At 42.0% G+C, this 72089-nt stretch overlaps 1 protein-coding gene and 1 long non-coding RNA gene across 2 annotated transcripts; one reads left to right on the forward strand and one right to left on the reverse strand.

The window, feature by feature from the left end:
• Positions 1-17421: 17421 nt before the first annotated feature.
• SLC38A2 (solute carrier family 38 member 2) lies at positions 17422-33188 on the reverse strand. Its single transcript, XM_060244956.1, has 15 exons — positions 32933-33188; positions 32517-32598; positions 32313-32428; positions 29806-29879; positions 29613-29705; positions 29355-29436; positions 25171-25253; positions 24593-24651; positions 24303-24473; positions 23560-23639; positions 23355-23455; positions 21865-21989; positions 20926-21070; positions 20729-20826; positions 17422-19627 (listed from the first exon to the last, which is right to left on the reverse strand). The coding sequence occupies exons 1-15, from the start codon at positions 33043-33045 to the stop codon at positions 19529-19531; spliced, it is 1521 nt and encodes a 506-aa protein (XP_060100939.1). The 5' UTR covers positions 33046-33188; the 3' UTR covers positions 17422-19528.
• Positions 33189-40629: 7441 nt separating this feature from the next.
• On the forward strand, positions 40630-43145 carry LOC132575870 (uncharacterized). Its single transcript, XR_009555701.1, has 2 exons — positions 40630-40904; positions 42499-43145. It is a non-coding gene; the product is annotated as an uncharacterized LOC132575870 (long non-coding RNA).
• The last annotated feature ends 28944 nt before the right edge of the window (positions 43146-72089 follow it).

Raw genomic sequence — 72089 nt, forward strand, 5'->3', positions numbered from 1 at the left:
TGTGTGTGTGTCCTCCCAGCTGTCTGAGTTAGCCCCTGTAGCCTCAGACTGGGAAATCACAGTCCCAGTCGGGAAGTTCCCAGTTGCCGGCTCAGCCACGCCCCAACTAGCAGCCACAAGATGAAAGGAAATGAGGGGGAAAGATGGAAGTTGGGGTGCGGGACCAACGTTCCGGGACCAATTCGCTCCTCCAGCAGCTCACTGCACACACAGATCGTCGACCTCCGTCACCGTAGCCTCTGGACCCCTCTGCACAGCATACTCCTTGCACAGACACGTTCTCGCCGCTCCGACACACCGTGCGGCTCACACTTCTTCCCCGGCGTCACCCGGCTCTCTCACACGCTAGTACGTGGCTACTCCCGCCTCCACTTCTGCGTCGGCCCGGCTGCGTTCCCGATCTCTCTGCGGGCCCAGGAGATGTCGGCGTAAGTTGATTTCTGGATGGTATTTTTGTAGGGGTACGCTAGGACCCCGTGAAGCAGACCCTGCCGGCTGCCTATTGTCAGCCGGCTGCGACACTCTCTCTCTCTCTTTCTCTTGGCAGGCCGCAAGCCTTTATAAATGTTAGCAGCATTTTGACATCTAAAAGCTTCCCTGCCACGTGTGTGCACACATCCTGGTAAGTAAATGTTCCATCTGACTGCAAAACTTCCCCCTTCTGCTGCATATCTGAAGCTCTTCATGTTCACACCCTCCCTCACACACACACACAGGGAAAGAACATTTCCTCTTTTAAGCCCCCCCTCCACTTCCTTCCTTGGTCTCTCTAGCAAGCCATTTATTTAGCTCCAGCTCAACAAGGCTGGTTCCTACCAAAAGAATGACTCAATGTATTTTTAAATAACAAGACACCCTGTATGTGTGTTCACTATAACTTGTGAACAGGACTTATATGTGTGCATGTATGTTTTTTGGGGGGAAGGCTGGCAATATGCTTTCAATACAGTTATCCTGTATTTGGGTAGCAGAACTGTGATATATGGGCTTTAATTCATAGAGTTAACAATTCTGGCTGGTAAATTCCTGGATATTTTTGGTGGCTCCTGAGGAGGGCAGGGAGCTCAGTGGCATGTAAAGTCCGTATACCCCCCTTCCAAAAAAAGGCCATTCTGTACAGAGGAAATTATCTCTGTAGTCCAGAGAACAGTTGTAATTCTGGGTGATCTCCAGGCCCCACCAGGAGGTTAGTAGCCCAATATTTTGGGAGTAAACCCACTGAATAAGAGGACTAAAGGTAGTTCTGCTTTCCATTGCTTCAGGTGACCATCCTGTAGTTTGCTTTAATTTTCACACACACACACCCGCCATCCCAACTTTGTTATTTCAAGGAGGTTTCCCATCCAAATACTTGTGAGAGCAATTTCAAGTTTTTGAAAATTGGTTATCAGTGTGGGGGGGGGGGGGAGGCGCAGTAGGGAGTTTGAGTGTTCTGGGAACAGAAACAGATCTGAGTGGGTAACAGCGTTGATCTGAAGTAATAGAACAAAATTTGAGTCTGGTGGCTCCTTTAAGGCCAACAAAGTTTAATCCTGGCTGTGTGGGGCACCAGCCAGTGTGGTGTTAGGTCAGGGTGGCCATGAGAGCAGCTATCTGTTGGGGCCTTTGAGTGCCTCCCCAAAAAATCAAAGGCCCCCTGACCTTCCAAATCCTGGCTATGGGGCTGCTGTGATGCAGTTGATCCAGGAAGGTTGTCCTTCCAGGCCTGAATAAGCTAAGAGGTAATTAAACCCAAGTACTGGTGCTCTTGGAGGTGCACTGTGCTCTGGCCAGAATCCTGCAAGAAAGTACCACCATCAGTTTACTGTTATAGTTCCACAGTGGGTTTGTGTGTAGCCAGTATGGCATTGCCTCTTTTGTGCTACTGCAGCCTGGGCCTTCTGCCACACAGTTCCTGCAAAGTGAGAGAAAATCCTGAGAGCTACAGATATGGGCTCCAGTCCTGCCTGGGCAGGGCTGCCATTTCCCCACTGGGCACGGGGGATCCCCCACTGCCAGTAAGCACTTCCCTACTGCCACTCAGTTGGCTAGAGTAGGAAAAAATGGCGGGAAACAGGAGTAAAATCAGTAGCTTCCTGATGTGCTAATATTATACTCTAATCGAAAAAACACAAGGTGAACAGAAAATGTTGAATTTTATTTCTTGAGAACACACCAAACATTAAAACATTTTCAGAAGCAAAATTATCTTAGCAGTGAAGACTTCTAATTGCCATCTCCATTTTCCCAAGAATGTCACATGGATCAATCTTAAGGGGCAGTAGCATATAAACAGTTAAACATAAAACCTGCATGCATCAATTATTGCTTCCTGTCACACTGATACCAATCCCATAAACCCAGAAGTAATGTCAGTACATTGCTAGGGGACACCAGGGGCTCTTTGGCATTTGGGTTTTGCCTGAATGCCAGAGTATCCACAATGCCCCCAGCAAGAAGTTAACATCACTTCTGAGCATACAGGGAATCAGGGGTATAGACTTTCCAATTTCTCGGTTATGGGGTGGGGGTGGGGCTGGGGCTTGGCCAGAGGCATTGCTATGATAGGTCCCTAAAACAACTGGGATCCAATGACATCATATGGAGGAGCCAGTGACATCACAGGGAGGGGCTTCCATTATCACTACCTATGAAGGTTGGCCTATGGGGGATTTAGGGAGAAGCTCCCCCAAAATTTAATGGGAACCCCCATAACAATGCCCCTGGGCTAGGCCAAACCCAGAAAAAGGTGAGAGTTGGTCAGTGGTTATAGTGGTATCTCAGCAGTCTCCTACTGTGTCCTGTTTTTGAAATTCACCTTTAGAATAGTAACTTTAAGATCTGCAAATATGCATATCATGTGCATAGGATAAACTAATGATCACAAATTTGACAGTAATAAGCAACACAGAAAAGCCTTTAGAAGAACTTTTAAAAAAAGTTTCCCTGGATGTTCATTTATAGGTGTCTTGTTTCTGCCTTATTCATAAGGGTAAACATTGTACTGAAATTTACAAAATTATGGCATCACAGATACCTTCATTTGGTAAATGCATGGCTGAAGTCTTTGAGCTAGAGCAGAACAGAAAACAGTTGCTGTGCATTCAATGTGCAATAAAATAGCTATTTTGAGGTCCCTGTTGAGTGGCCTGGAAGGTTCAAGTGTTCTCCTACAGGTTTCTCAGTCTTGTGATTCTTGAGGTCAAATTTGTGTCCATTGTGTCTGGGGATCTGATTTATGTTTTTATTATTTATTTTCCCTATGCTCCCTTTGTATTGGATTAGATTTAATAAAATATTTTTTTTTTAAAGTGTCTGTGAATCTGAAAAACTTTTTCTGCATCTATGCCTGAAGGAGTACTTCCAATATATGCAAGAACAGAAGAACATGTCAACTTTGCAGGACACTCAATGGGGAACCTTAAAGTAGGTGCTTATTGCAAAGGAACTTCAGAAACAGATGGGAATAGGAGATTGCTGAATTGCAAGCTGTCACAACACTCAGAACAATGGACTCTCCAGGACTTAACAGAGATATTGGCTTCTTCTCTCATTACACATGCTAAGTCACTCAGTTCTCACTTATACCCAGAAATCAAATTTATGTTGTTCTAAATGGTGCCATTGGACTCAAACTTAGTTCTCACATCTGTTATTAATTGCTTTATTATCTGTATACCAATTTGCTGCAATTTTCACGTCTCACATAATGTTTTATTTCAATCTTAGCTGTATGTATTGCTCAGTTACCTAGACATTTTTACTCTAATTAGCTCTTCCTGGCAATTTACCGCCCCCCTTACCTATACGTAATATTTGAATAAATATTTCAATTAATTTTAAGCAGTGTACATACTAATTCTCTCATTTCTTGCTTATACTCATAAAGGAACTTTACTTGACTCATAGGTACCACTGGACTCAAACCTTGTTCCCACACCTGCTTGTTCTTGTATTTGCTTGCTAATTTATTGCCATTCACATATCTCTCTCACATCCAATCTCAGCTATAATCACCTAGTATTTATGAATCTTGACTCTAAATTCTGTTTCACCTGTATCTGATGAAGTGTGCTTGCACACGAAAGCTTATACCTAGAATAAAACTTTGTTGGTCTTAAAGGTGCCACTGGACTCCGACTTTGTTCTGCTGCTTCAGACCAATACAGCTACCCTCACCTGAATCCATTAGCTAGTTGGTTGCCCCTTTGAATCTGAACCACACCATTTTCGATAACAATAAAATGAAAAACATGAACATGTACAGAGTGCACATTGCTTGGCAATGTTGTCTCTGGACTACACACAGGACAAAAGAAAATTTTAAAAGGCCTCTGATCTTCATGTCTCCTCCACCCAATCTCACTTTCCCCCAAATGTAAATCAGAGCCAAGCAAGTATGTTGAGCCCAACAAAGGCCTTGTAGTCTAACTGTTGCCACACTGAAAGTGGATGCAGCCAGCCAGGGTTAAGGACTATACTTTCTTTTCCAACAGAACCAAACATATTTAAGTATTGATATATTCTGGGTATCAAAACCTTAGTAATTAATCTAGAGAGTCCAAAGATACAGCCAAAAATTTGCAGATCGCAATTACCTTTTACAATATCAAGTGTCCTTCAGCCCTCTAGGCCAGCCTGATGGATGGACAAAATAGCCACCTTTCCTAGATCTCAGGTGAGAGACCTGTGCTCCTGAATGGATCCAGCAGCAAGAGAGCTTCTCTTCCTATTGCCAGAAACATTATCAAAGCTCTTTCTCCACCTCCTTGACCCAGGTCTGCTCAGGTCAGAACAGCTTTTCCTGTCTCCAGAGATAGTCTTATTTGATACTTCTGCATATATGTTTCCTGCTTGGAGAAGGCAGGTGTCTGTCTGTCTATCTATCCATCCTAGCTCAATTAGCATTTGTAAGAAGGTGAGCTTGGAAGATCATTACACCACTGACTCTTTTCTTTCCAGCTCAGAGGAAAGACCACACATTTCGGGGGGGGGGGGAGAGTTTTTCTGCCTAACAATGTCCCAGGAGAAAAATGCATTTCTTCACTGGATCCACTACCCCATTAATGCCTTTAAAGATTATTATTTCTCCTTCTTGAAAATCTAAAATGGATTGGAAAACATTTTTATACACACAAAGGAGTTTGTCACTATGCCTGGCACTGGTTGCCCAGGGGAAGCCTGAGCCCCCGAGCCCCCAAGTCCTGTATTGGTTGCCGGGGGAGGGGGCTCTGCTCCCCTAGAAAAATCTGGTGGGGGCTCGAGCCCCTGAGGGCCCCCCCAGTAGTTTATGCCTATGCAGGGAATGACATTACTGTGTTGCTGGCAATGTTATCATGTTGCCAGCAAGAATCCATACTGTTTGTAAGTCCTCCTCCACACTGGTTGCCTGGAACTGCCTGTGCCATCATGGGGACTTGGCAGCTATCTTGGGTGGTGAGGTTTCCTTTGTAGGCTCTGACAGGGTGCCCTTGTCATTGATGGCTCACTATTAATTAGTGTGCATCTCTGCAGTGCTGGGCCTCCTGGGCAACAAAGTTTGGCTCCACAGGCTCTTCTCCTGAGGACTCAAGAGTTGGAATTACTGAGCTGGTTGGAGAAGATCATGACACCCATTTTGAGTCCCCATTGGGGAGGAAAGTGGGGCATATATATCTAAAGGGACTAGAAACTGCCTTTCCCCATATGTTCCCAAGAGAGCACTGTAAGAACATAAGAGAACCCATGTTGGATCAGCCATTTCCCTATCCTCCTTCAGTAATCCTTTTTCCCCATGGTCATCCAAGGGCCCCACTGCCTCCCTGGCTGGTTTCCTACTTCTAATATATTTGAAGAATTTTTTATTGTTGGTCTTTATGCTTTTTGCAATATGCTCCTCATAGTCCCTTTTTGCCTGCCTGATCACAGTCTTGCATTTGATTTGCCACAGCCTGTGTTCCCTTTTACTAATCTCACTTGGACTGGTTTTCCACCGCTTAAAGGAGTCCTTCTTACCTTTTACAGCTTCCATTACTTTGTTTGTTAACCATGCAGGCCTTTTCTTATGCCTGTTTGTGCCTTTCCTAACTTGTGGTATATATTTTATCTGAGCTTCTAGGATTATAGTTTTAAATAGTCTCCAAGCTTCCCCAAGGGTTTTGACCATATTTACCTTTCCTTTCAGTTTCGTGAAAGGATTGTGCTGATCTTTTGAGGCAACTCCCTATTTATACAAATAGTGAAATCAATAACATTATGGTCACTGCTACCAAGCGGTGCAATCACTTTTACATCTCTCACCAAGTCTTGGGCATTACTTAGGACCAAATCCAAGATCGCCCCACCCCTGATAGGGTCTGTGACCATCTGCTCCATAGCACAGTCATGGAGAGCTTCTAGAAACTCAGTCTCTTTCTCTCGACCTGAACACATATTGACCCAATCAATCTGCGGTTAGTTAAAATCACCTATTACGACACAGTTTTTACGTTTAGCTGCTATCTTTAATCCCTCCATCATATTATAAGCGTCCTCTATCTTTTGATTTGGTGGGTGATAACCCATAGTTAAATTTCCTTTTGGGCCCTCTATTTTGACCCAAAGTATTTCTAGAAGGGAATCTAATTCTTTGACCTCAGTCTTACTGAACTGTATACTCTCTCTGACATACAGAGCCACACCACCTCCGAGCCTTCCCTCCCGCTTCTTCTGATGTAACTAATATCCAGGAATCACCATGTCCCACTGATTCTCCTCATTCCACCAAGTTTTTGAAATTCGCACAATGTCTATGTTTTCCAACTCACCAATTTCACTTTGAATACTTCTGGCATTTGTATACAAACATCTATAATTTCCCAGGCAAGTTAGGCCTGCAACCTTCCTCTTGCTGCCTTGAGACTTTGGCAGGCAGCCCATACTGTTTGTCACCATTTCAGTGGACAACTCTGATCCATTACCTGGTAGAAAAGTAACCACTAACCCTTCAAATCTTTGAGATGAGTCCTCCCGAACCAGAGACATTTCATCTCCTGTCGGCTTTCCCCCAAGATTTAGTTTAAAAACTGCTCTGCCACCTTTTTGATTTTATCTTGTTTCCATCTGGGGACAAGTGGAGACCGTCTCTTTTGTACAGCTCCTGCTTTTGCCAGAAAGCATCCTAGTACCTAACAAACTTAAACCCTTCCTCCTTACACCATCGTCTCCTCCACACATTGAGACTTCTTATTTGTGCCTTTCTCTCCAGCCCTGCATGTGGAACAGGTAACACTTCTGAGAAGGCTACCTTGGAGGTCCTGGCCGTAAGTCTTCCGCCTAGCAGCCTATATTTTTCCTCCAGGACCTCACGACTGCATTTTTCCACATCGTTGGTGCCAACATGCACCACGACCACTGGTTCCTCCCCAGCACTGTCTATCAGCTTATCTACTACACACGTAATGTCCGCTACCTTCGCGCCAGGCAGGCAAGTCACCGTATGCGGTTTTCCCACCCAGCTGTCTACTTATCCTCAGCCCTGTGCCCTGTTCCCTCTCGACCCTCATGCTGCCAGGGGCTGCCACGTTCAGAGTGGGGCTCATCTAATACGTCCCCGAGAGTCTTCTCTGTGTGCCTAACTGACTGTCTCTGCTTCTCTAGGTCAGTCACCTCGGCCTCAAGGGTACGAACTCATTTGCTGAGGACCAGGAGCTCCTTGCATCGAGCATACACCCAAGACTTCTTTCCTGTGGGCAGATAGTCATACATGTGACACTGAGTACAAAACATTGGAAAGCCCCCACTCCCCTGCTGGCATTCTACCTTCAAGATAGCTTTTTTCAAAAATATACAGTCCCCTTTTAAATCCTGTTTGTTTATGTGGCTCTCCTTCTGGAAGGTCTACTTACCTTATTGGGAACACAAGGAAATCAGGATCTGGGTTCCTGGTCCTTACACAGCCCCCAGGCTAGGAGCCACAGGCCAAGAGCCCTTTAGCTCTCACCCTTCGGCTCACGCCAAAGACTCGCACCTCTAGCAAGGTGCAGCTTAATAATGCAAAGAGGGTGGGAAACACAGCCACTCCTAATCAATCAACAACAATCATCTTCAGCCCACTCAAACCAAACAAACAGCAGTTCCCCAGCAACCACAAACTCAGAATTTTCAGCAATCACACAGTCACACAAACTCAGAAATTCTCAGCAACTTCCCCAGCTGCTTAGAAAGGCAAACCTCACCCTTATAGCACTTCTTCTCTGCTCTCTCTCAGAGCTCTCTGAAATGCGAACTGTGTTTGGGAACTCAAAATCTATTGTCCATCCCTGGACCAAGGGAGGCCAGGCTGGGCTCTACACAGGCCAGGGCCTTCTTAGTGGCAACACCAATGCTGTAGAATGCTCTCCCTGAGGCCATAAGAGCTCTGCAGGATCTCTCCCAATTCCGCAGGGCTTGTATATCCGAACGTTTAAAGCAGGCCTATAACAACTAGGGGAGAAGGCTGCTGCTTTTATGCTGCTGGGCAATTCCACCAGAAGGACCAGCAACAGATAAATTGTATATTCAGTATAGCACCAATACTTTGTATTAAATTGTACATTGTTTATGTCTTATTGTTTTATACCTGAAATTAAGAGGTTGGTTTTATCGTGATTGTTAGCTGCCCTGAGTCCATTTGGAATGGGCGGGATATAAATTGAAAGCAAATAAATATGGTTTGGAAAGTAGATTCCATACCCATGGATATGTGCTGAGAATATAACCAGGGTTGCCAAGTCCAATTCAAGAAATATCTGGGAGTGGAGCCAGAAGCAAGGTTGTGACAAGCATAACTGAACTCCAGAGGGAGTTCTGGCTATCAAATTTAAAGGGACTGCACAGCTTTTGAATGCCTTTCCTCCATTGGAAATAATGAAGGATGGGGGCACCTCCTTTTGGGGCTCATAGAATTGGATCCCCTGGTCCAATCTTTTTGAAACTTGGAGGGTGTTTTGAGGAGAGGCATTGGATGCTATGCAACAAATGTAGTGCCTCTACCTAAAAAAGCAGGCCTTCCAGAGACCCAAGGATCAGTTCTCCATTATATATGGAAATTGGTCTCCATAGGGAATAATGGTGTGCCCAGCAGACATTTCCCTCCCCACCGCTTTCTGATGACCCTGAAAGGGGGGGCCCCTCCAAACCTGGGGATCCCCTGCCCCTACCTGGGGATTATTTACAACAGAGAGAGGTCACTGGTAAATGAATAAACTCTCAAAAGGCCTTGAACCATTTCTGAGCTGGTGCCTGTTTGAAGTTAGTTGAGACTATATGTCCTGTGATGAAACATTATGAGATTACTTTAGTGTTATATGGAAGAGGTTGCTGATACTGATTAATTGTGAAGCTGTATGAATTGTGGTCCATGGATTATTTGATTTGAAGGAATATGGAGTAGAGCTTTCCATTGTTGAAACAGGAGCTGCAAGTCGATTCCCTGTACTTTGGTACTCTACTATCTTCCATGACTGCACTCTTTGAGAGTTTTGTCTATGTCTCTATGTATTTGTGTATTCTCACCATTATTACATTATTGTATTGCTATATAGTCTTAGAAATTGTTGGTCACTATAACCATTTGTGGTTGTGTGTTTATTCACCCACCTGGGGATTGGCAATCCTAAAGGAAAGTGGTAGGACACTTAGGTAAAGGATCTGAAGGATGTATCTAATTTTTTCCTCAGCCTGTATTTTTGTGAGGAGGAGGAGAAGATGACGAAGCAGAAGAACAAGACATTGGATTTATACCCCAACCTTCACTACCTGAAGGAGTCCCAGAGTGGCCTTTCCCTTCCCCTCTCCACAACAGATACCCTATGTAATAGGTGGAGCTGACAGATGTCTCAAAAAACTGCTTGAGCAGAACAGCTCTAAAAGAGTTATGACTGACCCAAGGTCACTCCAGCAGTTGTATGTGGAGGAGTGGGGAATCACTTAGAAGAAGAGTTGGTTTTATGTACCCTGCTATTCTCTACCTGAAGGAATCTTGGAGTGGCTTACAATCACCTTCCCTTCGTCTCCCCACAACAGAAATCCTGTGGGGTTGAGAGAGTTTTGAGAGAACAGTGACAAATCCAAAGTAGGGTTGCCGATCCCCAGTTGGGAGCAGGGGATCTCCTAGTTTGGAGGTCCTCCCCTCGCTTTAGGGTCATCAGAAAGTGGGGTGGGGGGTTTGAATGTCTTCTGGGCACTCCATTATACTCTATGGAGACTGGTTCCCATAGGATATAATGGAGAATCGATCCATGGTATCTGGGGCACTGGGAGGACTATTTTTTTGAGGTAGAGGCAGAGGCACCAAATTTTCAGCATAGCATCTTGTGCCTCTTCTAAAAAGCAAACAAAAACAAAACCCAAGTTTCAAAAAGATTGGATCAGGGGATCCAATTCTATGAGCCCCAAAAGAAGGTGCCCCATCCCTCATATATTATTATATCTTGAAGCTTTTGTCCAGAGGGATAAAGTAATTAAGAACATTTTATTGCCAGGCCTTTTCACCCTACATAAGTTCCTCAAGGTGGTGAACAATCAAAGCTATTAAAACAGCTTTTAAAAAATACATATAAAATCAATTGAAAACAATTAAAACACATAAACAGGAGGGTGGGTGGGAGAATGCCAAATGAAACAGGTGGAAGAATACAGTGATCAAGGGGGACAGATGAATCTTCTTGGGGAAGAAATTCCATAATTTTGGAATCACACCTGAGAAGCTCTTTTCTTGGCCTCAGACACTCAAAGAACTCCTGACAATGACCACAGTGATCAGGTAGGTTCAGATGGGAGCAGGCAATCTAAGGTAAGTTGGTCCCAAGCTTTATATGGCTTTAAATTTCAACATCAGCAACTTGAGATTCCTGATTGGAAAAATAAATGCAGGCATTTTTTTTAAATTGATGGGAGGGTTGCACAGAGTGGCCTTAAGAGTTTATCCAGTTGAATTAATCTTAGCCATAGTAAATTCATAATTGGAAGATGCATTTTTATAGAGAAACAAGGTAAAAGTTCAAATGGATTAGGTGAATGAATCACATGCAGGGGAGGCCTTATGTGGTGGGCTGCATTTGATATTTTAGCTAGAAAACTGGTCTGTTTTCACAATTTTGTTTTTGCTTTTGAACATTCAATTGTGCGATAATCAGGAAGGGTAACTGTTTTTGCTGGGGTTTTTTTTAAGGCAATACTACCTAGAACTCACACAAAAGTCAGGTTTTATGTAGTACATTAGGATGAATCCTTAGATACCTAAACAGATTCTGTAATACCAATCCACATATCAGCATGGAAAAGTTTGTTACCTGGTGACGTAAATGTAAACTGAATTATTCATGGACATGTGACAAAAAGCTGTTCTGTTCCAGGTTATTACATCTGGTTGATGGCTCTTTTCAAAGTCAAAGCACCACCCCCAAACACATCATCACTTATACTGATTTACCATCTTAGCAAAAGAAGTCAAGAAGTGACAAAGAATGAACTTCTCTCCTCTAAAAACTGCTTTCTATAGTACAGTGTACTTCACCCAAAAGGTAGTGAAGCCTTATTTTAAAATACAGTGATTCTAAAACTGCTGGGAATGCAATGCATAGTCTTTTCTCCAAAACATTACAGATTTTGGGTTGCTAGTGCGGCGTGTGAAGACCTGAGTCAGATTGAGGTGAAGAGAGGAGGTCCTATGACTGATAGACAATTTAAAAACTGATAAATCACCAGGCCTAAATTACATACATCCAAGAGTTCTGAAAGAACTCAAAGGTGAACTCGTGGATCTCCTGACAAAGATATGTAATCTTTCATTAAAATCTGCCTCCATTTCTGAGGACTGGAAGGTAGCTAATGTCACCACAATCTTTAAAAAGGGTTCCAGAGGTGATCCGTGAAAGTCAGTCTGACTTCAATCCCAGGAAAGTTGGTGGAAACCGTTATTAAAGAGAGAATTAGTAGGCACATTGATGAACAAAAGTTATTGAGGAAGACTCAACATGAGTTCTTTAAGGGAAGATCTTGTCTCACTAACCTGTTAGAGTTCCCTGAGGGGGTGAACAAGCATGCGGACAAAGGGAATCCAATAGATTCTGTTTACCTCGACTTCCAGAAAGCTTTTGATAAAGTTCCTCATCAAAGGCTCCTAATAAGCTCAAGAGTCATGGGATAAAAGGAGAAGTCCTCTTGAGGATCAAAAGGTGGCTAATTAATAGGAAACAGAGAGTGAGTATAAATGGGCAATTTTTACAGTACAGGGTAGTGAGCAGTGGGGTGCCCAAGGCTCAGTACTGGGTCTGATACTTTTTAACTTGTTCATTAATGATTTGGAGTTGGGAGTAAGCAGTGAAGTGGCTAAGTTTGTGGATGACACTAAATTGTTCAGGGTGGTGAGAACAAGAGAGGATTGTGAGGCACTCCAAAGGGATCTGTCGAGGCTGAGTAAGTGGGCGTCAATGTGGCAGATGAAGTTCAATGTGGCCAAGTGCAAAGTAATGCACATTGGGGCAAAAAATCCTAACTATAAATACAAGTTGGAGTGTGAACTGGCAGAGACTGACCAAGAGAGAGATCTTGGAGTCCTGGTAGATAACTCGCTGAAAATGTTGAGACAGTGTGCGACTGCAATAAAAAAGGCCAATGCTATGCTGGAATTATTAGGAAGAGAACTGAAAACAAATCAGGTAGTATCATAATGTCCCTGTATAAATTGATGGTGCGACCTCATTTGGAGTATTGTGTACAATTATGGTCACTGCACCTCAAAAAAGATATTATAGCATTAGAAAAAGTGCAGAAAAGGGCAACTAGAATGATTAAAGGGTTGGAACATTTTTCCTATGAAGAAAGGTTAAAACGCTTGGGGCTCTTTAGCTTGAAAAAACGTTGACTGAGGGGTGACATGATAGAGGTTTACAAAATTATGCATGGGATAGAGAAAGTAGAGAAAGAAGTACTTTTCTCCCTTTCTCGCAATACAAGAACTCATGGGCACTCAATTAAATTTCTGAGAAGTCAGGTTAGAACGGATAGAAGGAAGTACTTCTTTACCCAAAGAGTGATTAACACATGGAGTTCACTGCCACAGGAGGTGGTGGCGACTACAAGCATAGCCAGCTTCAAGATGGGATTGGATAAACATATGGAGCAGAGGTCCATCAGTGGCTATTAGCCACAGCGTATTGTTGGAACTCTCTGTCAGGGGCAGTGATGCTCTGTATTCTTGGTGCTTTGTGGGGCAGGGGGCGGGGGGACAGTGGGATGGACCTCCTGATGGCACCTGGTTTTTTTGGCCAGTATGTGACACAGTGTTGGACTGGATGGGCCATTGGCCTGATCCAACATGGCTTCTCTTATGTTCTTAATATTTTTCCTGTAACATAAAAAGGAGGTACACATTGTGTTAGAGCCAGCTGCACCTCCTACTGAGCTCTCCTTAATATACTAATATCAAAAGTTTAATTTCTTTAATAATTTCTATTATTTTAGGTAATTTACATTCTGTCTTTCTGTCTCATATGGAGTCCCAAGGCAGCTACCACCAATATTAAAAAAGCAATGTCCAAACAATAAAAATTTATCACAAAACCATTCTTATGATACAGCAGATGACAAGGCACCATCCCATACTCAGTCAGATCAAAAGCCTTCTGGAAAAGAAACATATGGACAGTCAGCATGCTTTAGTGGCTAGAATGTTGTACTTGGACTTGGGAGACCCAGGTTCAAACTCCCATTCTGCCATGGAAGCTTGCTGGGTGATCTTGGACCAGTCACTGCTATTCAGCCTAACCTACCTCACAAGGCTATTATGAGGATAAAGTATAAGCTTCTTCGGAGTTCTACTGGGGAGGAAAGCAGGGTATTAAACAAATGAAGGCCTTTTAACACAGTATAAGGTCCAACTATTCCACACAGCACAGATGTCAAATGTTTATCTGAAGCAATGCAGTTCTTAAGTACTTTCCCTAACACATGGAATCAGAATGTGCAATAGTCACAATCCATATTGTGGCTTAAAACCTGCAAATGGCTGAGTTTTTCCAATAGAGAAGAGATGAGAGGAGATTATACTTCTCCAGCTATCATAGCCCAAGTATTCTTAATACAGAGTGCACTGGTGGAAGGTTACTTTTTCCTTTTCCTCATACTTGTACTCGCTGGTGTTTGTCATTGGATTTTTACTTCATATTCCCAGGAAGCAACCCCATGGATAGCCACAGAAACATGCCAGATTCAACCAGTTTTCTAATTTACCCTGTAAAATAACTCCAAGGCAGTATTTTGTGTAATAAGAATCAATGCTCAAAAGTAGTAATGGGGGGCTGATGACATATTAAGCATGATTGAATTTTTTGCATGACCAAGTAACAAAGTATTCTGTGGCTGTATTTTATAACACCACTACTACAAATAGGATTTAATACTTCAGGGTTCATTCTGTGCTATAAGCTCAGCTCACTGAACTCAATGTGGAAGGGTCAGCAGCAGGGTGTTTGGGAACTTCTACTTGGTCCTTTGCAATCAGTGTCTTAACTACACCTGCCAGATGGGTAGCCATTTTACAGTGCAGTTCTATGCATTGCCACTGCAGTCAGTGGGCTTAGATCAGTGTAATTCTTTAGAGAACACTGATAGGGAGCAAGCTCTAGGAAGTCTACTCAGAAGTAAATCCCACTAAAATTTACTCCTAGGTAAGGATTATGGCCTCTATTAATCCAAAAAGGAATCTGATGACTACTTAAAGACCATAGGTGAAGCAAAGTTACTTATTCACTCATGGAATAAATTCTTTGGATCCAAAACTAGCCAATTTATGGTAGCATAAACCTGCACAAAAGTTTATGCCATAATAAAACTGTTAATTCTTTAAAGATGTAACATCATTCTTTTTGTTCTGGAATCCTAAAGCCACTCAAGTTTACTCTAGTGAACTCAGTAGGATTTACCATCATGAATTATTTGGGAATTAATTTATCATCCTCATAAACAAAATGAACAGCTGTCAGATCTATAATTTTACATGGTATATTTTCTGTAAGGGAATAATTTATACATGCAATCTTTTAAGATTATATCTTTATTTTAGTTAAAACATACAATGTTTCATTGAAACTGTGTAGCACTTTCTTTCAACAACTGTAGATAAATTGTTGACCTAACAATACAGTGTTTTCTCTATTTATATATATATATCTATATACACACACACACACATCTATATACAGTATATACAAAGTAGTATCATACCTGTACATGAAGGCCTGATAGATTTTTAAATCAGTTGCTGAAATAATCTATGGCAATTTGTACTGTGAAAACCTGAACTTCATAGACTAAAGATTCACATTTATTGCAGTGTACACATTGGTAATAAAGGGCACAATCAGAAGCCCCATGCTGTGGGGTTTGCCATCCCCTGTGAAGGGGGGAAGATGTCCTGATGGCAACCCCCTAGCACTCATAGAGCTCTGCATGCATTACAGCCCTTGTTGTCAATGGTGAAGTTCCAAAGAACTATGAAGATGGTATTGGATTTATATCCCACCCTATACTCTGAATCTCAGAGCGGTCACAATCTCCTTCCCCCCACCCAACAGATACCCTGTGAGGTAGGTGGGGCTGAGAAAGCTCTTACAGCAGCTGCCTTTTCAAAGACAACTCCTACCAGAGCTATGGCTGACCCAAGGCCATTCCAGCAAGTGCAAGTGGTGGAGCGGGGAATCAAACCCGGTTCTCCCAGATAAGAGTCCGCACACTTAACCACTACACCAAACTGGCTCTCAACTAGCTCTGAAACTAGTTCTGTAAACCCCAAATCAGCTGTCAGCTTGTTTTCTTCAAACAGCAGCACCTTCTTTCATGACACATAGGAAACGACTTTTGAAACTGAGGGAAGTTACAGAAGCAGTTTTGTGATATAATGTGGAATATGCAGATCGAAAGAAAAATGGAAAATAACCTCAATGGGCTACAAATACCATCAGGTGCGCCTGAAGTAGTTCTTTGGATATCAGTCACCATATTAATGCTACCATCATTATGCAACTTGAGAACCCAGAATGTCAACAGGTGCAGCAGTACCATTTCTCTGGAAACTTCCATCAAACAACTGTTTCCTGGATGTACAACATAAATGAATGACTCATGGCATAATACGTTAGCAGTCAAGTATAACAAAAGATTATATATACAAAACCCCCAGCCTACGTTATATACAATATACTTACAGTATATACAGACATAATTTATGTACAGAGGCTACCCATAAATACTGAAAAATAGGTTTTAACTTCAACAGGTTACTGTTCTATAAATAACATGTTACATTTTATGAATGAAACAACATGGAAGACAGTAATTTTAAAATGAGGTGACAAAAAGTGGTTTAATTAATACTGAAACTGCTAGCTCAGATGATCGCTGAAACTCCCAAACTGAGAGAACAGCAACAGGGTCGAACTCTAAAAATCCATCTAGCCTAGTGTTACTCAGCTGATGCAGTTGGAGAACTTGGTAGTCATAGAATAACATTATAGAAAGTTGCTTGATTCACAGTCTACACTCCAGATATAACTTGCCATTTCATATATTGACACAATTTTTCTTCCATCTTCCGACTGCTGAGAGGATCCAATGGAGTAATTTTTAAAGGCAATTTCTCTCTTTCAGATTCTGGAAAGAAGGTCTCTTTGTTCCCTATCTTATATTAGTTCCTTGAAGGTTCTGGACAGATCAGTGTTTTGTTGTTGTTTAAATATCATATTAATGGGTAAGGAAGAAAACTTGCCTTCTGAACTGAAACTCTGTTACATGCTTTTGGCAATGTGTCAGAGTTAAACATTGGAAGTAGAATTAGAGGCATTAAGGCTGAGTACCACTATACTAGTCGAATATGCAGAAAAAGAGAAGTGTCAATCTTCTTCGTTATGTGTAATATAATCCTAACTCATCAAACCCAGAGACAGTTCCAAGACAAAGAACAAATACAATGGACAATCAGTTGCTTAAAAACTCATCATCTTTGAAATGCTATGATAATCTAAAGTTTTCAGTTCTTCCAAGTACATTCTGAGAACAAAGATGAAGGGTCAGGACAGGCTGGGAATCAATTACACTCCAGAGTGCCCTGCCAAAAATGATGGCTTTGAGTCAAACTACATGCTACTCACAATAGGTAAGGGGGGGAAATTAGTCACTTTTCAATAAGGCAGGTTTCTGTTACTACTGATCTCAGTGGAATCAGGACAGCAACTTTAGGGGCTAGCAGTTGCCATGCAGAAATACAAACAAAACATCTGCATTATTAAATTTTAAAACCTAGGCCAATGCTTAAAAAATGTACATGCCATTGTTTGCTCTCTCTGACCCAATTCTTAAGTATTATGGCAGATGAACATAGGTGAAAGCAGTCCACAAAGTACTACACCTTTAAATTCTTGCCTGTCTTGATTCTTACAGTAGTTATTTGTGTATAATAAGCAGTGTCAAATGCACTCTTAACGAAGTACTGTATCACTTTATCCTGGGACTGAATTGTTGCAACATACATGCTATAGCAATAAAATGTTTTAAGACATGAGGAATTCCCACATGTGCTCAATGCCTATGCACAGAGAGATCGCACTGTAACATAACTGAATACCTGTATGCCTTCTATTCAGCACAAATGCACAAGACTTTCATTCAGGCTGCACAATGGTGCACAGTTCAGTGACTGGGAGCTCTGTGCGTGTCTCCATCTACTCTGCCCCCCCCTTGCCATTTTCTGACTAATCAGAGGGGTAAGGGCAAGACAGGGATAGCAGAGCTCCCATGAACTATAATGAACAGGCACATTTAGCGGAGAACGAATGGGGGAAATTCTTTTATCTCCTAGATTAATCTATCTACATGGAAAGAAAGATCTTAATACCCACTGAACACCAGCTGCATCTTTAACTAAGTAGTTAAGGTTGAACAGCATACATCTGTTTTAGAAACAAATAAATATAAGATGATCATCTAGTCTAACATGATCTTTTTTCTTTTTTAAAAAAAGATTACTATACACTATCAGTTGCATTAGAAATCCCAGTAGCCTTATGAAGAGAACTGCTGCTGCCTACACCAAATCCTGGTGTAATATAAAGGCTATATATTACATGTTCAGAGGAACACAGAATAAAATAATTTAAAATCCAACAATGGATGAAAACTTGATGCTGAAAAAATATTGTACAGTTTTTGAATACTGTACCACTCGTAAACGATAACAGGACCTCACCTTTACTTGTTTCAAATAATAAACTGAAAAAAAAAATAACAAAGCCAAAATTTGTAACATTGTCACTACATTGTACGCTGTCAGTAAGGAGAATTTCCCATCAAGAGGGATGGAGATTTCCTATGGCAACTAATGACAAAGATTTGGTAGGTAACTGCAAATGAATGAAATCTCCCCCACCCCATTTTATCTGATTGCACTATTCAGTACCTCAAGAAGAAAGATGCAAATATATTGCTGTTCTAATGACCTACTGTGTGATCTGCCAAATACTGCTCCTCTGCAGCCCACATGAATTTCAAGGGACTTGCTTGGTTGTAGTATTCCTTTGATTAGACACTGTATTTGCTACATATAGGCTGTGATCACACACACAAAATAATGCACCTTCAAATCCACTTTTAACGCACTTTCCAACTGGATTTTACTGTTTGAACTGGCAAAGTCCAGTTGGAAAGTGCATTGAAAGTGCATTATTTTGTGTGTGCGATCACAGCAATAGAGTGTTTACTATATAAACCGATCCTGGTGGCATGGAATATTTTAGAACATGGTCATTTGAGTAAATATCTCCTTTCAAGACAGTATGGTAGTTTATGCTGACTTGACTAGCTATATTAACATTGGGTCTTTGTTTGGTTTTAGTTTCAAAATAACTTGGACTACATACAGAACTCAGTCACAATTTTGAGTTTTCCAAATTAAGTGACCTATAGTATAATAAATTTCAAAAATAAGTTTTCATGGCCAAAAATATACTTTTTAAAGTTATGCCTCTATAGAAAGGCCTGACTTGTTGAATTTAGACAGTTTATAGGTTTCTTTCTACCCTTATTTGGAACATCAACTTACAAAACATTTCCTTAAAGTCAAAATAGTGCTTTTGAGGTCCATAATTTTTGGTACAAAAATAATTATGTTTTTTTCTCTTTCACTGGTTAGCTTACCCCCTTCTCTGCTGTAAACTAACTGATTTCTTACATCACTTTTTTCCATTAGGCACATTCAAGTAAATAATAAAAAAATCCAAGTAACAATGATAGGAGCCAAATATCTGGCTTGATAAATTTTACAGAGACAGCTGTCCATTCTCTGGAATGGAATAAATAGTCACTTCCCTCAGCCAAAGATTCAGGTGGTTTGATGTTAGTATCCATTTCCATTGTGCAGAAAAGTCCACCTATTCTACACTCAGATGAAACAGCATCAAAGAATCTGCATTTCAAAGGAAGCAGAACTGCAAACACGGGTAAGAAGTCCTCTCTCTCAGTAGATGGTAGAATGAATACCGGAGTCTGAAGTAAACAGTTAATGGCCATTGGAAGCAGCATTATGGATCCAGTCCAGAATGATCAAGGTCATACTTCCAGTCATCACAAACATGCCACTGAGCAGGAAAAGAAGGGCCTATAAAGACAGAATACAAAACACTGAAGACTTATTTCACCAGAAAATTTTCTGCTCTCATACAATTAAACTATCTTAGCACATGTAATAGAATTGCTCAGAAAGCTGGAGTTTTATTGGTGTATTCTGCGCTGCACTTCAAGAAATCAATCTCAGTGTGTGTGTGTGTGTGTGTGTAACTCTGGCTCCATCTTGCATGAAGTGCAACTGTAAAAGAAAACTCTGGCTTTGTATGTCCATGAGTAATCACTATTGCATTGAAGCCACAGACATGTCTTGGACTTTAAAGCTCAGACCACTCACTGAATCCTAAAATTGTTTTCATGTATTCTTGGTTCCTTTTAACAACCCAAAGTACCTAATATTAAACTTACTGGCACCCTCATGCTAAATATGTAGATGTAAATCTTATTGATTTTAAATAGGGACTACTTTCATTTAATATGCTACGTATCAGGCTGAGATTTTAAGTACACCTGTCTTCAGTCCATTCCTTTGTGTGGAACTTATCTCCAAGACAGTGTGATATTTAATATAGTTCTATGCAATACAGAATGACAACAGTACAAATGAAGGACAAACATTTGATCACAAAGGATGCCTGAAGTAAAGGTAATTGGACAGACTAACAGAAGAGCAAAGCTTGAGCTGCCCAAAAATGCTGGAGAGACCAATACAGGGAAGGCCAACACAGCCTGTGGATTTGCAGAAGCACCAGAGGGATTGCATGAAGCCAAACACTTCTCATTTTTTCTTTAAGAATTACATAAATGTTGAGCACAGTTCATTAAAGTCACTGTGATCATGCATATCCCCCAAATACACTTGGTTGTACTTCAAAATAGTAGTGTAATTTAATACCAAGAGCTCTATGATTGCAAGCTGCAATTTCAGATACCCCATTACTTATACAGCAATTTAATAGTGAGAATCAAAGCAGAAAAACAGTTGCCCAGATGGTCATAGGCAGTAGAATCTCCTGAGAGAGGAGAGGAAAATGAGGTCATAAAAGAGGTGGTCACAAAGAACACCCTGCTTCTAGGAAGCAATGGCATTGATGGTCAATTACTGTGTGGATTGTGATTATTCCTCTACACTTACCCCAATCTTCTGTACTGATTTCATAGGTTCCTTCTTCACAAGTTTAAGGTAGAAAGCAGATGGCAGGATAAAGATCAACATGGCAGCAGCAGATGCACCTGTATTAAAAATTAAAGTTTATCAAAATGTTCAGTTCCTAATTCTATTACTCGGGTATTTTGTAAAGCATTAACAAAGAGTAATGAAAGAACTCTCACCAATGAATCCAAATATATCTCGAATGGTGGGAACAAAGATTACGAGAACATTGGTGAATGCCAAGAGAGCCATTGTGATAGCGCAGTGTCGCACCCAACTGAATTCCTTCCCTGCGCACAACAACTGTGTGATGGAGCTGCGGATCTGGAAAACACAAAAATGTTTATTTAGTCATGACATATTCATAAAGGGACATTCCAAAGGCATTTCTTTTAAAAATATTTCTAATAAAATAACACATAAGACTGCTGAAAGAAAACTGAATGCCATTTGTATAAGGAGGTGGGAGGGATTTACTTTTATACAACCGTTAACAGTTTAAAACCATCAACGAAGGTTATATAGTACAGTCAGCTTTATTTGGTTGAACACACATTAATCTGAGTTATACTCGAACAGATCACTAGTTTGTTAAGGTCAGTATTGCCTACTCTAACTGGAAGCAGCTCCCCAAGGTCTCAGGCAGAGGTCTGTCACATCACCTACTACCTGACCTTTTTAACTGGAGATGCCAGGGATCGAATCTGGGACCTTCTACATACAAAGCTGAGGCTCTTCCACTGAGCCATAGCCCCTCTCCCATATTCTAAGGAAATGAGAAATATGCCTTATTAATTTCACTGGAGCAACAGATGCATGTGTTCACTGTTTACATATACAAATTTATTCCTTCTATTTAAACAAATAGGGGATTTGGCACACAAACACTCCATGTACAAGCTACCAGCACACATAACTCCAGTTTGAAGAGGAATTAACAGCAAAATGAATGTAATGATAGTTCCAAGTTTGATGGGGAAGACAGTACTTTTGATTTATACAAAGATAAGCAAATGCATTTTTTTTAAAAAAAGCAAAACAAAACAGGAAATTAGCATATGAGTACTAAATTAGCTTGATTAATGGCTGTTCTCCTTCCCCCAAGTAAAGTCACTTACCGGAAAAATTACTACGGGCACTGTAAGAGTGACTGCCATCAGAACAGCCAAACGGACAATAAGGAGGAGAACATCAGCTCCCAGCATATTTGAATACGTATGAAGTAACTCTGGCTCAACATTTCCTACAAAGGAGATTGCATTTAAACATATTAGTAATTAATATTAGTAGTCCAGAACACAGTGGTAAAATCTCTGTGCAATTACGTAAGTGAAGACAGTTTCCAAATGGAATTATGTGAGCAAACTGCAATGTGGCTTTATAGATATTGGAAAGTAAATTTACAGATATTCTTACCTATTCAGTTTTGTTTAGCAAAGTCTTAAGTAGACAAAATTCTATATTCTGAATCATACTGATAAGTTCCTTTAGTATGCAATAGTATACATGTTACTTTGTCAATATTGTTCCTCCTGTGCTGATGAAATATTAACTATTGAAGGTGTGAGACAACGTACACCTCCCAACCACCAGTGAAAGCAGGTTGGTCATATTGGGTTTTCATTATAAATTTTACAATGTTTTTTACTTGAGGACAGATAGGAAACAAGCCTACTGATACGGTATTAAGAACTACCATCTGTCTTTTCTCTACACACCTCTGGCATCTACTTAGAGGGAAGGAGAGACAGATGCTTAAGCTCATACATTAATGGTAGTCAAGAAGAACAGGTTGGATTTATACCCTGCCCTTCATCTGGGGTCTCAGAGTGGCTTACAATCTCCTTTCCCTTCCTACAACAGACATCCTGTAAAGTACGTGGGGTTGAGAAAGCTCTCTGAGAACTACTCTTGAGCAGAACAGCTCTGAGAGAGTTATGACTGACTCAAAGGTACATGTGAAGGAGTGGGAAATCAAACCCAGTTCTCTTATGTTCTTATGAGGTCCATCAGTGGCTATTAGCCACAGTATGTGTGTATGTGTATACACACACACACACATATATTGGCCACTGTGTGACACAGAGTGCTGGACTGGATGGGCCATTGGCCTGATCCAACATGGCTTCTCTTATGTTCTCCCATATAATATTCTGCACACTTAGCCACTACACCAAACTGGCTCTACAAGGTTGTATAAGGGAAGGCTGGAAGCCTTCTCTCACTAGCAAGTTCTGGTATGCTCCTCCTCCCCTCCATTTTTCTAGGAAAAACAAACAAGCAGGACTGCACGTGAAAATGAAGCAGAGTATGTGCATTCGTTAAACATAAAAAAGAGGGGCTAAATTCTGCTGACACTTTCATTGCTACAGAAATCAGCCCTGCATAGTTCAATGATAATTACTTCTTTTCAGTAATACATCTCAAGCTGTGGGTCACACAATTCCCCTGAATCATGATCTGTACCATTATACACTTTAAAGACCCACTGATTTTAGTGGGACAGTTAAACTCACATTTTACTGAAATCAAAATTATATAAAAAGTTTTATTTTGGCTGGACTGTGCCAAAATTGCCCATACAGGCATAAAGGGACAGGCTAGTTACCATAAAATGTCAAGTAGCCGAAGAGAGCAGCCAAAAGGTACATCAGAAACATGGCAAAGAATGAAACATTGGACACCTTCATCATTCTTCTACGGCTTCGGCTGTTTGAAAGGAAATAAAATAATTATTATTTATGAATTTTCTGCTTCGACACTTTTTTATTTTCTTTGAAATATGTGCCTTGTGAAATATGTGAAGCTCTTACCCTTTCAGTTCTTCATAAATAGGAAGAATAGCAGGATGGCAAACAAAGGAAAATGTTAGGATTGGTACAGCATAGACAGTCTGGAAAACATAAAATGCATTCATGAATACACTTGTAATATGCAACATGTTTATCTTTCAGAAGTTAAATCAGACTATTTACCACAATAACCTTAATTCATTTATGTCAGTGAAAAGTTTTACTACTAAAAGGCATATGGATTGTATGCTGACTACTTCTATGACATTGACTTAAACATCCATGTACTTACCAGAAAGCAAAGACGTCTCCTATATGTTGCTTATTAAGTAAGGTTTTCAGTAGCAGAATTTAAAATGTGATTTTCAAAAGCTACCAAAAATAAGGAAATGAGCAACATCAGCTACATGCTGTACAGTCCTAACCAGAATGACACTCTTCTGTGTCGGCTGAAGTCAACTGCCCTGGAAGGGTGTAACTCTCTTTAGGATTGCACTGAAAGTTACTGGTGGCCAGGGCTGACCGGCTTTCAAAGAATACTTTCAGCATTCCAGCAGTGCCATTCTAAGCACTTCAATGGCTTCAGAAGAGTATAACTCTGCTTAGGATGACACTGTGTCAACTCCTGTTTAACAAGGGCAGCTTAAGAAGCACTGAACCTTCCCCTACAGGTGCAAAAGTATGAGAATCCCCACACTCAATGAAACAGAAATGAACGTATTTGTAATTAGCACATACAGATTCTTGCTAATCCTTAATCTTACCTGCGAATTAAAGATAAAGTATTTTGGTGTGCACTTGTCATCAGTTATATTGGGTGCTTTTCCATTAACATCTACAGCAGCTGAATGATGTTCTAAGGTGGCATTCAGAGTCTGATTAACCTTATTGTAATCCACTCCACAAACATCAATTTGAAATTTCTTGCAAATGACCTAACAAGGAATGAGCAAGTACAATCTGTTACTTTCACCAGATAGTTTGTTTTAGAAGTCCTTTGCCTTCTCAATATCACAAATATTTTAAAAGTACAAACAAGAAACCCTATACTTACAACAATCAGAAAGAAGACCATGCACAACAACGAAAATCCGCTTGTGTAACCAAGATAACCTGTAATATCAAAGTGTCTTTTTAAGTTATGTGTTTAACTTAGAGTTTTTTATTTCCTGCATAACCAAGGGAAGTCTGTAAGAGGTTTGTTCATTGCAAGAAATCTTAAAATCAAACAAAATGGAAAATAGATTGAGCTGTACAATTCTTTTGAGTGATAATATTTCCAATGTCTGGCCTGCAAAACTGCCAGTATGAGTTAAGTCAATTGAATGGGCAAGAATTGGTATCATTGCTACAACCTAATCAGTTAGACTGAGCATAGTGCAAATCCCTCTATCCTGTCCATTCACAATGTGCCCATGCAACACTTTAAACAGAATATTAAAGATTCCTATAAGGAGGTTCTTTGTATATACCAATTGATATATTCCTTGTGAATCTACCTCAGCATGCATGAAGCCAATGGAGGAGAAATGGCTTCTATACTGAAAATATCTCATGCGGATGCTAAAGAGAATTACTATGCTCTCTCAACATTACATAAAAGGCATACATGAAAAATTAACGCCAACTTACCTAAATTTTTCAACAGTGACAATGGAAGAATAAGCACCAAGGATACCAATAGAACCAAATAGTCACCGTTCAGATACCACTGTCTGTAAGAAAACAAAGAAAAGCTAGTTAAAGCATTGCATGGTGATCACATCCACAATTTAAAGTAGCTAAAGGGGTACTTGTGCCAATCCAGTGTTGTAGTTCTCAACAGGGAAGACATGGCACCTTAACCATAAACACATTTATTCAAAAGGCAGTGGTATGGATTTAATACTACTTGCTGGCCTAAATTAGTAGGAAGTTTTTTGCATTCACCCCAACAACAGATGGCTGCCACCACTTGGATTCATAAAATCATAAGAGTTGAAAAGGACCATAAAGGCCATCTAGTCTAATGCCCTGCTCAATGTAGGATCAGCCTACAGTATCCCTGACAAGTATTTGTCCAGCTGCTGTTTAAAGATTGTGAGGGGAAGCTCACCACCTCCCCAGGTAGCTGATTCCACTGTTGAACAACTCTTACTGCAAAAAAGTTTTTCCTAATACCCAGTTGCTACCTTCCCAACTTTAATTTAAACCCATTATTATGAATCCTCTCATCTGCTGCCAACAGGAATAGCTCCCCACCCTCTGCTAAGTATACAGTGACAGCCCTTCAAATACTTATAGAGCAATCATGTCCCCCTTCAACCTCTGCAATTCCTCTCAATGGTGCAGGCTCCATGCATGTAAAGTACCTCTGATATTATGGTTGATAACTGCGCAAGCAGCATTCAGCCCTTGGAAGACTGGGACAAGCATGGAAGCAACTGTAGAAGCTGCACTAATCCACACAAAGACTGTCTGAAATGGGATCTCTTACACAGCTTTAATTTTTAAAGCCACAGTCTTAAAGCTGCAGTTCTGTTTACAGTCTAATCAGAAGTTAGCCCAGTTGATTTCCACACAAATACACATAGGACTAGGCTGTATGTTGTGGAAGCAAACTTTGCTGAAGTTATGACTACACACTTTTCACATAGTTGAAAGATACAGAAAACGAACCAACTGCATTGTGGGTGACAAATCTGCCACTGACCCTAGTGTTAAACCTTTTCAGTTTCACAGCTAACAACTGCAAATCTCATACATATCCATCCTGTCCTGATGTTTAGGACTAAAGTATGATGTTGGGGAACTTCTCAAAGGGAAGATCCCAAATCCAAGCTCTAATCTGGTGGGTAGACTGGCTGGATGCTCCCTTGCCAGAGAGTGAGGGAGCCACAGATATAAGGAAAAACTCAGTATACACTCAGATACTAAGAAATATATTCTGGCGACAACCATCAAGACCCCAGGGCATTGATGAGCAGCCCTGACCCTTGGTACCTGTCTGGGAGCTTCCTTGGACCAATAGCCAAGTACAGTACCTAACATACCTAAGTGATGTACTTGATATGTAAGACTACCATGAATATGATACAGGCCCAACCAGAACTGAATAGAACTAACTCAAAGCCCCCACCCCGATCCCTCCTCTTTGTCCTATCACTGAGGTGAGGAAGCTCTCAGAGAAGTCAAGGAAAGCTGAGGAAGCTAGATGCAGATCCAGTATCTATTTTGATTCTGATAGTGACACTACCATCTCCTTATATGTATAAACATCCGTTAAGGCAAAAAGTCATGTATAGTTATCTATTCCAGAAGCCATAGCAGACTTCTGTAGCCTCCTAGAGAAAACAACCAAAGATTCAAATATGGGGTCTAAGTTACTGTAAAAATTAAAGTAGCATAGACTTAGCAGAGGACTGAGGCTCGATACAGGCCCTAATTCTGCAACACCTAACCACTGATATTACAAATGCACACAAAGGTACATTATGTGCTGAATGTTGTTTTAGTATATACTAATGTGCAAATCTCGAATAACCCTAGTACCACAGAATGTTCAGATAGAAGAAGAATGTGGACCAAGTTCATGCCATGTGTTACTATCAGAGTAAATGTCAGATGGCTGAGATTGATAATTCAAAACAAACTGATATTTTCACTCCAATTTTAAAGGTACTTCAAAGGAAACTGCTATGAAGTACTAACATATGATCACATACCTAGCAAATTATTCAAATTTAATCTTTGCCTTGTGGATCTGAGGAAAAAAATGTTTCTTCTGCTATAGAATAGGGACATAGTTATATGTCTTTGATCTAGAGACATTGGGAACAAGAATGTCTACTCAGAAATAAAGCCCCCTTGTATTCAACAGGGCTTATTCCTAGAAAATTGTTATTAGAGGTCAAGTGAGATCCTAAGGATTGAAAAGTTTTGCAAAAAGTGTTATATAAATAAATAGTTAATTTGGATCAATTGTTAAGAAGGCAGACAGCACAATTATTTAGTAATCCGGTAGATCTGCTCTTAGTATGTTTGTTTGGAGAAACTGTCTATACTGAGACAGATAAAACTATTATGTTTTATCTTTAGCTTATTTTTTTTCTCCCTATGTTCTATGAAATCTGTTTTTTTTTCTTTTTTTCTGCTTGAATTAAGTTTGTTAGAAGGATAAAGGTATTTGTTTCGTATGCTTATTTTAATGACAATATTGTTAAACTTGCAAGTTAGTCTGTGCTTTCAATATGGTTAAGCTTAGCCAGCCAGTTCTGTGTTAAGACTGCTCTGATTCTTTTATACTTATATGTGCTGAAGAAGAATTGTTTAGACTTTTATTTTAAGTAATAGTTTAGTAAAAAATCTATAATGAAAGATAAAGATGGTAATATATATGGGGAGAACCTCATACTTGCAGGTAGAAAGAATTGGGTATTTCATTTGGAGGTAGAACTGTAACTGACATATTTGCATTTTTCTGTTTTTGTTTTTCCCACTTTGTATCCCTCCCTTCCCCTCTTTAATGTATCTATGCTTGTGCCTCTTCTCTTTATAGTTAAAATCAATAAAAATTATAAAACATGAAAATTGTTCTTAGAACTGCAGCTGGTTTTACGTTTAATAGGAACTAGTAGAGATATGTACTTAATGAGGCAATCTTTGAACACAAATAGTCCCCCATGAAGCACAGCTCTACTGCTCAAACACATAAAGGGGACCATCGAGCTTTCCTGTTTTGGTTTAATCAAGCAATGCAAGTTAACATTCCTTGACTGAGCAGAGATGGGAGGGTTGGATGGGCAGAAGGGAGGGAGGTACAGACCTCTCAATTGCTTTAATGAGGTCTCATTTGGTGCCTGTGTATGCATCCATGCAACACACTGAAGGAGCAAGTAAACCAAGACTCTGTAATGCCCTACTAAGTTCTTATCATATGTGGGTGATGCATCCCAAACATGGAACAAACATTTCCCAAGAAATTAGAACTAATTTAACAACAATAAAAAACACTAATTTTTACTTATGGACTAAACTCAATGAGCACAATCCTGATAAAGAACCTAGAACTGTGTCTTCAAACCAAATCCATAGTGTTCCAGTGTTTCTCTGGCTTGCTAAAATTATGTGGAAATTCCACTGAAGTCAATGCAACCCACAGCATGTATGAAGTCAGAATTCTGACAGATACAACCAGGGCTTTTTTTGAGCAGAAACACACAGGAACGCAGTTCCGGCTGGCTTAGTGGCAATTCCGGCTGGCTAGTGTAGGGGTGTGTGGCCTAATATGCAAATTAGTTTGTTGGGCCTTTTCTATAAAAAAAGCCTGTGTGGAACTATGGTGATGTCCGGACGTATGGCCTAATATGCAAATGAGTTCCTGCTGGGCTTTTTCTATCAAAAAAGCCCTGGATACAACTCAGTTGTGAGTACAAATACTATCCATTAATGCAGAGTTACATTCACAGTATTTTTTACAGCAGTATTGCAGATGGGTAATGTACAAAATTGTTATATGAACTGACTTCCAAACAAACAAATGAACCTCAGAGTACACAGATGCAGTAAAAGTTTCAAAACAAAGCAGTATCTGGTAAAAGGACACTTAATTCAGTTTGCTACAGATGCATTATTCTGTCAAAGCAAAAAACTTCCCCCTATTTTCTAGTAAAGTTGAACTCACAGGACACATAAAGTACTCAAGAAGCTGGCTGGTGTAACAGGCGCTTACCAGTGTTCTCTTCCTTTAGGGTAAGAAGTTACACTTACGAATTTCAACTGTGGTCCCCAAAGACAGTATTTACAATGCCCATTCCAGGTTCACTGCTAAGACCTACCCTGTGTTTTCGTCAATGTTCATAAATGCCTTGATGACCAATGGTAACTCATATTTCACTATGTAGAGGTAACTTGACATAGCTGCAGGTGAACAATATTGTAGATCATTACACATTTATAATATAAGTTGAAAAGTCACACAACATAATCGTTAATGTTTTTTTGTCATTAAAGAAGCATTTTATGTGACAATTTTTTTTCACAGAGAAAATTTTTATAACATTATTTTAAAGGACATAGCATTTGAAAGTCCTCACCTCCAATATTCTGCATTGTAATTGATCCAGATGCTGCAAGTTTCCCAGCCATACCAAACGCCTTCATCCCTAACTGTTCATATAATAGAGATCCTGTAACCACAGAAAATAAAAATAGTTGTAACCTTGTAAAAGTTAGAAAGAGAAGAAAAAAAATAAAATTTCCAATGTACAAACAGCCATATTATCATACCTCCTTCATTAGCAGTCTTCAAGAGGAGGTGAACGGAATACAAAGAGAATATTGACACAAAGAGTAGAAGAATTCTAAAAAAATAAAATCACAAATTTCAATCTGACTGAAATAAAATAAATGTAGATACATATCGCACCAAGTCCACATAGCATTCAGGACTTAACCCTGACAAAATTAAACAAAGTAATTCTATCAGCTGGAAAGATTTAGTCATATGATACTTTTCCACAGGAACCAATGTCTTAAATTCTGCCTGGATCATGCTCAAACAATAAAACAAAATAGTAATAATATAGCTGAATTATAATTTAGATCAGGACACAGGAAGTGTTGTAAGTTTTATATGTTTATATACAGTCCCATACTAATTTAAGCATCAATACTGGATTTAAACCAGTTTACACATCTGAGATATCAACAGGTCAAAAAGGGAAGTTGTGTTTTACTTTTAAAATTTCTGGTCCATTTTAAATAAAAGTCATGATATTAGTTTAGGTAGTTTATGGTTACAGTTCCAAAGATTCAATGTTGGCATATAAATTATAACATTTTGGAGTGAGATGGCAGGCTACTCTATAGCTATAATTTAGAAAATATTGGCACCTCAATCCAAAATACATGAAAATCACACTGATTTATGAAAATACTTTTAATTTGCTCTTACATGCAATCAGGGGTGGAATTCTAGAAGGAGCTCCTTTGCATATTAGGCCATACACCCCTGATGTAGCCAGTCCTCCAAGAGCTTACAAGTCTCCTGCTAGAATTCCACCCCTGCATTTAATGCTGAAGAGTCCTAGAATTTTAATTAGGCTTTTTACCATACTAATGCAACTCAATACATAGCTACACATGTTCAAATCTCACTAATTTAAATGGAATTCAAACATATATAAATGTTTGCTAAACTGCATTCAATATATTTAGAACTTCCATGTTAAATTGCTAAACTGGCTCAGTTTTTCCTGAATGTATATTTTGAAGCGTTGTTAAGTCTAAGATGTATAGTCAGGGCTTTTTTTGAGCAGGAACGCACAGGAACACAGTTCTGTCTGGCTTGGTGTCAGAGGGTGTGGCCTAATATGCATATAAGCTCCTGTTGGGCTTTTTCTACAAAAAAAGCCCTTAGCAAAACAATGGTGACATCAGGGGTGTGGTCTAATATGTAAATTTGTTCCTGCTGGGCTTTTTCTACAATAAAAGCCCTGTAGAATAGTAATCTAAACAATATCATCAAGACTTTTCTTCTTAGCAGAATTTCTTTTCCATGATTCTCTTTGTATTCGGCTTAAGGCATTACGGACAGGCAGCATCTCCATGGGAAAGAATGGTGACTGAACTTTGGAAAATGTAGTTTTAAGAGCCTGATGCAAATCAATGGGAAACCCTCAATTGGGAAACACTGAAATCAATGGGAAACCCTCAATTTTCTTAAATGGGTTTTAAATTAAGTGTCACTCTCCTGAGAGTACTGCTAACATGCATTATGCTGATGACATAGTAACCACTGCAAAACATTCCTGGAGCATGAATTGCACATAAAGCCAAACAATTTTCTCTCTCTCTTAAACTGTATGGCACATTTTTGCTTTGTTTTGTTTATATTTTATATGCATATAAACTTCCACATTTAAAAAAAATAGCAAAAAATGAATAAATGCCATACACCAAAATGTGCTTCACACTTCATTTTGTTTCTGGAGCAGCAGTAACATTACCAGCATACTGCATTTTGGACATTTCAGAGTGACCATCAGTGACCCATACTGAGGGGACCTGAGAAGACAGAAAGGCATATTTAAAAACCACTTCCATGGTAAATATGTCATTTTCAAATATTATGCCTAAAGCAAATAAATGAGAAATCTAAAAATAACCCTAGGACAACATTTCTTCATTTACAGTGCAACCCAATGAAGAGTTACTCCAGTATAAACCACCTGAAATCCGTGAATTTAGTTTACAGTAATTCCACATAGGATTGCACTGTTAAACTGGGATAAGATAATTTATGGAAGATGGCAATATACATTAACTGGAATGCTGAAAGATACCCAAGTGATAGCAGTTTAAAATACATGTGATTTCAGTTTCTGATTGTGTGAAGGTGGTACATGCAATCATTTTTTAACTTTCTCTGTTTGCATACAAACATGATAATACAGACTACTAGGGCCAAGATCTGAATCAGATTCAAACAATCTGAACCACACTGTTTTAATGAGACAGTTGTAAGCATGACTTTAAAATCCTCTTTTTGTTGGCTGGATTATGTTTTATGTGTTTAAAATTACTTGTTTCTGATTAACCATGAATTGGATCTGGCTACAATTCCAATGAGTGTGGTAAGACTTTAAGATGTACAGAAGAGTTTGCGTTTAACCTTTTGTTACATTTTTTTCTCCCCCTAAAAGGCTACTTTAGACAATCAATTGGTTTCAGTGTTAATGTGCACTAATACCCAGAACATACTACTCTGGTTTTCATAGGTAAGTAATACTTACACAAAAAGAGCAATTCCCGTGTTTGCCATGGCATAAGACAGCCCCAGGATGCCACTCCCCACAATAGCATTGCTGAGGTTAAATACTGACATTCCAAAGGAAGTAGTACCTGGATGCTGTGAAAAAGGGAAAAAAGAGGTCAGCTAGGAATCAGTTATCTGAAAACTGCTTACATTTAGTCATATGTAAATAGCTGGTGCTTACATATTCAGTTTCATATTTCTTCTTTCCAGGATTGGATTCAAGTAAAAAGTTTTGGTTTTCTGGATCCATGTCTACATAATGGCTATGGGAAGAAAAAGGAAGGGGGAAAGCTGCTATAAGTATTATCAACAGTTCCCCACTTTTAAAATATCACCATTCTTGATTTTTCAGTTTCAGTTGCAGATGCTAATAATTTCAATTATTATTTTTGAACAGGTGTATAGTATTTATGTAGAAATACAAAGATTTGGAAATTGGATTTTTTTATGTCTGTGATCTATGTAAACATTAAAAACAGGCTACACACACATGGCTGAAATAAACTTCTGATAACAATGACTGAGAGGTCCCACAGTGCTCTGCAGGGAGCTGGATTGAGCCTCAGAACAAAAGAAATGCTGGGGAAGCCCTCTGACCTCTTTATAGCAGCTGGTTTGGTTGGGTAGGGGTAGTTGAAGTCATTGGAGCTATAGCTGCTGCTGTCTTCATCAGGGGAAGTGTTGAGCTTGCCCATCTCAGCTTTGCTCATGACGGGATCCAGGATGCCTCCTTAGACACCAGATTAAACAGGCAAGTTAATTATTTGGGTTTGTGACAGCAGCGCGAATGCCTCTTGATCTTTTGTCCTTGGATGCTTGACTTGCCTTGTCTGCGAAGATAAGAAGGAAACGTCAATACTGCAGTGGTCTCCCCAACCGGGTCACGTGAACAGCCGCCGCTGCTATTGCTGCTGTTCACCGCGCCTGATTCATCGGCAGCCAGGCGAGTGGAAAAGTACCAGCAGAGAAGGGCGGGAGACGCGGGAGGGGGGAGGAAGGAAAAGTACAAGACAGTAGAACAAAGATAATCTCTAACTACAACATTGGAGCTCACGCCATCGGGAGGGAGGGGGAATAAGACCTGCGTAGGAAAGGCCAAAGTGCGCAAAAGGCCCATTATGCGCCCAAGAATTTATTTCGACCTTCGTAACAAAAACCATCACCTGGTTTCCCCATCCTCATAATTAATCCAGACCTGTGTCGCTTTAGCCTATTAAGAGATAAACGAACCCGAGTCTTTGGAACTGCAAGGAGTGGTTAGATTCATGAAGCTCCATTTACACAGACACTTCGATTTGGTATACATACGCAAATGTAACAGCTATTCTTCTGCCTGATAGCCTCGAAAACGCACTCCACCCCTGCCACCTTCTGAATATGATGCAACCCAGTCGAAGGATTAACGCATTCATTTTTCTTCACATTAGCCTCCGCTGTTTCCTTATCACTCCTTGCCATCTCCCCCTCCAAAAATGAGGCTCCCGAATATTAAACACCAAAAATGCAAATCAGTCACAAGACAGACTGCACCAGCAGCTCCAACCTATGTATGTGCGTCTTTTTCTAACCACTACCCGGATACAGCAACGCTGACCGAGTGGCCCCCTCCTCCCCCCCGTTCGGAAAAAAATGCATCTTATACAATCTTACATAACGAAATCCATTTGATTCTAAATTATAAATTTAAACTCTCTCCCCGCTGAAAACCCTTCCCCGCACCCCAAATCATAGAAACATTCCAACCTTCTTCTTTTCTTACCTTAATCAGTGAAGTTTACAGTCTGGATCGGGAGCTTTTTTAGGGATCTTTGATGAGATCGCAATTAAATTACTTCTTCGAGGGGAAAAAAGAGCAGCCACAAAAGTCCCTTTAAATATTTAACAACTAAAAGGCCCCAGTAGACAAAAAAAAGTCTTTTTTTTAAAAAAAGAGTATAAAATAATAATTTATAGTGCTCTTCTTAAATTAAACAGATAAACAAAAAAATCGGGCGAGGTATATGTCTTTGATGCTTTGCTAGCTTTGTGATACAGTCAGCACAAGGCGCAGCTAGAAGATGCTCTCGTGGAGCGTCGCGATCAGGTCTAAAGAATGCCTTTCGCTGCCTCCAGTTTTGAAGGTGGAATGCGGCGACGTCAGAGGAGGAGGGGGAGAGAAGGAAAAGGCGCGGCTTGCACTCGGCAACGTGCGACGGCTTCTCTTTGTGTACCAACACCGCTGCCTGGCTCCGCCTCCGGCACTCTTCGAACAGCTCCTCCCTTCCTAGACTGCCTGAATGACACTGTTCCCCTCTGAAACCTCCCCCTTTCCGCACCAAAGGACAGCAGAAGGCGGTTACTTAGCAGCTAGGAGAATATCTATTTACGTAGCTAGCCAGAGATTTGTTGGGAACAGATTCTATTGATACTCCTATGGTTTTAATCGAAGTGCCCCACCTCCGTATCTTAAAATTTTACAGATCAGGTGGAAAGTGGGGAGGGCCTGCGATTCAGTGGTTAACATGTCAGGTAGTTCACTGGGGTTTTGTCGTGGTACTGTGTGTCTGCAAATAAATTAATTATCATATGGCACTCTGTGTAGGATAGCCAGGAGATCCTAAGATTGGCAGCTGCACGTTCTAGCTCTTAGTGTTATGTTTGTTGTGGCAAGCTAGACTTGTTTTTAGGGGCTGGGCTGGAAGAACTGTAGTGACTCAATGTCACCCAACTGGCTTTGTGCGGAGAAATGGGAAATCAAACCCCATTCTTCAGATTTGAATCTGCTGCTGTTAACCACTTGTCATCTGCAAAATAGGAATAGGATGGAATACAAGATCAATGGGAAAAGCATTTTTAACCTAAAGAGTTCTGTAGACAATAGACCGACTGACTTCATTCAACCTGCTGTGGCATCATATATGTATGCACAACTGGTGGAAGAAAATCCTCTAAATCAGGGGTGTCAAACTAATTTGTTATGAGGGCCAGATCTAACATCAGTGAGACTCTGTTGGGCCAGGCCATGTGGGTACCTATTTAAGATTAGGTAGCAGAGATAGAAACTTTTTAAAGGACACAGACGAACATAACTAAAGTTTTTCTTTTAAAAAAAACCCCCTTAAAATAAAACATGCTTAAAACATTAGCACTTGTTCGTCTTAAAAGGGCTTTCTTTGTATTCCTCCCATGGGATACAGGGAACTGGGCAAAGGAAGCCCTGGCTCTTTCCTTCCTTCCTCAGGGAACCAGGAGGGGGAGGAGCCTCAACCAATGGAAAAAATAGAGGTTTTGCTCTGTAGCTCCTATGTGATTGAGCAAGCCTGGCAAAGCAAGCTGAGATGCAGAAAAGCAAGAGAGAGAGAGAAGGAAGCAGACAAGAGCCAGTTGCTTGGGGGCCTGAGAGGAGCCCTCGGGAGAGCTGATTCGGCCCCCAGGCTGCATGTTTGACACCCCTGCTCTCAATCCACCTAGGTATTCTAGAATATCAATTTATCAGGGATGTCTAATTTTTAGTTTGCATAATAAAAGATTGTGATTAAATTCACAGTGGTGACAGCCATAACTGCTAATTTTCTTTCAAAGGAATTAACAAGGAAAAAAGCAAATATGAATTTCTGGATAACAACATACAAAGCAATGCTGATAGCAGTGACTTTTAGCTTCACTGATGGTGTAGTGGAAGTTACTTTCCTGGAAATAAGCCTCACTGAATAAAACAGGATTTATTTCCAAGTAGTTAGGACTGTTCCCATAATCTCTAACGTGGTTTATAGTGGACAATTGATGTCCTGTGTTACCTAACAATCCACTGTCTTCTGACATGTATCAACACTAGGAAGGATTGATAAACCAGTATTTTAGACTTTTCTACTCTGGGTCTGGTAGATCAGGGACAGAAAGTATGGTAGCAGAGTTCTACTATATTTGAAGAGTTCTTACAGTTCAATTCTATACAATTTCTTAAGTGTGTCAATAACTCAAACCCTCACTTCCACCATTTTACATGATAGTTCATTGCACTGTACATGCTTATCTGGTATTGAAGTACCATTATGGTTGCTCATATGCTGCTTATAGTCAGTGACAATTCTGTGGTGTATTGTGTTTCAACATTATACAAATAACATGGATCATTCTGCGTTATTTTTGGCCATTTAGTCCTATTTTCCAGTTAAACCCCATGATAATGTTATCATTATCACATGATAAAAATCACCAAGAGGAATAGAAGACTTATGCCTTGAACATCGATTACTCATTTATAGAGTATGAGTACAGTGTGCTTACAGGTAGAAATCACGGACAGTTTCAGCATAATTTCCAAATTAAAATATTCTTTTTCAAAATCATATAAAATGCTCAGATGTCACATTACAGGGATTTGGGTTTTTCTGGGTTTATGTAATTTCCCCCTTCACATGTTCAATTTAATTTTATTACAGTCAGCGACTAGATCCAACTGACAAAATCATTATCAGGTGTACAGGTATTCAAGTTAAGCTCCAATTCCCTCCCATGAAAAATGGTTTTATTTCAGCCCATCCCAATGGAAAAAAATCTATTCATGTGTACTAATTTTCTGTGTTTCTGAAGATACTGCGGTTTTATATATTATTTCTGTGGTCCTTCTAGCATAGTGTAATGGTAGGATCTGTGAGACCCAGGTCTGAATCTCTACCTTGCCATGGAAGCATGCTGGGTGACCTTGGTTGAAGAAAAATGCAGAAGAGGAGAAAGCGGTAACATGCTTTGGATCTCCATTGGAGAGAACAGCAGGCTATATATGAACTAATTAAATAAGGTTTAGGAATAGAGGAAATAATATTGCACAAATTTACCCTAGCTTATCTTCTAGGTAAGTCCATATACTGAATATATTGGAAAAGGGGGTATAGTGAGCTTTACTATAGCTTCAGCCTTCTTAAAACTTAACAGAGTGGTAGAATTATTACTAAAAATAGGAGTCACACTGAATTAGACCAGCATGGTCCATCTAGTTGAGCATCTCCTTTCCAATAGCAGCAATACCACAGGAAAGCTTGCAAATCATGTCTCACAAACAACAGCCCTCTCCAGCTGCCTTATTTCTGGCACATGACAATCAGAGTGGTTCTGCTTGTGAACCCAGTAAATATATCTGCCTTTAAATTGTCCCAGTACTCCTCACTGCACTTATGTGTCACTTTTTCACATGCTGTATTCAGAGTTACTATAACCTGTTGTGACTGTATCGGATTGCACTACCATGGTAACTACTTCACTGGGGATGTAACTGGAACATCCTTTCTGATGTAACAACTTTCCATTTGCACAAATTTACCCATACCTTTTAATCTCTCTATGTAGACTTGTAATTAATTCTAAAGTTTTCAAAGTTCTAGCAAAAGTACAATTAAAGGAGATTTTTTTAAAAAGTGAGAGTTTAAAATGGTGAATTTCCAAGCAAAATAGGCTTCATAGCTGAAGAACAGCTGAAACTACTGATTTGATGCTATTATACTGCCATGGTCAACAGGCAGAGACTAAACATTTTCCATACGGAAATCACTTCTCAATCATATGCCTGATAGTGCTGGAAAGTGCAGTCAAATCAAAATGGACTTATGGTGACCCCATAGGGTTTTCAAGGCAAATATTCAAAGGCAGAGGGTTTTTTGTAGAAAAATCCCAGCAGGAACTTATTTTCATATTAGGCCACACCCTCCGACATCACCATTGTTTCACACAGGGCTTTTTTGTAGAAAAAGCCCAGCAGCAACTCATTTGCATATTAGGCCACACACCCCGCCACCAAGCCAGCTGGAACTGCGTTCCTGCTCAAAAAAAGCCCTGTTCAGAGGTAGCTTGCCATTGCCTACCACTCTGTAGCGACCCTGGTATTCTTTGGTAGTCTGCTATCTAAATACTGATCAGGGCTGACCCTGTTTAACTTCCAAGATCAGATGAGAGTGGGCTTAGCCTGGGCCAACCATGTCAAGGCTAATAATATGCTGATTTAGAAGTATTTCCACTATTTTGGAGTTAACTTTCAGGCAAACATGCATTAGGATTAAAGTGCTACTGAACTAGAATCTAGATGAGCATTAGATTGCCGTCTTCACTTTCTAAGACTTCAATGGACTTAGACAGGTATAACTGTGCTCAAGATGACACAGTTTGTCACCACTAGGACACACAGCAGTACTTTCAAGCATCCAGGGAAAAGCTGTATTAAATGCAGGAGCCATAGTGACTTCCTAAACAAAAACATTGGGCTGTAACATCCATACTAAACATACTATTTTACAGTTCTCAAATAGAGACACAAATTGCTCCATAAGTTCTTCAAACGAGTCTCTGTTGATTAACAGAGATGATGCTGAAACAGGTAATGTTGATGAAACCATGACAGAATAAAGGTATAGAAAGCTGAACTCTGGTGCATATGTAATCCAGCACCCTGTTTGCCAGGGAAGTCTGAAAATGAGACATTCTAATGGAGACCAATGACCAGCTCTAATGCAAAGTGAATGCAAAAGCCATCCATATGATCTAGTATAACAGCTCTCCTTTTTTATCCTAAAAAAAAATGCAGCATGGATTTGTAGTCCAATCCTGTAAATGAAGTCTGAAAATAGTTAATCCTCAAACTGGGGAAGAGGCCATTTGTGGTGGTAGCAACTTACCCATATTTGTAGAATGCCAGTTTCATTTTGGTGGTCCAGAGCCCACTGCATTCTTTTCAGGCTGAGTGCATTTTAGCTATTCTTGCCTTATAAAAGTATTTGTCATGCCTTGCAACACAGGCTAAAAAGCAGTAACCATGTACAAATGTTTTTATAAACTGCAATTTGTTTTGAACTATGAAAGGATAATTATTAAGATGCTTAGGAGAAATAACAGCTTGCTATTGTTTTAACCAAATTACTCTAAAGTAATTCTAAAATCCAAGACAGCTGCACCAAGACACTAATGGCAGAAAACATTCTTTATTGCATTTCAACCAATTTACAACTAAACATTCATATAAACGTAATGTGCACCAACAGAGGACACTTTGCTTTCTTGAAGGTTTGCTCTTTTAAAAACCAAATAACCAACCATAGCACAACTGCCTGAACTTTCATCAATGAGATCCTGTCAATTCATTTTTTCCAGTTTCTCTTTCCACAAACCAGTCTCTCTCATTATGTTGGGCTTGTTTTTGCATCCTTCTCTTTGTTACATCTCCTCTTTCTACACAATTTATATATGTCCTGCACCAGTCTCTGAAAAACAAGCTCTCAGATGTGTTCAGCACAGCAAATGTAGTTTTCACAATCACCAACCCCATAGGTCAGCTGTCGGTACTATTTCACCCTATTTTCTATTTATATTCTTTCCCTTTCTCTAGAAATCAAACAGTCCTGCAAAACAAGCGATTTAACAAGGAAACCAAATACATATTTGTGTCTATGATGGGTTGCGGCTGAAAGTAGGAGAATTATCAATTGTGGGCTGGGGAATTCCAGGAGATCTGAGGGTGGAGCCTAGGAAGCTTGAGTTTTGGATAGGACGTCAGCAGTGCTATACAGTCCATCCTCCATAGCAGCCATTTTCTTTTGGGGGAAACATCTGTCATTTGGAGAGCAACAGTAATTCTGAGAGATCTTCAGACTCCACCTGGACATTGGCAATCCCTTACGTCCCCAGTCTAGCCGTATGTCGTGCACAAGGAGCGTTAGGCTCCTGCAGCAAACTGCTTCCATCAGCCTTGCCTCGCGAGCTCCCCAGTCTCTGGTGTGCCTTTTGCGTCCGTACAGGTGGGGCGTAGCTGTTTGCTAACGGCCTACGCAAACAACGCCAGGCAACAGCCAAGGTCTGGGAGAGCAAAGCTGCTGAAAACGGGCTCGCCCCCGGAAGGGCTGGGATGAGGGCTGTGCGGCGCGCCTCGTGCTCCCGCTCTCCCCGCCTTGATTAAAAACAGCTCCCGTCCCGCCTCAGAAGGCTCTCCCCCCCCCCCCCCGGTACGGTTTCGTAGGACACCTGAGTGTGCATTAAAAAAAATTCCACGTACGCTTACTCAGAAGTTAATGCTATTTCGTTCAATGGGACGTCTTTCCTAGCAAGCTAGTATAAGATTGCAATATTTGACACGCATTCCCCCCCCCCCTTTTGACTAATTTATGGGCAGCCGGAAGCAACCCCTCCCCTCCGCCCGGAATGTTCCAGATAGGGAAGGGATAGCCCGCCGCGGTGATGGCCTCTGCCTATCTCTGCTTGCGCGCGCACATTCTGAAAATTTTCCACTCCTGCTGCTGCAAGGGTAGGCGCGCATGCCCCCTCCCCGCCCCTGAGGAATTGAGTTGCAGGGCGGGGCAGGGCAGGTTGCTTCAAAGCGCCTACTGCTGCCCTGAGTGGAGAAAGAATGCAATTAATTAATTACGCTATCTTTCCCGAGAAGCGGGTAGGCGAGTTGTGGCTCGCGGGAGATAAATTCTCAGACTCTTGTAGGCGTTCGTTTCTCCCATTTCTGGTTTTCATATGAAGCTGTCCCATGTGCGAGTCACCGGACGTCCCTTGTACCGGGCCGTCTCCATGCAGTTAGACCCATTGACTTCAGTGGATTTAGGTGGATATAACTTTAGTTAGGATGGTACTCTTGGGTGTGGAACCAGGCGGCATAGCAAGTTGCTCAGGCTCAAAGCGCCTCTTTGTCATCCGTTATCCTTAAAGGTGTCAGCTTGGGGGATATAAGAACGGGATGAAATTGTACCCGGCCCAGTAAAATAACGGAGACCCTGCTTTGCTTGCAAAACATCGGCTTGTATTTTTCTCCTCTTCTCAAAATTTAAACCTGTCGCCGATCCCCTTGTAACTGCTTTCTCTTCTGTAGTGCATGGGTTATGTAGGTAGTCTCCTAATGTGCAGTTAAACCACTGTTTGCCTCCCTTTGCGAGGATAGCAGCACAAATGGAATAATTTGGCAGATGCAATCTGAACAAGTGCAGTCTGCAGTGAGCCACAGCCATTTGGAGAATAAGTGTGAATTAATGTTGCCAGATCAATATTTGAAACACAAATAAAGATCTGGAATTTCTGGAGTCGATTTTATCAGGAATTTGATTGTATTCATTGGAGCCTTAAAACCCAAGGTTTTCTCACCACTCCAGGGATTAAATATATTTAGCAAAATTGCTGTTTTGGATAATTGCTGTGTTTTAATCTGACATGCACTTGAGCTTTGTGTAGAAATATCACAGATGTTTGCATCTCAGTTTTCTCCATATCAGTGTTTATAAATGTATCTGCCAAGCACTTTATGCATCTGGTAAAATGGGCTAGTCCAGAAAAAGTCTGTGTCACAATGTTGGTTTTGAAGGTGCAACAAGGTTTGTAATTTGACCATCACAGACTAACCTCTTATCGCCTGGCATTCTTATAGATCTGGTAAGTTAATTTCAACTAAATGCAGGCACCAGTAATAAAGAGTGTAATGCTCAGGAATAAAGGGGAAAAGGAAAGATGGGGACCTGTAACCCACTAAAAAGCAAGCAAACAAACAAAAGCTGAGGAAAAATGGTAGTGAGCAAATTACTTTTAAAAAGCAATAATACACAAATTGTAATAAACAAGCAGTAATATCACAAAATTCTCAAAATGCATAGAACACTTGTGTCAGAATAAAATAAAATGCATTTTGATGACATTCATTGGTGGTACATTATCTCAGAATAACAATGCAAGCCATTTCTGAGTTAGAGAATGTATAGATATGCATATACATACAGGGCTCTCATAGATTTAATAAAGCCTTAAAAATAATTAAAAAATAAAATTTCCAGACTGCTGTTAAACTTTAGCTGTTTTACTAAACCAAGTTCAGCTAGTGTTTCCAGTAAACAGTACCTTAAGAAATTCATTATTTTTTCCCAGTTGAGTTACTCATTGGGTTGCCATAAATCATCATAACAGGATAAAAATATCTTTGCTACAGTGGTTTGACTTCACCTGGTTAATAAAAGGATTTATCTTCAAAACTACCAACTGGTCAAAAAATCTGTTACTCTAGTCTAGACAAAGCCACTGGAAAGCATGATATTGTTAAAAACTGGTTAAAGCAAAATATAGTACCTATAAGATCCCAAAACAGAACCTGTTTATTAAAATTTGTATCTCATTGTGTTTAAACAGTAGATTGACATATTCCCATATTCTTTCATCAGAGGCTACTGATGAAAGTTAAAGCAGGAAGTGCCAAAACATGATTACAGTTGAACATCAAGAAGATGAAAGTAATGACAACTTACACAATATTAAGGTTGACGATAAAGAGACTGAAGTTATTAAAAGATTTTCTATTCCATGGCTCAGTCATCAACTGAAAACCAGGCTGCAACTAAGAAATCAGGATACTGAAACTGGGAAGAGACTGGGAAGGGCAGCCATGAAGAAACTAGAAAAAAATACTTCAATGTAAGGCTGTGTCGTTGTTGACCAAGAGATTTCATACTGTAGTATTTCTTATTACTATTAAAGGGTATGAAAGCTGGACGATAAAGATTACAAGGCGAAAGTTGATTTATTGGAAATATGGTATTGGAGGAGAGTTTGATAAATACCATGGACTGCCAAAAAAGGAAAATAAGTGCATGCATGGATTCCTGCCTGAATGACTTGATTAAGTTTTGAAAGTTACTGTGAGATGGAATGGGTGGATCAAGTGGTATCACCTGCACATTGTGAGAGCTAAATGTTGGTGGATCAGATCATATAGCAATACTGTAGCAAAGTCTTTTCTGTTATTGGTCTGATAAATATTTGTCTTACCATAGTTCAAAAAATTAAAATCCTCCATATTTGTCAAGTAAAAGTTTGCCTTGAGAAGTGGTTTAAGCTGGCTTTGGCATTTTTAAAATGTTCTTATTCCCCTCCTCTCCCCCTAATTCCCTTTCTCCTTCTGAGGCAGAGGACATCTTGTGGGTGATTTCCCATCCTACTTATAGGGAGGCAAGATAATGTATTTATTTAAAACTTCCTGCTTCCTGTAGGAGTCACCCTTGAGTCAGTTCATTTCCTGCCTCAGTAGGGAGAGCGCCTCAGAAAATAGTCTCTGCACTGCTATTCTTTTTTCTTTTCTTTTAATCATTAATTTCTCCTGTTTCCTTTCACCTATTCCTTTCACCATCTATCTGTCTCTTTCTATAAAAGAAGAGCAACGCAAGGACAGAGAGAGAGGAAAGAGAAAAATCTCTTCAGGGCCAGTGCCCTTAAGGGTGGCCATTTTACAGCTCACCAGCAAGGCTTGCCAGTCCGGGGAGTGAGCTAGCTAGGACGTGATTAAAGATCGTGGAAGGATGCAGGGCAGTTGGACGAAGATAGGGAGCCCTTAGAGACACCTGCCTACAGCGGAGCCGACAAGACCCAGCCGTGGCTTGTTTCGGTCTCCTCATCGACGTTGCAGTATCGTGGCTCCAGTACAAAGTGCGCCAAAACTTCCCGTGCTTCCGATGACACAGCCATGAGCGGCGCAGCGAGAGGCCTCTCACAGCAGCCACCAGAACACTCCAGAGGCAGAGAGAGGGGTGAAATGGCAGCAAGTACAGTGTTTAACGTGGATATAACTGCCTAGTTGTCTTCCCCCCCTTTGCATGACACGGCCGGCACAACCACTTTCTCGTGAGTAGAGCCACGAGAGGTTTTTCATGATAGGGAGTCGAGGGGCTTAATCCCAGTCCTGCTACCAAGTGATTTTTTGTGGTTCTGAAGGGCCAGCTTAGAGAGGAACTGGTGAGCCTCCAGAAGCCTAGGGGCAAGAGGCCACATAGATCTCCAGCCTCCTCCCCATCTCCCCCCTCCTCTCCTCGTAGCAGACCTAAAGGAAAGAACCCTAGGTCCTGGCCAACCAAGGCTGCCCAGAAACAAGTGTCAGTAGATGAAAGACAAGGGGATCAGTCTCCTTATGGGACAGACCATCCAGACGATAGGGAGGAGGGAGAGTTCTCTACAGACGATGAGGACTCGGAGATCCTAGTCCCAGAGCCTGCAAAACGATTTTTTAATATGGAAGATTATCAATATTTACTTTCAAGTACCTTAGCAGCCTTAGACTTAGATGATGACCTCGATATTGAGGAAGATGCAGAACATAAGTTAGCCCACAAGGAGGGCGACAGGGAATTCTTCCCCAGGCGCAATGCCACCAAAAAAGCCTTTCATTTTCTAGTATATTTTGAGAGACAAATGAGAGCTCAATGGAAGAAATCTTTTGCTAACAAGCAGTACCAAGGTTTCATCAAAAAACTATACCATCTGTATTCCTTCACTAAGAAATTCTTGCATAACTTTACAAAGTTATGGGTTGGTCTCAGAAGATGGTCATGGGACTTTAAAGGATGCCTTAGATAGGAAAGCTGAATTCACTTTATGCAAGGCTCATGAAGCATCCTCTATGTCTCTCAAAGCTTCAGCAATAAGTTCTATGGTCGCCAGGGCATCTATCGTTTGGCTAAGAAAATTACTAAAGATGCTACCAGAGGAGAATTCCAGAGTCATTGATGAAGCAAATAGATTACTAAAAGCGGCTTCCTTTCTCACAGATTCCACCCTAGACTCATTGGTTTTTGCTTCCCAAGCAATCGCATCCGCTGCCGGAGCAAGATGTTCCCTCTGGCTCAGAGCTTGGTCTGCGGACACCAGGTCCAAGAACATAGTAATCCCATATCCTTTCGGGGGGGGGGGGCTTTTTGGTGAACATCTAGATAAGATCCTGGTAGAAACTAGGGATAAAAAGAAGGCTATGCCACGCTTCATTAGGCGTCAAGATGGTCGGCAAAATTTTTCCTCTTCCTTTCGTACCCAACACACCCTTCAAAAGGGCTCAAATTGAAACTCATGGTCCTCGTTCAAGCAACCCTTTCATAGACCCACCTTCCAAAATAGGTTCAACAAACAAGGCAAACAACCAAACAGAACCGACCAAGATCCAAAATCCAAGCAATGACTACCAGAGTCTCCCTGTTGGTGCCTGTCTGCTTCACTTTGCGCAGGTCTGGCAGGACTCACAAATAAACAATTGGTGCAAGGAGGTGGTAGCAGGCGGCTACAAAATCGAATTCCTCAGTTTCCCACCACATTGTTTCATTCGTTCTCCAGAGCACCAAAACACTCAAAAGAGGATTCGAACTCTTCAACACCTGCTTTCGATACAAGCAATAGAAGGGGTACCAACGGAAGAACAACAATCTGGAATCTATTTCATATTTTTTACACTACCCAAACGATCAGGGGACTGGAGGGCGATCCTGGACTTAAAGTTTGTCAACAAATTCATCGCGACCAAGCATTTCCAGATGGAGACGCTACGATCCATTGCAGAGTCCCTGAAACCCAAGGAACTGTTGACTTCTATTGACTTGACAGAAGCCTATCTGCACATCCCAGTTGTTCCTGGCCACAGAAAATTCCTCAGATTCTGTTACAGCGGGGAACACTACCAGTTCAGAGCCCTTCCCTTTGGTCTAGCATCTGCCCCTTGAGTATTTACCAATGTACTGGTCAATCCAGTAACTTCTACAAGAGCAAGGGATGCGCGTGCATCCATACCTAGATGATATCCTGATACGCTCACCATCAATGACAAAAGCCCATCTGATCACTAACAAGACTATCCAGTGCCTGGAGGAATTTGGCTTCGTCATCAAGAGACAGAAAAGCTCTCTATGCCCATCTCAATGTCTGGAACATCTAAGGGTAGTCATCGACACGGAGATGTAGCGGCTGTTCCTAACCCTCCAAAAGTTTCAGAAGATCAAAGAATCGACAACGGTGGTCATCCAAAGCAAACAATCTTCCCTGATGTCATTGGCTTCTCTCCAAGGTCTGATGATTGCGTCTATAGTCTCAGTCCAATGGGGGCGATTCCACTCAAGACAGCTTCAGAGCTTTCACCGGCCGTTTCAGTGCCAGATTTCCAGAAAAGCAGATCGGACTCTCAAAGTCCCTCTACAGGTGAAGATGAGCTTAATATGGTGGACAAAGACACAAAACTTGCTACAGGGAAAATGTTTCTGGGTCCAAGAATGGCATCAAATCTTCACGAATGCCAGTCTGTCAGGCTGGGGGGCGACGTACCAGATGCCAGTATAGGGGACATGGTCCAGTCAGGAAACAAGACTTTCAATAAATGTTTTGGAGCTAAGAGCGATCCGCCTGGCACTGATTCATTTTGCTCCTCTTTTTTGACACAAGCACATCTTGATTCGCACAGACAACATTGCAGTGAAGGCATATATCAACAAGCAGGGGGGGATCCAGGTCCAGGATGCTCCACAGGGAAGCTTGCAGCCTCTTTGCATGGGCTCAGTTACACGTCAAGTCCATCAAGGTGGAACATGTACAGGGGGTTCTCAATAACCAGGTGGATTGGCTAAGCTGACAACAGCTAAGATAAGGGGAGTGGGCACTCAAATAGAGCTCATTTCAGGAAATAGTGTCATTTTGGGGGAACCGAAAGTGGATATATTTGCATCTCCATTGAATCACAAACTCCCTCGCTTTTACACATGCTACTACTACCAGCTAGAGGAGGACACAGACATGCTGACAGCTCCCTGGCCAAAGGAACTGCTGTATGCATTCCCCCCAATCCCTCTTCTTCCGAGGGACGACAACTCAGGGCAGAGGTTATTGTAGTGGCCCCATATTGGCCACAGAGACCCTGGTTGGCAGATTTACAGGAACTGGCAGTCTCAAAACCAGTGACGCTACAGGTGACAGGGGCTTCACCAGGGGCCAATTGCACACCCCAGTCCAGAGAGGTTTTGCTTGACCGCTTGGAGGTTGAAAGGCAAGGTTTGACAAAACTGGGTTATTCAGATCAGGTTACCAGAACTATCTTGGCAGCCAGGAAAGTTTCCACACAGAGAATTTACAATTATACATGGAAGATATTCGTCAGATGGTGTTGTAGAAAGCAAATGGACCCTCTTTGCCCAACAGTTAACTCTATTCTGAACTTTCTACAGGATGGGCTGGATTCGGGCCTAAAAGCAGCTACTTTACGACGCCAGGTCGCAGCATTATCGTCGGTCATACCAAAGGTTCAAAAAACATCCATTTCAAAACATCCTCATATTCTCCGTTTCCTGAGGGGCACTTCTCTATCTCAACCCCATCAGGTACACAGATTCCCCTCTTGGAATCTCAACACAGTGCTTAGGGCACTAACAAGGGCTCCCTTCGAGCTGATCAAGATTTCTTTAACTTACCTTCGGATGAAAGTCTTGTTTTTGGTGGCTGTCACTTCTGCCAGAAGAGTTTCAGAGCTAGGCACTCTGTTAGTCCAAATTTTTGTGTCATCATAAGGACAAGGTTGTTCTTCATACCGTTCCATCCTTTCAGCCCAAGGTAGACTCATCCTTCTACAGATCCCAGGAGATTTACTTACCTTCCTTCTGCCCTCATCCGGTTAACCTGAAGGAGAAGACATGGCACTGTCTCGACGTGCGAAGAACCTTAAAACAGTATATAGATAGAACAAAGGACATGGGGGCCACAAACTCTCTTTTCATTAACAGTGCCCCCACATACAGGCAAGAAGATGTCTCCCGCTGCCATTAGCAAAGTAATAAGACTTTGTATAGCGGAAGCGTACAGAAGCCAAAGTCTACAGGTCCCCCAGGGCATCACCACTCACTCAGTACGAAGTGAGCGCAGCATTTGCCAATAGGGCCTCAGTAGATGAGATTTGTAGAGTGGCAACATGGTCCTCCTTATCCACGTTTATACGTCATTACAAAATCAATTCGTATGTATCAGCAGATGCAGCCTTTGGGCAGAAGGTCCTACAACATATTTTTGAGGGCTGAGATGGCAGAGACCCTCCCAGTACTTTGGGACACTGCTTTTAAGATGTCCCACAAGATGTCCTCTGCCTCAGAGGGAGAACGACCATTGAATACTCACCATGAAGGGTCCTTCTCCTCTGAGGACAAGAGGACATCTTGGCCCACCCAGCTCGCCATCTCTATGCTCCAAAAAAGTTCTAAACTACCCTTACCAGATATTAACGGATAAGGAGTAGGGTTAGTTACAGGCCTATACTCTGCATATTTCTATCTAAGCCTATGTTTCAAGCTATGCAGTCCTTCGACTGTTGTTCCTTTTCATGTTTGTTCGTTGAGCTGTTATGTTTTTACAGTTGTTCCAGTTCTCTTAGGTCTACTGCTGTCAGGAGTTCCCAAACTGACTCAAGGGTGACTCCCACAGGAAGCAGGAAGTTTTAAATAAATAAATTATCTTGCCTCCCTACAAATAGGATGGGAAATCACCCACAAGATGTCCTCTTGTCCTCAGAGGAGAAGGACCCTTCACGGTGAGTATCCAGTGGTCGATCTCTGGTGTAACTGTCTTTGATTTATCTTGGTTTCTTCTCTATTTTAGTTTACGTTCTAAATAAAAATTGGTTGGTCTTAAAGGTCCAATTTGACTCCTGCTTTGTTCAGTCCCCTTATGGGCCATTTTGTCTTATGGTCCCATAGAATACAATGGACTCCATGCTCAATTTGGTGCCCCCCTCCTTCAGTGCCTGGGGCAAGCACCCCCCTTTGGATCCGGCCCTGACTGCAAGACCTGTGGTAACAATGTTTGGGGCGTTTGGCGGTTGGGGACAAAGAAGCCCAGCAGGGGTTTATGATCTGTGAGGATGGTGAAGGACTGACTATAGAGGTAGTCATGACTTCTTAACCCCCGCTACTTCTTAACCCCCGCCAGACCCTCCTTATCAATCTGCGCATAGTTGTGCTCTGGTTTCTGTAGGGTCCTGGAATAGTAAGCCACCGGGACCTCATGGCCATCTGTCAACACATGCGTCATATGGAGAGGCATCGCAGGCCAAAATGACGGGCAGCTGCTCATTGAAATGTCCCAGCAAACTGTTGGAGGTGAGGAGGTCCTTTACCGCCTGGAAGGCGGCAGCTTGCTGGCGGCCCCAAACCCACGAAGCCCTCTTGTTCAGGAACCTGTGGAGAGGCTCTGCCATGGCTGCCTTATGGGGAAGGAAGGTATGGTAAAAGTTCAAGAGGCAGAGGAAGGATTGTAGCTCCACCTTGTTTGTCGGGGGCAGTGCATCGCAGATGGCCTTGACCTTCTCCTGAAAGGGGTGGATTCCACTAGTGTCCACCGAGTAACCCTGAAAGTCTATTTTTGGGACCCTTAGGAGGCACTTTTCCTTTTTCACCTTCAGGCCTGCTGAGTCAAAATGCTGGAGCACAATGTGAAGGTGGAAGGCGAACTGCTCAGTGGTGGCGACGGTCAGCACATCATCGAAAAATGGCTGGATCCTGGGTATACCGATTAAAAGAGAGTTCATTAAGTTCTTGAAAATCCTCAAGGCTATGCTGACTCCAAACTGGAAGTGTTTGACTTTGAAAGCGCCCCTATGTGTCACGATCGTTTGGGCCTTGGCAGTGTCAACTGGGAGCTGCTGGTATGTCTGGGCCAAGTCCAACTCGCCAAAGATTTTAGCCCCAGCCAGTGATGCTAAAACGTGGCTGATCACTGGGACTGGGAAGGCATGGTCCTGTAGTGCCCTGTTAATGGTGCATTTGTAGTCCACGCAGATGCGGACGTGGCCATCGGGCTTTACTGGGGTTACGATGGGTGTCTCCCAACACGCATTAGTGTCCGGCTTTAAGACCCCTTGCGTCATGAGGCGGTCTAACTCCTCTTCTATCTTGGGTTTAAGGGCAAAAGGGATGCGCTGGGCCTTCAGCTGTATGGGCTGTACATTGGGGCTAAGCTGCAACTCTACCGGGGGCCCATATAAGTCCCTAGGGTCCCGTCGAACATGGATGGGAACTCCCCACAAATTTGCTGGAAGTCCATGCTTGCAGGGTGATTCCAGTCACCCAGATTCCCAAGGATCAAACTAAGCCCGGCCTAATAAACTACAAATGTCCCCATCCACCACTAGCAAGGGTAGTGTTCCGGAGAACTGTCCATAATTTACCCAGAAAAACCCGACCCTTAGTACAGCAACCTCCCATTTCTGGAAATCCTGCATGATGACTGGGGATGGTGCAGCTGGGGTTCCCCCCCCCCCGGCACAACTGTCTGAGAGTATGGGCCAAGATGACGGTATAGGTGGCCCCTGAGTCAATCTCCATTTTGCATGAAGCGCCCTCTATTAGGACAGTGGTTTTAAGTTTTTCCAGGGAGGGCATAAAAAGTTGGCATACCTGACCAGTCGTTGCTGTAAGGGAGTGCAGTTTGTTGCTTCATGGCTCCCCCTGATGCCTGGTGGGGTTCGGCTTGGAATGGCAAACCCTCGCCAGTTGACCCATTTTTCTGCACTGGTGGCAGATGGCTTCCTGCGCAAGCACATTATTGGATCATTCAGACCAGCTGGGGGCCCATGATTGGAGCAGGGCAGCAGGGATTTGGATCCTGTTGCCCTTTGTTTCCTAGTCCCCAAGCTCAGTCCTTATGGCTCCAACGAGTCCGGCAGAAACACCCATATAAGTTTTCACTTTGGTCAGCATACATAACAGATGGACTCTTGGACCGATAGGTCACTACTATAGAGACAGAGTTTTAAGGCTTGTTCTGTACTTTTAACTGTTCTTATTGTAATTTAATCTGTTTTACTGTTTTAATAGTTTTTTGATGTAACCCAACCTGAGCCTGCTTTGAGGGAAGGGCAGGATATAAATTGAAATAAGTAAGTAAGTAAGTAAATTGTTGACCATGGAGTGGTGGACAGAATTTTACGTCGGAAATTTGAGTACAGATTTCTCAGTAGTATTTGAAATGAATGGTTGAAGGGTTTTTTTTAAAAAAAATCAGCATGAATAAAACACAGCTGTGTACAGTTTCACTGCTGTTGTTGAATGGTTTCTCAGTTCCTGAAACAACCTTGTGAACATGTGATACACAGAAGAAAATACATTCTGAATTGGAAACAAAGAGAACAAGAGGATATCAGATCTCAGCAACTGTTTTTTTTTTAAATATGTGAGCTGCATCTTTGAAACTCACCTTAATTGCACTTATGTAGCATGATCCCAAAAACACAGAGATTATATTCACCATTCTAAAATGCAGCCTTTCATACAGAAGGGTTTGTTTGTTTATTTAGTATACAGTGCAATATTAAGCAGAGTTGCCTTTCTAAGTCCGCAGAAGTCCCTGGGCGTAGAAGGGTGGAACAATGCTTAGGAGGGCACTGTTACATCCTGTTTTTATTTCAAGAATATTAGGGCAGCATATGTAGTTTTCACCTTGTACATGTGTTTCCAAGGGTGTTGTGTTCATGAGTTTATTATTTTTATATATTCTTAATTACTGTTTTCACAACCAGAGTCATAAACAGCAAACCCTCATTCTGCAGAAGAAGAGCCTAAAAGTTACTACGAAAGTTATCATGTAACTTAACAGCAGCTGCCAGAAATTTTGCCACACACAGTTTATCTTTGCACTCTTATGCATATGGTTATGCCAGTAAAGATGTGACATGACATGATATTATTATACATATGGTTGCCTATGTTTTTATTCTTTGTATATATTTTCCCTTAGTTTTTAAAATTAATAGTTGCAAAATCTCTCCTCTATGGTAACCTTTTAAATAACTTTTCAGAATGGAAGCCATTTATTGTCATGTCTTTTTTTCCTTATGAAAAAGTAACCATGATTGTGTCCAGCTCAAATAGACAAAACATTCTGTAAGTCACTGTTTTTGCAATTTATATGTTTTTGTTTAGAAAATTGGACTGTGCTGATATAACTGCTCTGCCTATGTAAATGCCATGGAGCTGAATTAGGAACTTAATTTACTAGACAATGTAAGTTATTAAATTTCTTTAAGTCAAACCCCTTCAATGTATAGAGCAATACAACTAGATTTGTATATCTAAACACATAGGCAGACTCAGGTGGGTAGCCATGTTGGTCTGAAGCAGCAGACAAAGTTCAATTTTACTAGCACCTCTAAGACCAACAAAATTATAAACTTTTGGATACAATGAAATAGAAGTTACCAGTCCATACATGAAGTTAGGAAGTGAGCAGTAAATTAACATACAGCACAATTAAGATGTTTAACAGATTCAAAGAGCAAGCAGAAATAACAAGTTTAGTTTATATGGTTACCATTTGTTTGGACCAGGCTCTGCAATACAACCGCATCTGTCCCAATCCTACAGAGATTCTCACCTGAAGAACCTAGAACAAACTTTTTAAGAGCTAAAATATCCACCAGATGAAGTCAAGAAACATATCAACAAAGCCAGAACAATACCCTGAGAAACCTCTTATAAGACAGGCCCCAAAGAGACAATAACCCAACACCTCTAGTGGTCACATACAGCTCTCAACACAAAACAGTTCAATGCATCATCGACTTACAACCTCTACTGAATAATGACAGTTCTCTTTCACAAGCACTGGGGGGCAGACCCTTTCACACAGACAGCCCTCAATCTTAAACAACAACTCACCCTCAATAATACAATATCTGACTTGACCATGGACACTGGTACCAGACCTTGCAATATTTATTTATTAAATTGAATTTTTGACCACTATTCCCCACTTATGCAGGGCTCAGGGTGGTTTTTACAGTTTAATTAAATTTAATACAATATAAAACACGTTAAAACCATATATATATATGGTTTTAACATGGTTTTATATATATAAAAACATTCAGAACATTTAAACGTATTAAAATAAGATGGCAGTGCTAGCATTCAGTTGGCGGGGAGGGGAGGCTGCCAGGCAGATGTAAAGAACCATTGCAGGCCTCAACCAAAGGCCTGGTAGAACATCTCTGCCTTTCATGCTCTGCAAAACTTTAATAACTCAGGCAGAGATGTCACTTGGCAGAGAATTCCACCAGGCTGAGACTAGGGTGGAGAAGGCCCTAGCCCTGACTGAGGCCAGCCAGATATTTTTTGCTGCCACATAAACCCAAACAATGTAATCACTGGACCTAACAACAGAAAATATGCCATCTCATATTCACTTGCTCATCTAAATGCCAGCAATGCCCTTCCATTCTCAACGTATGGCAAACAAGTGAAACTGTATGCCAAAGGATAAATAGACACAACTCTGACATCAAGAATAACAAGACTGAGATACCTGTAGGAGAACAGTTCAACCTTCCAGGACACTCATTGAGCGTTTTCGCACAGAGCTTACCACGGAGTGACGTCCCTCTTCATCGCGCAGCGTCTGCGCGGATTTCCCACCAACTGCTCCGCAGAACCAGGAAGTGCCGGGCCTTTTGTGTCGCAAATGTAAACCGCTAAAAACCAGTTTACATTAGCGATGCAAAAGCCACGGCTCTTCCTGGTTCTGCGGAGCAGTTGGTGGGAAATCCGTGCAGACGCTGCGCGGTGAAGAGGGATGTCGCTCCGCTGAAAGCTGTGTGGGAAAACGCTCATTGTGTGACCTCAGAGTAAGCTGTTTTATTGTGAAGGAACAGACTAGAAAGGAAAATTGCTGAGTTGTAAGTTATTACACCACTCAGAACAATGGAATCCCCAGGACTTGGTTACTGTTTTTTTATTTCACTATATGGGATATTCTCACGACAGGGATATTGGTTTCTTATCTCACTACATGTGCTAATCTCATTCAGTCCTTACATCTGTATTCTAACTAAATCCCCCGAAGAGCTATATATTCTCTTTATTTTATTCCTTACTTGGAACAGTATATTGTAATATAATGTAATGAATAGTAGAATGTAATGTAATTTGGAATGGTAGATTGGAATGTATTTCACTGCTCTGGGGGCAGGGGAGATACTCTACAAAACCAGTTGTCCCACTTCAAAGAAGAGGATGCTGTAAGGTCTCCTCCAGACTTGAGAGGAGATGGATGGAGTGTAATGGCAGAGTCTCAGCATTCCACAATTAAAAAGGACATATCTGCCCATCAATCTCCAATTTTGATATATTTATGCCATGGCCCCCCCCCCCGGAATTAAACTCAAACAAATTCTAACCAGATAAATTAAGCTTGTTATTCCTGTTTCATCCTTGAATTGTTAAACATCTTCTTTGTGTTGTATGCTAATTTACTGCTGACCTACCTATATGTATGGACTGGTAACTTCCATTTCATTGTATCTGAAGAAGTGTGTGTGTGCATACAAAAACTTATACTTTGAATAAAATTTTGTTGATCTTAAACATGTAGGTGTAATAGAGAACAGAAGCTAGCAGAGGGTAATGTCTTTGAATTCAGTTAAGCAACTGGTTGTTGCTTGATCCAACTTTGCGATGAGCAAAGCCCAAGCTTTCTGATATACAAAGTACCAGTGTCTTCCAATGTTGTCCACTTGCTTAAAGGAACAAACTGGATCTCACAGAACCTAGTCTTCATCTTGAAATATACAGCCCTTGTGCAAGATGATGGTGGTAGAAAGTGTTGTCAAGTCATAGCTAACTTGTGGTGATCCTGTAGGGTTTTCAAGTGAGAGACAAACAGCCCTGGAGTTCTTTGGCGGTTTCCCATCCAAGAACTAACCAGAGCCAGCTTAGCTTCCGAGATCTGATGAGATCAGACTAGGGGTGGCCAAACTTGCTTAACATAAGAGCCACTTAGCATAAACGTCAGATTTCTGAGAGTTGCAAGATATGAATGCCAGGTATTTGAGAGCTGAAGACAGAAAGAAAATAGATGGGGAAAGGGATGGAGAAGTGGAAAGAAAGGAACTTTAAATGCATTCTCCAAGTGGCCAACAGGGTAGTGGGGGCTTTGAGAGCCACACAGTATATGTGAAAGAGCCACATGTGACTCTTGAGCTGCAGTTTGGCCACCCCTGGATCAGACTAACCTGAGCTATCCAGGTCAGGGCATACAAAGAGATAAGAGCCCAGAACTGCATGTAGCTTCCCAGCAAACAGACTCGCCCTGTGTTGCTAGACCCCATTTATTGACTCTGCCTCTGTGGGCTGAAATCCATTAGTTTCTGGGGATATACCAAGTGACTGCTAATTGCAATTTAATTATCAACAGAATGAAGAAATGCTTCTTTAATGAAGCTCATGGGGGAAAGGCAGCTAGTAAAAAATTTTTTGGACATCTCTACTAAATACACCTGTGATATTACAAGTTCATCTAACAGAACCACGTTGAATGACCTGAGAGCACTGGCAGGAATATATGGGTTTATCCTTTCAGGTACTCTGTGCCCAAGCTATTAACAGTGTTAAAGGTCAAAAACTTTGAATTGAGCCCAGAAACACACTGGAAGCCAGTGTAGAATTCCCAGTTAGCATTCAGGTGTGTAATACATTCTGCGTTTGTATTTATTTTTTGGGGGAAAGTGTCAATCTCAAGAGCAGAAAGACTGGTAGGGCCTGTTACTTTGCACAAAAGCTTGCATGCAAAGTCCTGTTTGACTTGTCAGTTATTTATTTTGGATATAACAGGACAAGCTTTTAAAAGAGTTAATTGCATATTTTAGTAGCAATATTGTATGCTGATTAACCAAGCTGACCTTTCTTCTTGTGTATGTCACTCTTATTGAATGTATCTGCAATTGCTGTGTCATGCTTCACATGCTGTGCTCCATCCAAAGTTTTACTCAGATTAAGTCATATATAAAGTTCAAGTAAATCCAAATAAACTAATTTATCTTTCCCAATATTGAAATTTTAAAAATATGATTTTTTTGCAACTGCAAACAGTTAAGGTGCATGTTAATGATAATTCACTTGAGTGACACACAAACACACAAACAGAACCAAAAATGTACAAAAAAACCTGCAAGCATTGAATTTGCAGTTTTTCTGTACATTAAAGCAAAAATATTTTTTTCCTTTATTAAATGCCTAGGGTAGATTCCCAAGTATTGCATGATAACTCCATCATAAACACTCACTGAGAGGATGGCATATCCTAAAAGTATTTGATGAAGTTTGAAAGACAGTGAAAGAGTTAATTTTCAAATTGAAGGTGTCTTTTTAATCCTTCATGGTGCTATTGCAGCAATGCCAACAGAGAGCCAAAGTACAGTCATTCCCTCCCTTCCACTGATTTTTTAAAAACTGAAACTATCTCCAAGAAAGTTGTACTGGTGGAATGGTTGGGGGAAGGGAAAAACAATTTAACCCTTTTCCTTCCAGAGAAATGGGAAAATAACCAAACATACAAAGCAAACAGATGGAAATCTTCATCATACCACTGTGGCCACCTAGGAGAAAGTAATTTAAAAAGTATGATGGGGGTAAGATTTTATTATGACAATTCTAATTCAAGAAGCACTTTAAGGTAGATGCTGAGCTGATACAATTTAGTACACCTTCTGGTGATGTCAGGAGTGTGTGGCATATGCAAATGAAGTGGATAGGGAAATGGCTGAGAAGCTAAATGAATTTTTTGCCTCCGTCTTCACTGTGGAAGACGAGAACTTTTTGCCCACCCCAGAACCACTAATTTTGGAAGGGGTGTTGAAAGACCTGAGTCAGATTGAGGTGACAAAAGAGGAGGTCCTACAACTGATAGACAAATTAAAAACTAATAAGTCACCGGGTCCGGATGGCATACATCCGAGAGTTCTGAAAGAACTCAAAGTTGAACTTGTGGATCTTCTAACAAAAATCTGTAATCTTTCATTGAAATCTGCCTCCGTTCCTGAGGACTGGAAGGTAGCAAATGTCACCCCCATCTTTAAAAAGGGTTCCAGAGGAGATCCGGGAAATTACAGGCCAGTCAGTCTGACTTCAATACCGGGAAAGTTGGTAGAAACCATTATCAAGGACAGAATGAGTAGGCACATTGATGAACACGGGTTATTGAGGAAGACTCAGCATGGGTTCTGCAAGGGAAGATCTTGCCTCACTAACCTGTTACATTTCTTTGAGGGGGTGAACAAACATGTGGACAAAGGCGACCCGATAGATGTTGTTTACCTTGACTTCCAGAAAGCTTTTGATAAAGTTCCTCATCAAAAGCTCCTTAGAAAACTTGAGAGTCATGGAGTAAAAGGACAGGTCCTCTTGTGGATCAAAAACTGGCTTAGTAATAGGAAGCAGAGAGTCAGTATAAATGGGCAGTCTTCGCAGTGGAGGACGGTAAGCAGTGGGGTGCTGCAGGGCTCGGTACTGGGTCCCATGCTCTTTAACTTGTTCATAAATGATTTAGAGTTGGGAGTAATGCATGGGATGGAGAAAGTAGAGAAAGAAGTACTTTTCTCCCTTTCTCACAATATAAGAACTCGTGGGCATTCGATGAAATTGCTGAGCAGACAGGTTAAAATGGATAAAAGGAAGTACTTCTTCACCCAAAGGGTGATTAACATGTGGAATACATTGCCACAGGAGGTGGTGGCGGCCACAAGTATAGCCACCTTCAAGAGGGGTTTAGATAAAAATATGGAGCACAGGTCCATTAGTGGCTATTAGCCACAGTGTATGTGTGTATATAAAATTTTTTGCCACTGTGTGACACAGAGTGTTGGACTTGATGGGCCGTTGGCCTGATCCAGCATGGCTTCTCTTATGTTCTTATGTGCTAATGAGCTTTGGCACCTCTTTTTCTACAAAATGACCCCTGCTCCTGCTAATTTTTCACCTAGTATGTATGTGTGTAGGGGAGAGGGCAATGGCTCAGTAAACCCAAAAAGTCATCAATCCTCTTTAGGATTGTGAGTTAGTCCTCTCTAGAAATCACTGAAATCCAGTTCAAAGACCTCAACCAAAAACCTTGGAGATCTGCTCCAAGTGTGATTAGGCAATACTGATGTCGATGGACTAGAGGTCTGTTTCATGTATTTGGATATGGCTTTGTGGGGGGGGGGCGCGGATTGTGTGTGAGACTGTGAACAAAAAAGCCAAAAGGAAAAGTAAACTTCCAGACTCAAAGACAAACATGTGGAAATGATGGGTAGTTTGGCCTTGGGCCGGTGTTGTCCAAGTGATGATTAGCAACAGACCTCTTCAGACTTGCTGTTTGGACAAGTCCTAATAGAAATGTAGACATAAGAAGTGAGTAGTAAATCTCTGTATAATCTCTGTGTTTGTGATGCCTATCTATAATTGATTGTTAAATATCAGCAATCTAACTCCTCTTGTTCTCTTTCCACTGCTTTCCCCTAGTTAAACAGATGACCAGCATAAAGTGAGCTTTGCACAGGGTCTCTGCTCTCCTGCAGGAAGCAGAAGTGAGTCCATTATAGTAGCATGTGTATTTGGAACTAAGCTAATTAATCAACAAAATGAACTACAGAAATGTTACAGAATTGTCGTTATTAAAGACGGGCTTTCCCTTTAATATTATAAAGTGTCTTCTTTTCTATGACATTACATTGCAGCAGATGTTTATTTACATACCTAATTTTCAAGGTTGCTTTATATTTAAGGAAGAAAATATTTAAATACAGATAAACAAAACTACTCAAAACAATCAAAAGTTGGCATTTATGACACTATTATATCCCGTGGAAATGTTGATGCTGATTTTATGTGCAGTGCACGTTCAAAGAAAATGGAGAACAGCACCTTTCTAAACTGTAGATTGGGAAATGACCTGGGCTTTGTCATTTGTTCCTTCTTTGTGGCAGCAATTGGTATCTATTTCAATTTTTCTTAAAAAACGTAAGTCATTTAGCAGACTTCCTGGCCTTGTACTGTAGAAAGGAAGTGGTAAAGTTCAGTGACCTGACTACCAGGTAAAGTTCACTTTACATATTTCATGACATGCAGCACTCTTCAAGCCATGTTTGCTTGGCAGGCCTCTGCTGGGTGTACTGTGAATTCATGCACTTTTCATCATCTTATATCTAATGTTGAACCTGATCCCCATAAAGATCGATAGACCCAGAGAAAGGGGCCAGGTTCAGATAGGGGTGATCTTCATTTTGGTCTCTGTGCAGTCCCACACATGGGTTTTCCGTCTGGAACGAATCCGACCTTGGAGAATTTAAAGCTATCCTAGGCGTTTATTTTGGCGCGCATTCCCTCTCGTCCTGGGGAGCAGGCATCCACTGCTCATGCCTGGAGCGAGGGGGAGGCGCTCCACCCACCCAGTTTCTTTCTAACCGCCGCTCGGAATAGTCTCACCTCATTGCGTCTCCTCAACTTCCTCTAGCCTTGTTTGCCTTCTCCAAATACCTGCTTCTTCGATGTCTTCTTCAGCTTCGACTGGTATCATTAAAAAAAGAACTTCATCTTCTTCGACTATTGTTCTGTCTCCTTCCCCCCCCCACCCCGGGCGTATGGAAGGGAAGGATCCTAAAACGACTTTCAAAAAGTGTACTCGATGTGGGACCAAAATTCCCTCAACAAACAGACACACTCTGTGCTTATTTTGTTTGGGGGAGGCCCACAGGACCAATACTTGTATCCATTGTAGCCAATTTGGGAAGCAGGCCAGAAAAAATCGCGCTGCTAGACTGAAGAGCGATCTCTTAGAGTCTTCATTGCGGCCTGTGATGTCCCATGCTTCTGGGTCCCAAAACTCACCACCTTCCCTGACTCTGCAAAGGGACGTGGTCAAACCGGCAGCTTCCGTGGCATCGGCTCCCAGTAAGCCTAAGTCCAGGAAACACACTAAGAAGTTGGACGACTCCAAGAAAAAACACCGCTTGGAATCTTCGTCGAAACAACACTCGGAGTCGAAATCTACATCGAAGTCAACATTGAAGAGTCACTCGGACCTGAGACCATTGGATACCATGACCTCGCATCCGGCAACCTCCACTTCGGTATTGATATCCATGGCACCAACTGTTCCACCCGAACTCTCGATTCCTACCAATGTTATTACCGACGAGGTCATCCGTATTCAATCTTGGTCACCATCTAGCCAAGAGTCCTTGCTTGAAGACATCATGGCCACGGAGTCTCTGGAACCATCACCTCGACTCCGAGCTCAACGAGCCAACCTACTTGGGATGCATTCATTCCGTGAGGTATCGGCACCGTGTACATTCAAAGATTCTGCTGTCTCCCCACTCCATCGGGAGTCCCCAGCTCGTCGGTACCTTGAACGGTCTCCAAGTCGGCATAGGGATCACTATTATTATTTATAGCCTACCCAGATCCAGATCTTCATCTCCATATCAATGCCATCGATATTACAGGCCCTCTAGATCACAATCTGTGGAGCATCGACCTCGGTACTGTGAGGAAACTCATCAATACAGGCACATTGAACCTCGGTACCATGAAGATGCACACTGTCATCGGTACCATGAGAAGTCTTACTATCGACCCTGACATTTCAGCCAGGAACTGAAGCAAACATCACCGGCTCCTTCAACATCTGCTTGTTCGGCTCCGTCGAAACAGCAAACATTACAACCTGACCAACCTACCCTTACAAGTAAGGCTTTACCATTGTCTACGCCTACACAAGACCGACCTACGACTCCCATGGATGCTTCAGAGGATTCCGAAGCCGAGCACTCGGAGTCTTCACAATCAATCTCGTCACCAACATCACCTACGTTGGACATTACCAAACCAGCTGACCTCTCTCCATCTGAGGGATCCAAAGCATGCTTGGACCTGCTTACAAACATGCCAAATGCCCTCAATATAAAACTTACCACAGACTTACCGAGGGTATCAGATGTGGTCCATGACCTGGTCCATGCGGACTTACCTGCAGGTCCTTTCTACCAATGCTACCCGTTCACTGGAAGGACTAAAGGAGGCTTGGGACAGGCCTGCATCGGTACCACCTACGTCTAAGAGGACTGAATCCTTATATAAGATACATGCACCGGATTCAAAAATTTTATTTAATCACCCTGCACCCAATTCTATGATTGTGCACTCCTTTTCAAAATCAAAACAAACACGTCATCCTGTCCCACCTGAGAAAGAGGGAAAGAAACTGAACACATTGGGAAGAAAACTTTACTCCCTCTCAACTGCCACTTCCAAGATCCATAATTATTTGGCTTGCTTTTCGGCGTATACCTTTAATTTAACATCTCAACTCAATACACTGGTTTCATCGTTACCTGACTCTAGACAGAAGCAAGCATCACAAATATTGGAAGAGCTCTCCCGAGTAAGCAAACAACAGATTAACTCGGTCCGTCACGCTGTTGCTTGTTCTAGAACCATGGCCACCTCCATCGCCTTACGCCGGCACACCTGGCTCCACTCTTCATCACTATAGCCTGACATTAAATTCAGAACTGAAGACCTCCCCTTTGATGGCCAAGGTCTTTTTAATGTGACTACTGACGACATTCTGACTACAGTTGATGACAGCAGGAAGAGAGCCAAGAGATTAGGGGTCAGTCAGCAACAGCCTCAACCCAACAGACAAAGAGGCTGGAAACCATCCTTCTACAAACGTCCCCGTTCACCTAGACAAGCTGACTACTGGAAGCGCAAAGCTCCACCAGCTAAGCAACCATTCCAACAGCGATCTCGATCACAGACTACTAAAAAGACAACTCCTGCTCCAAAACAGTCTCTTTGACTTTCTGGTACCACCTCCACTACCACACCGTCTCCATACAACAAGACTGCTTCCCTTTTACCCCATTTGGGAATCCATAACATCGGATTCATGGGCCCTGGCGATCATCCACAGGGGTTACACCATAGAGTTCAATTTGCCCCCGAGGCACCATCGTTTTACACGTACCCCTCCTTCCCTACCTCTCCAGGAAGAGATCGCTGTCTTGCTGGCCAAGGCAGCCATAGAACCAGCCCCACCACAATTCCATCGCACAGGGTTCTATTCTCGATACTTTCTGGTTCCAAAGAAAGATGGAGGACAATGTCCAATACTGGACCTCTGCAAACTCAACCGCCATATCTGGTACAAAAAAATTCCACATGATTACCCTGCAGTCTGTTCTCCCATTGATCCCCAAAGATGCGTGGATGGCGCTCATAGACCTTCAAGACGCGTATTTCCACCTTACCATCAACCATTGCCACAGAAGATTCCTGAGATTCGCTGTCGGGAACCAACATTATCAGTTCTGCGCCCTCCCCTTGGCCTATCGACCGCGCCAAGAGTTTTCACGAAGTGTATGGCGGTGTTGGCGGTGTTGCTTCACCAACGAAAAATCTCCATATATCCCTACATAGACGACTGGCTCATTGTGGCTCAATCTCAAGAGCAACTTCAACAGGACATTTCCACTACTCTAGCACTTCTATCCTCACTGGGCCTTCAAGTCAACCTTCAAAAGTCCAACCTTGTCCCAACACAAGACATCCAGTTCATAGGTGCATGCCTATCAACGATATCCCACAAGGCCTACCTTCCTGCAGACAGGGTTCACCATATCCAGTCTCTCACCACTACCATATCTCATCCTATCCAGACAGCTCTCATCTTTCAGCGCATGCTGGGTCTTATGGCGGCCACGACTTCCGTCCTCTGCTATGCAAGACTCCGCATGAGACCTCTGCAATTATGGTTCGTATGGATGTTCCATCCATATTGACAATGCCAACGGACTTTACTAACCGTTCCACATCACATCCTTCTAGCACTGGAATGGTGGACAATAGGACATCACCTTCTGGCAGGGATGCCTTTCATAAGATTACCTCCGTCAGCCATTGTCATGACAGATGCCTCAAGGTGGGGTTGGGGAGCCCACTTCGGCACACTAATGGTACAAGGGCAGTGGACAGCCTACGAAAAATCCCTCCATATCAACTGCCTGGAGCTATTGGCTGTCCACAGAGCACTCAAGTTATTCCTATAATCTCTTCACGGTCTACACATCCAGGTCACCTCAGACAATGTGGCAACCATGTTTTATATCAACTTGCAGGGGGGCACTGCATCTGTCCGCCTATGCAAACGAGCTTTAGCCCTCTGGCATTGGAGCATTGCTCACAACATATATGTAACAGCTGTTCATTTGCCAGGAATCCAAGCAGATACACTTAGTTGCCAACTCGTGAACAACCACGAATGGACCCTCAAACGATGCTACCTCCAACCAGTTTTCAAGATGTTCGGAGTTCCGGTCATAGATGTGTTTGCCTCCCCAGACAATGCCCAATGCCCACACTTCTATACCTGGGGCCCTCCATCAACTCTGTCTGTGGGAGATGCTTTCCTCCATCAGTGGTAGGGACCGCTACACTATCTTTTTCCACCCATTCCACTGATAATGAGAACATTTCAGAAAATCAGATTGGATCGGACCAATTGTATCCTAGTCACACCTTGGTGGCCCGCCAACCATGGTTCACCACACTCCTCCTTCTCTCCAACAGTGTATTTCATCACTTCCCTCAAACTGGGGACCTCATTTGGCAAGGTCCCAAATCACGATCCAGGACTTCTGTGCCTGACTGCCTGGAGAATCAGTTTCTAGAATTTTCTGCAGAAGTCCGACATGTTCTATTAAATGCCAGAAAACCATCCACTAGAAAGTCTTACTTTCAAAAGTGGAGGCGTTTCGCAGAGTATGCTGTTCAACACAATTTCCTCCCTACATCGTCCTCTATAGCTCAGATCCTGTCATACACCTTGTCTCTCTCTAACTCAGGCCTGGCTTACTCCTCTTTAAAGGTTTACCTGGCCGCTATTTCAGCCCTTCATCCGCATACTGGAGGACACACTGTTTTTTCTCATCCTGCTGCAAAAGCCTTCCTAAAGGGCATTCTGCATTTATGACCCCCAATTCGTCAACTACAACCTACGTGGAGTTTATCTCTTGTTCTGAGCCAACTAATGAAACCTCCCTTTGAACCAATGACATCCATTCCACTGCACCTCTTATCATGGCACTTACGTCTGGCAGAAGAGTTAGCGATGTTTGTGCTTTTCGGATGGACCCACCTTACACTGTCCTCCACCATGACAGAGTGGTTCTACGTCCTGACCCTACTTTCCTACCGAAAGTCATTTCACCTTACCATCTGGAAAAGCCATCCACTCTACCCTCCTTTTTTCAAAAACCTAGTGACGCGGGCCAATGAACTTTACACAATCTTGACATACGTCGGGCCCTCGTTTACTATATTGAGAAGATACGCCCTTTCCATAAGGTTTCTAGACATTTTGTAGCCGATGGAACTCCTAAACAAGGGCACAAAATCTCTACCCAGAGACTCTCGAAGTGGATCGTGGCTGCTATTGCTTTATGCTAGCTAAACAGCCCATACCCGAACATTTGTGAGCTCATTCCACTCAAGCTCTTTCCATGTCCTCGGCCTTCTGTAAGGGCGTACCAATGGAAGACATCTGTGCCACTGTGGTCTGGTCTTCTACATCGACATTCGCCACGCACTATGCCTTAGACGTTCGTGCCTGGCGAGATATGTCCTTCGGACAGGCTGTACTTCGTTCTATCTTTGATTGAAGCCCACAGTCGCTTCTCCTGTAAGTACAATACTTTTGTACCTATATACATGCTTAACTCATGTCGTTCCTTTTCAGAACCAGCACCCGCCTCCGTGCACTTCAGCTTACCAGTCACCCATGTGTGGGACTGCACAGAGACCACGATGAAGATAAACAGGTTGCTTAACTGTAACTGATGATCTTCGAGTGGTCATCTGTGTAATCACACACGCCCGCCCATCCTTCCCCGCTGCTGGTTTATACTCTACCTTATTAATAACTTTCTCTATACAGCGGCTAGAAGAAACTGGGTGGGTGGAGCGCCTCCCCCTCGCTCCAGGTATGCAGAGTGGATTCCTGCTCCCCAGGAGGGAATGCGCGCCAAAATGAACACCTAGGCTAGCTTTAAATTCTCTGAGGTCGGGTTCATTCCAGACGGAAAACCCATGTGTGGGACTGCACAGATGACCACTCGAAGATCATCAGTTACAGGTAAGCAACCTGTTTTTCTTCTGCAGATCTGGGGGACCCCTCAGGTTTGCAACATAATGAGAAAAATTTTATTTTTTAAAAAGGAGGTTGTTTAAATTTCTTCCAATAAACAATGCAATGAAACACCCCCATGGATGGGAAGTAGGCAGAGGTAGGACCTGGAGCTGCTGCAGCCCAAGCTGGGTAGGTGGCTGGGCAGACAGAGGGGAAGGATCTGGACTTCTGGAGTCACTGTTGTCACCTCTGCCAAGGTAGAGCAGGAGCTGCTGTGTTGCCAGCCAGCCATCTGGGTGGATGAGTAGGCAGATGACTAAATGGGGAATGAGAGCCCCCTCGAGTGGAACTGCAAGTGTGTCAGTCAAGCAGGCAGAGAGGAGTCACAGCCACTGCTGCCCCACCACTGGTGCTGTGAGTGAGTGGGCGAAGAGCCAGCCAGGCAGATGTGGCAGTGTTGTAAGGAGGCTGGTGGGGGAAGGGGAGCTGCCTCTGCTGCCCCCCACTGTCATAGCAGCAGCATCTGAACAAAATGAGCCAGTAAGGCAGAGGCAGTAGCACTAAAGGCAGGCAGGCAGGCTGGCTGGGAAGTGGCTGACCCAGGGGATAAGTGGGGTTTGGGAGGATGGGATCCCTCCCAAGTCATGAGGGTCAAAATTATGCATCAGTGCTACATTCTTTTTGTATTTTAACTACTGTTGTCATCCACCTTGGATCCTGACTGTGTTGAGAGAAAGGTGAGATATACAAATATTCTGACCAAACAAAGTAAAATACAAAATAACATAACATCTCTGCAAAGAAAAATGGATGATACTTTAGTGTCCAATACCAGTTTCATAAGTCATGCTTATGTGTATATTAAGTGACATCAAATCACTTCTGGCTTATGGTGACCATATGAATTAATGTTCTCCAAAGTGTCCTATGACTGACTGCCTTGCTCAGGTCTTGCAAACTGAGGACTGAGGCCTCCTTCATTGAATCAATCCATCTTGTTGTGTATGCGGACTAATGATACTATTACAAGTGTTCCTGTCTGGCTCATTGGAGCCTTTAGGACTGAGCTTGGGGACTCAGGAACAATGGGCAGTAGGATCCAAATCCTTGTTGCCTTGCTCCAATCATGGCCCCCCCTGTTGGTTTGAATGACCCAATGGCATCCTAGCATGGGAACCTTGAACTGTATATAGTTGGCCCCATTGGCCCAGTTAGCCAGTCTTAGAGTTCAGCCATTACTATGCTGAACTGAATAAAGAGAGCTATGTTCACTACAACCACGTCTCCTCCTTGCATTGAACCCACTATATTATACAACTCATGTTGGGTCTTCCTCTTTTTCTGCTGCTTTCAACTTTTCCTACCATTATTGCCTTTTCCAGTGGCTCTTGTCTTCCCAGTCATGCTTAGAGTTCCCATTTCACAGGGGATGTGAGGCTGGTAGATGACAACTTTCTCAAGTATACTTCTGGCCAGGGCTTTTTTGGTAGAAAAAGCCCAGCAGGAACTCATTTGCATATTAGGCATCACCCCCTGACACCAAGCCAGCTGGAACTGCATTCCTGTGCATTCCAGCTCAAACTGCCCCCCCTGCTTCTGGCACCAACAATGAGGTAGGATCTGGAATCAGTTATTCCAGATGCATGCCTATTCAGTGGACTGCAGGGCTTCATTTTGCCTTGTGATTTACAATATGGGTGTTGCTTTTCAAATGTTTGATAAATGTTCCTTTCCCTTAATTTTTTCAAGACTTCCCAACTGTATGTCTGGACACTACTAGAAAAGAAATCACACATAAGGGGAGCTAGGACATTTTAAAAATAACTTCATCAGAGCCACCAACTGCCTTCCACACAAACCAACAGCTAGAATCTATGCATTACTAAAGGAGCACTAAATTTCGTCCCCAAGTTTGGGTTCCTACCAGGCCATCCACAATCAGGTCACTAGGTAGCTTTCAATGTTTTGTTTCCTGAGGCTCTCAGCAAATGTTTTCAATAGCATTGTGTCCTTTTAACCCAGCAGCAGCTTCTTTATTTTCCCCCGCACATGGTGCACAGTGGTAGACAAGCATACATAAAAGAGAAGAGTGCCTAACCTACTCTAGTGGTGGTCTGTAGTGTGGCTTTGATGCAAGAACTCCTCCAGACAGGAAACAGTCAATATTTTGAAGTGCTTCACAGTGAAGAGCACTGTCAGCTCCGGAAACAGTCAGCTGTATGCAAGAAGTGGAGGATAAGAGATGTTGTAAACACTATGACACTTTCCCAGTAGTGTAATACAGTATGATTATTCTGAGGAAATGAGTCATAAGAATATTTGCATACACACAGTATGCTCTTTGAGTACAAAAAGTTCTAATAAAATACTACAAGCAAAGGAAATGTCATGTAGGAATTTCATCAAGTAATTTTTTTTAATGGAAGTTTTTAAAAACATGGATCAAAAATTGATCAAATGAGATCTATTAGAAAGTACTGAATCTTATCAAATATATTTGACTTTGAGATTTTATGTATTACAGATATAATTTTGTTTATAAACCCCCCAAACATTTAAATGTTTGCAAACCATATAAGAAGGGACCCCTGACATAGCAGAGAAGTGTGTGCTCTGAACTGTAGCCCATATATATCCTACGATTAATTCAGTGCCACCCTGATACAAGCTGCAACGTAAGCATAAAGGCTGATGAAATTAGGGCTCTCCTCATTGCTATTAGTTATTCAAGGGTAATCCTAACATTATTTAAAAAAACTATAATTTTTTTCCATTGGCTTAAGTGTGATGAGCATTTTGCCAGAGGGGTAAGTTACATATACCTCATTTCATTCAGTCAGTGTGGCTAAAGATGCATGAACAGATGAAAAAATGCTTCTAAAGCTGACAGTGTAGTATGTCGTAACATGTACTTGACTTTTACTGAACTTAGTGGGATATGCCTGTTTTCTTGACTGTAGCCAGTATGTGTAAAAACACTCATATGTATATGCTGCCAACTTCCTGTTTTTCACAGCACCTTTATTTTTATTTAGCTGATTTATATTTTGCTCTCCCCTTGAATGGGCTCGGGGTGGATTACAACATAAAAATCACATCATTAATTAAACATGTATTTAAAAAGTTAAAAATAGGTATTAAAACAGATTTAAAGATTAAAATAAAAATTAAACAGACAATCAACAGCCAAGAATGTACAGAGTCAACAACCGGAGCTGCTGAATACAAACTTCTAAGGATTAGGCCCATGCAGAAAGGGCTGTGGTAAGGAGGCCAACTTAATTAGACACCTGAGTCTCAACCAAAAGCCTGGTGGAAAGCTCTGTTAGCAGGCCCTGCGGAATGGTAAAAGGTCCAGGGGGGTCCTGATCACAAGAGGGAGCATGTTCCACCAGGCTAGAGTCAGGGAAAAAAATGCCATGGCCCTGGTCGAGGCCATCTTTCAAGCTGAGGATAATCAGTAGATATTGATTAGTTGTAGAGCTCTTTGGGGCACATATGGGGAGAGGCAGTCTCTCACATATGTCAGCCCCAGACTGCATGCTTTGAAGGTTAGTAGCAACACCTTGAAATGGATCCGGTACTCAACTGATAGCCAGTGCAGTTGGTGAAGCTGCTGTGAGTATCCAGAGTATCCAGAGGTGGGAGCCTGATACCCCATCCAGTCCTGCCACAGGTACAAAACCTCAGTCTTCGTTGGATTTAGCTTCAACTGGCTCTGCCATAACCATCCAGCCATGACTTTCAGTGCCCTGGCCAAATTCTCTAGGGTGGAGCCTGGGCTGCCATCCAACAACAGATAGAACTGGGTGTCATCCGCATATTGGTGGCAACCCAGCCCAAACCTTTGAGTTAACAGAGGGTGCATATAGATGTTAAATAGCATTAATGAAAGGATTGCCCCCTGTAGCACATCACATGTCAATGGATGATGCAGGGAGGCCAAGCACCATCCTGTGCCTTCCCCCACCCAAGAAAGGAGGAAAACCACTAGAAGAAAATTCCTCGAAACCCTATGGCGGTGAGGTGGTTGGTCATAAGATTATAGTTGACCATGTTGAATGTCGCTGTCAAATCTAAAAGTAACAGCAGTGCTGACCTGCCTTGATCCAGTTCCCTCTGGAGGTCATCTGTGTGGGCTAGCAGTACCATCTCTGCCCCGTGCACATGATGGAAGCTGAACTGGAATGGATCAGGGATGGATGCATCATCCAGATAGGCCTGGAGCTGTTCAGATGCTGCCTTCTCAACTACTTTGCCCAGAAATTGAAAGTTTGAAACTGGGTGGTAGCTAGAGAGGACCATAGGGTCCAATGTTGGTTTATTCAAATAAACCAATGCCTCCTTCAACTCTCCTGGGGATGTCCCTAATGAAAGAAACAAGTTGATGATTTCACCCAGGGGGACCAAGATGCCATTCCCAAAGGCTTTAACCAGCCAGAATCAAGCCCATAGCCCCGGGGATCCTGGGGGGCATGCTCCCCACCCCCTGGAGCTTTATGGCCTCTCCTTTCCCCAGCCCCTGCTCTCTCCCGGCTGGCGCGGTTTCTTATCTTTTGAAGAGGCCATGAGAGAAGACTTCACTCCCCTTCACTTACGGTTTCGGGAAGGAGGGGGAGTGAAATCTTCTCTAGCAGGCTCTTCACAGGATAAGAAGCTACGCCAGCCAGAAGAGAGCAGTAAGGAGCAGCCGCAGCGCTGGCAGGGGGGTGCAACGGAGCACAGTGCTGCCTTGCAGTGCCTTCAAGGAGGGCAGGAGCAGCGGGCAAGGACCAGCCGCAGGGAGGGGGGAAGAACGGGTGACGAAGGGAAGAGCAACAGCTCTGTACATCTCCCCATGACTCTGGCGGCTCCACCCCCCTCCGCACAGCACCTCTCCCCCTCCCTCTCACTCATCTACCCACCCACCCAGCCTCGGTGTGGTTTTTCCCACGATCATGTGATCAGCAGGGGGGGACACCTTGAAAAAGCCCCAGGAGCCCACTCTTTCCTGGTGCTGGGTTGGTGAGTGAGTGGGTGGGAGGGAGGGGGAGGTGCCGCGCTGAGGGGGGCGGGATTGCCAGAGAAGTGGCGGCCGAGAGAGTGGGGCTGCCAGGGGGAGCCCCTCTACCCAAATTTTTTTACCGTGCCTTCCCGCCCAATGAGAATTTTCTGGCTATGGGCCTGGTCAGGATGGGCTTGGGTCAAGGGGGCTTGACAGCTGCCAGGACCCTATCAACATCCTCCGAGGACAAGTGACCGAAGTGGTTTAAATCTGGACCAGAAGATGGACAAAGGGCTTCCAGTTCCCTATCAACTGTGGCCAGGAGGTCCTGGTGGAGTGACAGGATTTTATTTGCAAAAAGTGTCACTAGTAGAGATGAGCCAGGATATAATTTTAGCTGCAGTTTTGCTTGGTAACATAGTAAACATACACATTAGAATTTGTATTTTAGTTTGTATTTATGTGGATATCTACATGTGCTATTTATTTATTTATTTACAAGGCTTTTACCCTGCCATTCTGTCCTCATAGGGCCACCAAATTAAAAAAATACAAATTCAAATATTAACTTAAAATCTACTAAAACCAACACACAAACACATCATTAAACAAGTTAAAAAAACCAAAGATTAAAATAAGCATAAAGATAAAAACAACAGTTAAAATACTTGGGAGGATGGAGGAATCACTGGGGGAGTGCCAAACAAAGGGGAACCTCCCCCCCCCCCAAAAAAAACACCCTTCACCCATTGGTAGAAGATGGCACCAGCAGTAGACTGGTGAGTTGTATGCAGAGCTCCCCCCCACCAGAAAAAGAGGTGCTGGAACTCTCAAGAGGGAAATGAAGGAGAAACACAAGGGTGCCCCCTCACAAACTTTTGAACATTTTTTTTGAGAATGTTGTTTCCACAAAAAGGTTCAGAAACTCCATTCTGCTGCATTCCCCCCAGGGAAAAAAGCCCTAGTTGTACAATATGACATGGTATTATAGATACCGGGCTAGGTCCAGCCAGCCTTTTTTTGTTCAGTTTTACTTAATTCCTGCCCCCCCTACAGTCCCCATTCTGCATAGCTTTTTTATTCATAGTCATATGAACATATGAAGCTGCCTTATTCTGAATCAGACCCTCAGACCATCAAAGTCAGTATTGTCTACTCAGACTGGCAGTGGCTCTCCAGGATCTCAAGCTGAGGTTTTTCACGCCTACTTGCCTGGACCCTTTTTAGTTGGAGATGCCGGAGATTGAACCTGGGACCTTCTGCTTACCAAGCAGATGCTCTACCACTGAGTCACCGTCCCTCTCCTACAATCCCACAATCCTCAGCATTGGTTGGTTAAAGTGAACCCCCAGGGCTTTTTTTGTAGAAAAAGCCCAGCAGGAACTCATTTGCATATTAGGCCACACCCCCTGACATCACCATTGTTTCCCACAGGGCTTTTTTTGTAGAAAAAGCACAGCAGGGACTCAGTTTCCTATTAGGCCACACCCCTTGGCGTTCCTATGTGTTCCTGCTCAAAAAAAGCCCTGGAACCTCCTCTGCCCTTGTTTACCAGTGGAAAATCTGATTTAATCCATCCCATAGTACTTTTATTATTCCCTTGGTGCAACTATTAGTGTATTATTGCCAACTGTCTTTTCTAAATTATAGTATTCCATTCTTTCTTTCATTTTAAAAGTTTTATTAGTTTTTTAGAAATGGAAGGCAAGGGGTAAGAGGGGATAAGAAATTATAGTTACAGATTAATCTTAGTCTGCATATAGTATACTTTCATAAAATACAGGTCTGCATCTAATATACTTTCTTAAAATACATAAATTGTCACACATTATCTCTTAACTTTACATCATCAGTATTTTGATATTTTTATATTGTAAGTCTTCTTATTAAAATACCTATTCAAATTGACATTTCCAACAAAGAAAATCTTATAGTACAGAATACAGGGGAAAGGAGATATAAGTTCACACCAAAGAATCTTAAGAGTCTTGAGTATCTAGCCAAAAATAGAATTTCAACCAGTATTTTCTCACTTCCTCCTTAGATTTC

The sequence above is a fragment of the Heteronotia binoei genome, chromosome 8 (genome assembly GCF_032191835.1).
Source record: "Heteronotia binoei isolate CCM8104 ecotype False Entrance Well chromosome 8, APGP_CSIRO_Hbin_v1, whole genome shotgun sequence".
Taxonomy (NCBI): domain Eukaryota; kingdom Metazoa; phylum Chordata; class Lepidosauria; order Squamata; family Gekkonidae; genus Heteronotia; species Heteronotia binoei.

Coding starts and splice junctions, on each gene's coding strand:
- SLC38A2 (XM_060244956.1), bottom strand. CDS start 33,045: ATGAGCAAAGCTGAGATGGGCAAGCTCAACACTTCCCCTGATGAAGAC. Junction 29,880..32,312: donor ACGGGAATTGCTCTTTTTGT/GTAAGTATTACT, acceptor TTATTTTTTTAG/AATTCTTCTACTCTTTGTGT. Junction 21,990..23,354: donor CGGCTACTTGACATTTTATG/GTAACTAGCCTG, acceptor TCTCCTTTGTAG/GAAATGTTGAGCCAGAGTTA.